Here is a 67,723-nt window from a genome sequence, read left to right as displayed (position 1 = left end):
ACAAAAAAACAAACAAACAAACAAACAAAAAACACAACTTGAAATCTGCCTCTTAACAAAATCTTAAAGGTACAATACAGTATTGTCAACTATAAGCACAGTGTTGTACAGCAAATGTCTAGAACTTACCTTGCATAATTGAAACTTCATGCCCATTAATTAGCCATTTCCCATTTCTGCCCTCCCGACTCCAGGCCCTGGTAACCACCATTCTACTCTATGAGTTTGACTACTTTAGATAACTCATGGAATGTTACATGGAATCATGCAATATTTGTCCTGTGATTGGCTTATTTTGCTTAGCACAGTGTCTTCAGAGTTCATCCATGTTGTTACATATTGCAGGATTTCTTTCTTTTTGAAGGCTGAATAATGGTTCATTGCATGTATTTTCTGTATCTGTTCATCCATTGATGGACATTTAGGTTATTTCCTCATAATGGCTGTTGTTAACAATGGTACAATGAATGTGAGGGTCCACATATCTCTATGTGATTTCAATTCTTTTGGATAAATACCCAGATACTGGATTGCTGAATCATATGATAGTCTCTTTTTAATTTTTTAGTTTTTTTAAAATAATAACTATCATAACAGATGTGAAGTGGCAGCTCATTGTGGTTCAAATCATATACTTTTAAATTGTACAGATATAGTACAAGAGTTACAAAAAGCCACAAAAAATAAAAAGTATAACCTCTTGAGGTACTAGTTACTGAGATGATTCTAAAAAACACCAGCAGGCCGGCAAGGTGGCTCATGTCTGCAATCCTAGCACTTTGGGAGGCCAAGGTGGGCAGATGGCTTGAGCCCGGGAGTTCGAGACCAGCCTGGAAAACATGGCAAGACCCCGTCTCTACTAAAAATACAAAAATTACCTGGGTGTGGTGGGGTACACCTGTAGTCCCAGCTACTCAGGAGGCTCAGGTGGGAGGTCACCTGAGCCTGTGGAGGATGAGGCTGCAATGAACTGTGATCGTGCCACTGCACTCCAGTCTGGAAGACACGGGGAGCCCCTGTGTCAAAAAATAAGATAAAATATAAAATAAAAACAATAGAGAAGTAAATAAACTATATCTTTTAAAAATATTCCTTTGCCTTCAATATATGAAAGCAGATTGATGGGCCAGGCGCAGTGGCTCAAGCCTGTAATCCCAGCACTTTGGGAGACCGAGGCGGGCAGATCATGAGGTCAGGAGATCAAGACCATCCTGGCTAACACGGTGAAACCCCATCTCTACTAAAAATACAAAAAAATTAGTCAGGTGTGGTGGCGAGTGCCTGTAGTCCCAGCTATTCAGGAGGCTGAGGCAGGAGAATGGCGTGAACCCGGGAGGCAGAGCTTCCAGTGAGCCGAGATGGCGCCACTGCACTCCAGCCTGGGCAACAGAGCGAGACTCCGGCTCAAAAAAGAAAAAAAGCAGATTGATGAATAATACTTGAAAAATCTGTAATCAATTATGAGGAGCAGAATATTTTTAGAAAGGACAAAAATAGCACTAATCAGAAACATTAGGTTGTATTTCTTTTGTTTTCTTTGGTTTGTTTCAAGCATATATACTTTATTGAGAGCAATATTACACCTAAGTCTTTTGTCCTTAAGGGATATATGGAGAGTTTCAACACAATGCTGTTGTATGTATTTTTTTCTACCTCCCTTTCCTGGAAATATGTGTAGTATTTTTTATGAAACATAAATTGCTAATGCCAACATCTGTAATAGTAAATTGGATTCTCTCTTGATTCATTTTTTATGACACAATATCATCAAGATTAGTTACCAATTTTTAAAAACATGGCCGGGCATAGTGACTCCCCTGTAATCCCAGCACTTTGGGAGACCGAGGTGGGTGGATTATTTGAGGTCAGGAGTTTGAGACCAACCTTGCCAAAATGGTGAAACCCCATCTCTACTAAAGATACAAAAATTAGGCATTGTGGTGCATCCCTGTAATCCCAGCTACTTAGGAGGCTGAGGCAGGAGAATTGCTTGAACCTGGGAGGCAGAGGTTGGCAGTGAGCCAAGATTGCGCCACTACACTCCAGCGTGGGCAATAGAGTGAGACCCGTCATAAATAAATAAATAAATAAAATAAATAGCCAAGTTCTACTACCTCTTCTTGGAAGTCACATTTTATTAAATTTGCTTTAGGTAGGATTGAATTTAGGAGGAGTAAGATTACAGTGAAACAATACCCTTTAGTTACCGCTGATTTGTGTTGCAAGTCTGAATACTTAATACGCATAATTTTTAAAATGCCCAACATTTGAAATTCTGTTAAAGTATTTCGTCTTGGGTAACAAAATTCATGCCAGTTTGGATTTAATAGGTACAGTGTTCAAGAAGATGGAAATATCTCTATGCAATGTCTCTTGTTAACACGAGATTTTTTTTCTTTTTCTTTTTTTTTTTTTTTGAGACAGAGTCTCACTCTGTCCCCCAGGCTGGAGTGCAGTGGCACGATCTCGGCTTACTGTAACCTCTGTCTCCCAGTTTCACACCATTGTTCTGCCTCAGCCTCCCAAGTAGCTGGGACTACAGGCGCCCGCCACCACGCCCGGCTAATTTTTGTATTTTTAATGGAGATGGGTTTTCACCGTGTTAGCCAGGCTGGTCTCGATCTCCTGACCTTGTGATCCGCCCGCGTTGGCCTCCCAAAGTGCTGGGATTACAGGCGTGAGCCACCGCGCTTAGCCTTTTTTTTTTTTTTTTTTTTTTTGAGATGGAATTTCACTTTGTCACCCAGGCTGAAGTGCAATGGCGTGATCTGGGCTTACTGCAACCTCTGCCCCCCAGGTTGAAGTGATTCTCCTGCCTCAACCTCCCGAGTAGCTGGGATTACAGGCATATGCCACCACACCCAGCTAATTTTGTATTTTTAGTAGAGATCGGGTTTTTCCATGTTGACTAGTCTGGTCTCGAACTCCCGATCTCAGGTGATCTGCCTGCCTCAGCCTCCCAAAGTGCTAGGATTTGAGCCACCATGCCTGGCCAACACAAGATTTCAATGAAGATTAGACAAAAGGTGAGTAGCCTAAGATGACATAGGAAGTGTACTAGAAGTGCATCTATTTGGTCTTTTCTGTCTCCATGAAGTCTTTCCTGATTAGCTCAGTAACTTCTCTCTCTGCTACTGAATTATTGGTATTTTTTTGTGCCAGTCAATCAAAAAAACTTCATGCATTAATTCATTGCTCTGTAGTAACCCTTGACCTAAAGAGTAAGATTCGTGCACTTTGGAAGGCCAAGGCAGGCAGATCATGAGGTCAGGAGATCAAGACCATCCTGGGTAACATGGTGAAACCCACTCTCTACTAAAAATACAAAAAAATTAGCCAGGCATGGTGGTGGGCGCCTATAGTCCCAGCTACTCGGGAGGCTGAGGCAGGAGAATGCCTTGAACCCAGGAGGCGGAGGTTGCAGTGAGCCGAGATGGTACCACTGCACTCTAGCCTGGGTGACAGAGCAAGACTCTGTCTCAAAAAAAAAAAAAAAAAGTAAGATTCCTCTGCCCCTCAAAAGCTGCTAGTTCAGTAGTATATAAAGTAATACTTCCAGTATGATGTAATGGTGCTTTAACGTAGGCATGCTCAAGGTGTAGCGGTGGCACAAAAGACTTTTCCTTAGTGAACTTTCCAGAAGTAAAAGGAAGAAGCTAGTATGACTAGAGTCTGGAGTGACTGGGGCAGAGAGAATCTGGGGAGAACAGAACAGGACAGGTGGTTGATCCAGATCACAGAGCTTTTCAGGCCAGCAATAGGATGGCAATAGGAAGTCACTGAAGGAATTTTTTTTTTTTTTTTTGAGGCAGAGTCTCACTTTATTGCCCAGTCTGGAGTGCACTGGTGCAATCTCGTCTCACTGCAACCTCTGCTGCCCAGGTTCAAGCATTCTCCTGCCTCAGCCTCCCGAGTAGCTGGGATTACAGGTGCCCACCACAACGCTCAGCTAATTTTTGTATTTTTAGTAGAGATGGGGTTTCACCATGTTGGCCAAGCTGGTCTTGAACTCTTGACCTCAGGTGATCCACCCGCCTCAGCCTCCCAAAGTGCTGGGATTACAGGCATGAGCCACTGCACCCAGCCGTCACTGAAGGATTTTGAAGTAAGAGTTGTGTAATTATTTAAGAATCCCTGCCAATGTAAGTCCCCTGAAGGTGGGACTGTCTGTCTTTTTCATGGTTATAGTCCCAGGGCCTGATACACAGTTATACTTGTTAAACGAAAGAAAATCTTGTACGATTTGCATTTTTGGAAGATCACTGACAGCACCATGAATTAGACCTATTGAGACTGGAATCAGAAGACCAATTCAAAGATCCTTGGACTGGACTACACAAGATAGCAAGAGGGCTTGAACTAAGTAGTAGCAATGAAGACAAGGGCGAGAGAGAGTTAGGAGTGGATTTGTAGCATTTGAGGACTGACTGGAATAAGGGGTGATGTGGAGAAGTTGTGGGAAGAGAATAAAAAATGATTCCCAGATACTTGGTGCTATGATCTGAATGTTTGTATCTTTCCAAAATTCATTTGTTGAAGTGTAATCCCCAGTGTGTTGGTTTAACAGGTGGGGCCTTTGGGAGATGGATCAGATCATAAGGCCAAGTCTTGTGACTGGGATTAGTGCCCTTATACAGAGAGGAAGCTTGTTTGCCCCTTTTCCCCTTCCACCATGTGAGGACACAAAAAAGGCACCACCTATGAGGAATGGGCCCTCATCGGACACTAAATCTGCTAGAGCTTTGATCTTGGACTTCCCAGCCTCCAGATCTGTAATACATTTCTGTTTATAAATTATTCTAAGATATCTTGTTATAGCGCCCCAAAAGGACTAAGACCTTTGACTTCATTAATTCATTTGAAAGACATCAACTACAATTAAAAGAAAAAAAAAAACAAAAAAACAGAAAAGGTGGTTTGCAATTTTTTTCACTTCATGAGACTATGATTTATTTCCCTGGGTAGGCCACACAATTTCTTAAGAACATGGACTTTTCCCCATACAAGGCTGTGAACTCTGCACACAGAGATGCTCAATAAATGGTACCGAATCCTCTCCTTCAGCACCTGGTCCTCTCTGGCAGTCTCCATTCCCTTACCTCTCACTGCCCCCTCTGCTCCTCTGAACCTGCAGTCCCCAAAGTCACCAATTGTCTCCATACCAACAAAATTTAGTGGCCTCTTATAAGTCCTTGTATTGCTTGACTTACTGGCAGCAACTGAAACTGACTACCCCTTGAAGCGTCCCCTGCCCAGGCATTCCACAATGTCACACTTTCTTGCTTTTTCTCCCTCTTCCTTGGCTATTGCTTCTCTATCCTCAGGGCTCAGCTGTAGCCCTCTTCTCAAGCACTTCCTTTTCCCTAAAATGATTTTATTCACTCCTATGGTTTCAGTTACTTTTTTTTTTTTTTTTAAAGACACAGTCTCACTCTGTTGTCCAGGCTGGAGCGCAATGGCACAATCTTGGCTCACTGCAACCTCTACCTCCTGGGTTCAAGCGATTTTCCTGCCTCAGCCTCCTGAGTAGCTGGGATTATAGGCATAAGCCACCATGCCCAGCTAAGTTTTGTATTTTTAGTAGAGATGAGGTTTCTCCATGTTGGCCAGGCTGGTCTCAAACTCCTGGCCTCAAGAGATCTGCCTGCCTCAGCCTCCCAAAGTGCTGGGATTACAGGCGTGCACCACCACACCAGCCTTAGTTACCTTTTTTTTAAATGACAATTCCTCATTGAGTTCAAAGCAGCCTCCTGAACTTCAGACCTGGTATCCAACCATTACTCAACATAATTACTTGAATGTCCATAGACATTTCAAATTATCTCCAAAATGTAAACTCTATCTTATTTTCTTCCCAAAACTTTGCTGTTCCTCCCTTGTTTCTGCTTTCAATATCACTCCTGTCACAGTGGCTGCCCAGGGCACAAACCCAGAAGTCACCTTCACATTTCTGTCTCCTGCGTTCCCCAATCCCTCACTGTGGTAGGCGTAATTAAGAAATTATTTTAGGCAGATAGAGAGGAAAAGGGGTCCTTAAAAAGTTTTTGTCTCCTTTGAAGCAGTTCCAGAAATGTTTCCTGTCTAGCATGAAAGCCCTGGCTGTTAGACCCAAGCTGGCAACCTTTAATATGCAAATGCTGGCAGTTAGAAACTGGGTCCACCAACAGGGCGATTCCCACCATTGTCCCCTTGTCCTTGCTCTCACATGTGCTGGCAACATGGCCACCCCTGCATATCCCCACATGTGTAGAACATCGTGGCGCCCTGCATTCGCGTATTAAAAAGCTAGGGTGGGAGGGCCAGTTTTTTTTAGAGGGCTACATTAATGACATGCGTGGTCAAACCAGTCCCCTGAGCCCTATGCAAATCAGACACCGCCTCCTGCAGCCTCCTCACATAATTGGCTGGTATCTCCCCTACTCTCGGGGTCTCCTCTCTTGGCTTTGGAGCCCCCATCCCTCTGTGTCTACAGGGGAGCTTCCTCTTTCTTTCTTCTCCCTTCCTTCTTGCCTATTAAACACTATGCTCCTTAAAACCACTCCACGTTTGTCCATGTCGTTTTATGTAATTCGACTCAAAACGAAAACCCTAGCATTCTTCCACTGGTCGAAGCCGTATCATCACCACGTTCTGTTGAGTCTCTTTACGTCCAAATAATCTCTCAGAATGGCCTATTTCCATCTTTAAGACACCACTGTAGTCCAAACCAGCGTCATCTCTCCGAAGAGTCCTTCAACAGCAACTGCTTTTTTTCTGCAGCCAGTGATCTTTCTAAAATGCAAACATGACCACGTGTCTTCTTTTAAAATATTTATATAGCTCCCCACATCCTTTTAAAAGTACACTTTGGCCAGGTGCGGTGGCTCACGCCTGTAATTCCAGGACTTGTGGGAGGCCAAGGCAGGTGGATCACCTGAGGTTGGGGATTCCAGACCAGCCTGGCCAACATGGTACAAACTCTTCTCTACTAAGAACACAAAAATAGTTGGACGTCGTGATGCGTGCCAGTAATCCCAGCTGCTTGGGAGGCTGAGGCAAGAGAATCACTTGAACTCAGGAAGTGGAGGTTGCAGTGAGTGGGGAGATTGTGCCACTGCACTCCAGCCTGGGGGACAGAGAGAGGTCCATCTCAAAAAAAAAAAAAAAAAAAGTACACCTTAATCTGGTTTCAAGGTGCAAGATCTGCACCTATCCTTCCATTCAAGTTTCATCAAACCGCTGCTACCTCCCCGTCTCCCACACAATTTATGAGACTTCTAAGTTCCCTCTAAAGGGCCCGAACACCTACAGTGGTAACAAGTCACTTGGATTTGAATTCTGGCAAGGCAACTTACCATCTGACCTTGGACATTGTGCTGTTCTTAACCTCTCCGTGCCTCGGTTTCCTCATGTGTATGAATAACATCAACACCTACATCAAAGTTTGCTGTATTAAATTCGATAATATATGCAAAGCATTTAGAAAAGGGCCTAGCTCATAGAAAGCCTTATATAAATATTAACTATCACTTTTTTCCTTTTTTGGGGGGTTGGGGACGGAGTTTCGCTTTTGTGGTCCAGGCTAGAGTGCAATGGCACCATCTCGGCTCACTGCAACCTCCGCCTCCCTGGTTCAAGCGATTCTCCTGCCTCAGCCTCTCAAGTACCTGGGATTAGAGGTATGCGCCACCACGCCCAGTTAATTTTGCATTTTTAGTACAGACGGGGTTTCTCCATGTTGGTCAGGCTGATCTCAAACTCTCGACCTCAGTTGATCCGCTCGCCTCGGCCTCCCAAAGTGCTGAGATTACAGGCATGAGGCACCGCGTCCGGCCTAGCTATCATTTTTATACAAGTGCTAGGTTTTGGGAGAATGTAATGATGGCTTTTTCTTACTAAATTTTCAGTGGAGGAGGAGGAGAAAGAAAATAAATAGTTATATGAACACAGTAGAAAGTACAAAGTGGAAAACAAAAAGAATATCGAACCCAGGTGAGTGGTCCAGACCTCCCCCCAGAAACCTAAGAAACCATAGAAATGGGTGGGAAGCGGAGAAGATCCTCCAGACAGCAGGTGGCGATGTAGCATCCCCCAGAAGGCCCGCTAACAGAAGCTAGGAGGACGCGCTACCAAGGTCACGTGTCCCCGGCGTTCACTCGCTCTTTGCTTCACGTGACTCGCATCCTCGCGGGTGATTGGCCTGCGTGCGGCACGTGGGCGGGGGGACCAGGGTGGGGCGGGGTGGGCGGAGGGAAGGGACAGGGGGCGGAGCTGGAGGGGGTGGTTTGGTGTGGGGGCCGTTGGCTCCAGACAAATAAACATGGAGTCCATCTTCCACGAGAAAGTGAGTGTCCGCGTGCGGTGGGGAGCTGTCTGCCGCGCGGTGGCGGGCGTGGAGCGCGGCATCACAGCCTCCCGGAGGGCTGGGTGGGGTCCGAGTCGCCCCCATGCCGATGTCGCCGGGCTAGGGGCGAAGCCGCAGCCCCCCGCCTCTTCGGCTCGGGGAGGGGAGCATCACCTACGCCCCTACTTCCCCCGCGGCCCCCGCCCTGGGAGCCGGGAGGGAGTATGGGCGGGGCCGGGGGCGTCTCGGGACACGGGAGCGCGGTGGCGCCCAGTGGATTTGCTTCTTCCTTTCTCAGTCACTTTCCATAGCTTTTCGGAGGATTCCTTCACCCCTCCCCAATCCTTCCCTCTCCCTAGGGTCTAGCTACAGTCACCTCTGGGACACCTCCCTCGACCCCTCCTACCCTACTCCTGGCAGAATTAACTTTTCTTTCTCCAGACTGCTCAATTCTATATTGGAGTCTTCCCTACATTTAGATCTTTGAGGTCTTGTTCATGTTTTTTCCCCTGCACCAGGTCCGCGAGCCTCCCGAGGGAGGAGACCTTGGCTCGCCCACTGTAGGGCCTGACACTTAGGAAGTGAAGTAGGAAACCCGTTGTGCCCCTAAACAGGGAAGTCGTCACGAGTTTTTATTACGGGATGTTTGGGTTTGGTTTCTTTTGGTACTCCCATCTTTCCGGAGCAGGCAGCCAGCTTTGTTTTTAGGTATTAGGAGTGGACTGGAATGATTTTGTTGTGGTCTGCCTAGCCTGCTGTCACTTTAACTCTTCAGTGACCATGCACTTGAAGATACTGTTTGTGACATGTGGAGAAACTCCTCGTTTCTCACATGCTATTATCCATCCATTTGTATGTGAGTGAAGCCTTCCCCAGGACAACTTTGGCACATGATATCTTGTTTCATAATAGTATCATGTTTGGAAAGAGTTGCTGGTAAGGCTATTATTTAATAGGAGGAGCAAAGGGTTTTTGTTTTATTAAATGCTTATAAATGATCGTTTATCCCAGACATTTAAAATTCACACACACACAACAAATAAAGCAAAGACAAAAGAATACATTTACCAGATGTAAATCTGTAGTATAAATCTTTTTTTAATTTTTATTTTAAAGATGGCATCTCATTCTGTCACCCAGGCAGGTGTGCAGTGGAGAGATCATGGCTCACTGCAGCCTTGACTCCCTAGGCACAAGCGATCCTCCCTCCTCCGCCTCCAGAGTAGCTGGGACTACAGGTGTATTCGCCAGGGCCAGCTAATGTTTTTGGAGAGACAGGGGTCTCGCTGTGTTGCCCAGGCTGGTCTAGAACTCCTGGACTCAGGTGATTCTCCCACCTCAGCCTCTCGAAGTGCTGTGATTACAGGCGTGAGCCACTGTGCCTGGAACAAATTGTTAAGTACAATGCTTTTCATTGTAGAAAACATCTCGGAAACTTTTGAAATAGGCAGATTTACAGTGGGGGAGGAAGGCCTCAGTCGTATAGTTGTCACTGATTTTTTGACTTGATTGACATGATTTATAAATCATAGACAATAGAGATTTAGTTGCTTGGCTGAGTAAAGTGTGTGAAAAATACACATGTACTTTCTTAAAAACATTTTTTTTTTGAGATCGAGTTTTGCTCTTGTCACCCAGGCTAGAGTGCAATGGCGCGATCCTGGCTCACTGCAACCTCTGCCTCCCTGTTCAAGCTATTCTCCTGCCTCAGTCTCCCTAGTAGCTGAGATTACAGGTGCCCACCACCACGCCCAGCTAATTTTTGTATTTTTAGTAGAGACAGGGTTTCACCCTGTTGGCCAGGCTGGTCTCCAACTCCTGACCTCAGGCGATCCACTCGCCTCGGTCTCCCAAAGTGCCGGGATTACAGGCGTGAGCCACTGCACCCGGCCATATTTTTGTTATTAATTTTCAAAGGCTTTGGTGTGGGACCAGATTTCAACATGGAAGGCCTTAAACATGTTTCACACTACCTCCTGAGAATCAGACAAGATTTTTAACAATATTGATTGTTACCTAGTTGGGACGCATTTCTACTGAACCATGGGATCAATAAAAGCTGGGTGCTAGCCTAGCGAAAATCTACTTACCCGAAAGAAGTCCCTCTTAGTCCGGGTGCGGTGGCTCACACCAGCGCTTTGGGAGGCCCAGGTGGGTGGATCACAAGGTCAGGAGTTTGAGACCAGCCTGGCCAACATGGTGAAACCATGTCTCTACTAAAAATACAAAAAATTAGCCAGGTGTGGTGGCAGTTGCCCAGGTACTCGGGAGGCTGAGGCAGGAGAATAGCTTGAACCCAAGAGGCAGAGGTTGCAGTGAGCTGAGACCGCGCCACTGCACTCCAGCCTGGGCAACAAAGCGAGACTCTGTCTAAAAAAAGAAAAGAAAAGAAAAAAAAAAAAGAGTCCCTCTGAATTATCAGCATGTGTGTAGGCCTACAGATACTTCAGGAATGTATTTACCATTATCATTAACTTGTATGTACATAGCAAGTGAAGATTCAACAATTTAGTTTTTTGGGCATACTCAAGAGTATGCACCTATAACCATATGGCCCATTGTTAATCTCCTATACAGTCCATTCTAGGAATGTTTGGGCTTACTGTGCCATTTTTCAGTTCACCGCCTTCCCCTCTGCAATATACCTTTAACCCTTGCTAGGTCCTGGGTTTGGAGAGCCAGAGAACCAACTTTGGCCCTAGAGAAGCTGGGTAGGTGGGAATATCTGCCTACAAAGGGCCTTGCAACCACTTCCTCTTGGAACCTTGGTTTCCTCTTTCTGAGTTGTCACTTTGAGTACCCTTTATTAAGTTAGAATGTAAAAACAGTTTCTCACTGATACATCTACAGTGCCTGAGATAGGGCCTGGCACAGAGTAAGTACTCAATAAATATTTGAATGGGGCTGAGCGTAGTGAGACCTGTCTCTACAAAGAATGAACAAAATTAGCCCGGGTGTGTTAGCACACGCCTATAGTCATAGCTACTTGGGAGGCTGAGGTGGGAGGATTGCATGAGTCTGGGAGGTCGAGGCTGTAGTGAGCCAGGGTCACACCACTGCACTCCAGCCTGGGGGACAGAGCAAGATCCTGTCCCAAAAGAAAAAAATGTATATATTTGAATGGATAAAGAGAGGTCTTTGAGTTTCTGAGATATATATGGTGCTGTTTATCTAAAGTAAACAACTTTTCTGTAAACATTTTAAGGCTTTGCAGGCCAGCTGTAGTCTCTGTCACACATTCTTATGTGTGCATGTTTTTCCCAACCATCTAAAATTGTAAAGTGCATTCTTAGCTACCGGGGCAAGTTAAATTTGGCCCATGGGCTAGAGTTTGCCAACCCCTAACTTAAACCTTTGTACTAACTTTATGACCACTAACTACTGGATTTTTGTTGTTTGTTTTAGTTCTGGTGCCTGCTTTCTCTCTCTTTTTTTTTTAAATCACTTCTCTTGCTGATGTTTCTTGGTGCAGTCACTGTGCCATTTGTATTGGGGATTTTAATGTAATGCAAACTGGGAATAATAACTAAACTTGCTGGGGTTGTACATAAAGTTATTGAAAAGATGCTGAGTACTGACTCTGTGGCATTCATTATGCCCTTTTGTGGTTGCTGGATTTTAGCCGTCTTTAGGATATTTGAGCTTTAGGAGAAGCCAAATTCTGTATAAATGACTTGAAGTGCTAATGGCACAGATTTTGAAACCTCTGCCTGGATTTGAGTCTCAGCTCTGCCTTTTACTACTTGTGTGATCCTGAGCAAGTTACTTAGGATCCCTGTCCTCTGGTTTCCTCCTCTGTAGTGGTGCGGATAATAACATAGACATACTTAGAGTGTAGAGAAGGCTCCCTGGCAGATAGTGCTGTAGAAGTACTGGCCATTGCCATTACTCAGATGCTTGTGTTTGCTGATCCTCATAGTAAGGGCTCGGAGAGCACTAAGAGGAGGTGAGAATGCTGCTAGATTGACAGCTTGTCCCCAGATAGCCCATTCCTGAGAGCATCTTAGCTTTATACCTGATTTGTGTTGTAGTTAGTAGTGTCTGTGGTAATTTTAACTAGTTTCAGATTGGTCTTGAAAACCTGGAAAGGTTGGGGGTAAATGATTTGGTAGCAGCTCCCTTGTGATTTTATAAATTATCTTTGTAGAACTGCAGTGTGCTAATTCTCTGAGCCCAACACAATGAAGTCTGGGCCTAAAATCATAGGATTTCTTTTATTTTAAAAAATTTTTAATTCATTTCTTTTCTTTTCTTCTTCTTTTTTTTTTTTTTGAGGCGGAGTCTTGCTCTGTCACCAGGCTGGAGTGCAGTGGCGTGAAGTCAGCTCACTGCAACCTCCGTCTCCTGGGTTTAAGCGATTCTCCTCTCAGCCTCCCGAGTAGCTGGGTCTATAGGCGTGTGCCACCATACCCAGCTGATTTTTGTATTTTTAGTAGAGACAAGGTTTCTCCATGTTGGCCAGGATGGTCTCGATCTCTTGACCTCGTGATCCACCTGCCTTAGCCTCCCAAAGTGCTGGGATTATAAGCGTGAGCTACCATGCCCGGCCTATTTTTTATTTTTTTGAGGCGGAGTGTCGCTCCGTCACCCAGGCTGGAGTGCAGTGGTGCAATCTCAGCTCACTGCAGCCTCTGCCTCCTGGGTTCAGGTGATTCTCCTGCCTTAGCCTCCCGAGTACCTGGGACTACAGGCGCCTGCCATCACACCTGGCTAATTTTTGTATTTTTAGAAGAGACAGGGTTTCACCATGTTGGCCAGGCGGGTCTAGAACTCCTGATCTCAAGTGACCTACCTGCCTCAGCCTCCCGAAGTGCTGGGATTACGGGCATGAGCCACCATCCCCAGCCAAATCATGCGATTTCAATACTGCTGAACTTTGATTATGGCAAAGTGAACTACTGCTTTGATTAAAGCTTGATGAGAGAGGTGGCTGGGGATAGTTTGAGATAAGGGCAAGGCAGGAAAATGCATAATCTTAGGTGGGCTCATTGTCATTGTACAATTCTTTTGGTCTGTGTGGCATTTGATCTGTCCTATGGCTTAAGTTACGTTTATTTTTGTTTTTATTTTTATTTTTATTTATTTTATTTCTTTTGAGAGACATGGTGTTGCTCTGTCACCCAGGCCAGAATACAGTGGCACAATCATAGCTCCATGTAGCCTTGAACTCCTGGGCTCAAGTGATCCTCCCACTCAGCCTCTCAAACAGTTGAGGTTACGGTATGAACCACTGTGCCTAGCCTTAAGTCATTTTTAAATTTGTACTGAACAGTTTGTCCTTTCCTTCCATTAAATCATATTAGAAGTACAGAACTTGATATTTCCTGTAGCAATACAGTGTATCTTTGATGAAGTTTGATTTCAAGTACTTATTTTTCATAATTTAAAGCTATTTTTTATAGAGATAATTTTAATCAAATATTTGGATGTCACTGTTGCTATATGTGATATTAAGTATGGTGACCATAGTTTGTAAACTCCAAACTGACAGCAAGACAGGAAATTTGTGTTAGCAAAGGCTTTTTTCTTACTGTTTGAATTTTTTAAAAATTAGGTACCATACAGAGAGAAGCACACAAATTGTTAAGAGTACGGCTCAGTGAATTCTCACGAAATGAACATGTGTAAACAGCAAGTAACAGAAGATTTACCTGCATCCTATAACCTCCCATTATTCCCTTTTCTAGGTACTCTCTCTCCACTGCACTCACACCAAAAATAACCACTATGCTGAATTCTGATATCATAAATGAGTTTTGCCTAGTTTTGAGCTTTTGTGACTGGAATCGTACAGTGTGTATACCCTTTTGACTCTGTCCTCTTTAGTTTACCATTGTTTGAGAGATTTATCCATACTGTTCCAGGTCGTTATAGTTAATTCATTCACATTGTTATGTAGTATTCCTTTTTAGAGTAAACACAATTTCCATTCTGCTGTGATCCCAGCTATCCATTTGGGTCGTTTCCAGTTTAGGGACCATTACAAATAGTGATGCTATCTGTAATGCTATTTTGTGTTACTACAAATAGTAATGCTATTTGTAGCACAAAAATAGTGCTTTTGTGAACATTCTTATACATATCTTTTGATGAATATATGTTTGCATTTCTGTTGTTTACATTATGTACCTACTAATGGAATTGCTAGATCATAGGAGATGTACATGTTAAGCTTTAGTAGATGCATTACATAATTATTAGTTATTATTGGTTATACCAGTTTACTCTCTCACCAGTAGTATACAACAGTTTCTATATCTCTGATCTCCAACATTTTAGCCATTTTAGAGTTTGTGTAATAACACATTGTGGTTTTAATTTACATTTCCCTGATGACTAATGAAGTTGAGTACCTTTTTTGTGTTCTTTATAGCTATTTGACTGTCTTGTGAAGTGCTTGTTTGTCTTGCCTTTTCTTTTCCCCCTCCCCTCCCCTCCCCTTCCCTCCCCCCTTTTTGAGACAGGTTCTTGCCCTGTCATCCAGGCTGGAGTGCAGTGGTGCAATATCAGCTTACTATAGCCTCAACCTTTTTGGGGCTCAGGTTATCCTCCTATCTCAGCCTCCCAAGAAGCTGGACTACAAGCACACACCACCATGCTCAGTTAATTTTTTAATTTTTGTAGAAATGGGGTTTCACCATGTTGCCCAGGCTGGTCTCAAACTTCTGGACTTAAGTAACCCTCCTGCCTTGGCCTCCCAAAATGCTGGGATTACAGGCATGAGCCACCGCAGCCAGCCTTGGCTGTTTTTCAATAGGTTATAAGTAGAACATCTGTATATCCCTTCAATTTGCATATCATTCAGTAAGAGTTGCACTCTGGTAGTAGAAATATAGAAGAAGGAGAAAGAAGTGAATACAAAAAGTCTATTTTCATGAGAAGACTTGGGGGCTAGTGTTCTCTCTGGCTCCAAGCTACTTATTCCTTACCAAAAGATGAGGATAAACTTATCTCAGACTCAGGCCGTCTCAGTGCTGTCTTCCTATTCCATTATACACATATAACCCATATGTTTTTTTCACCAGCTGAATTTTGTTCCTAGAAAATTGATTTATCAGGAAAAAATTCCATCTTGCAAGGTGGTTCTCTTTAGAGTCTACTGTGTAACATAGCTCAGGACAAATTGCGTGATGTCGGATAAGTTGGGTTAAGGAATAGACCTTATTGGGGAAAGCGAGAACTTGGAGGGCCAAGGTTAGCAGGAGAAGGAAATGTTCTTTCATCTGCTATCATTTCAGGAAGGGGCAAACCTGGTGTCTGTGTTCACAGGGAGGGATCCATCTATACGTGATTCTCCCTTCTTACCAGGTAGCATGGGAAAGCTACTGCTGTGAGGAGGAGGATTACACACAGGTTACTCGGTACCAGGCACCCTGGACTTGGATTCAGGCTGCCAGTTGTGTGAGAAACTGCCCAGCACTTGAAGGTTCTGAACCCGTGGGAGGTTGTACCTACCTCCCATAAGGAGGAAGCCTGTCGTCCCATGGGAGCTGAGCTTGGGTGCAGTCCTTCTTGCTGGCTTGTCCAGGAGTGAGCTCCAGGGTTGTTTGGGACAGTTCTGCTCATTGCATTACACTGTGTGTACATTATCTGTAGAGTTCCATGAAGAGAACTTCAGCTCTGTAACTGCAAGTTTTAACATGGAACAGAATTTTTCTCACCTGTATTGATTCTTAAGATTTGAAATTCTGTCAACAAGCATTTAAATTGTGTGGAGTTTTTTTTTTTTTTTGAGACAGAAGGCTGGAGTGGCAGTAGCATAGTCTTGGCGCACTGCAGTCTGTACTTCCCAGGTTCAAGCGATTCTCATGCCTCAGAGTCCCGATTAGCTAGGTGTACAGGTGCACACCATCACACTGGCTAATTTTTGTATTTTTAGTAGAGACGGGGTTTTGCCATATTGGTCAGGCTCGTCTCGAACTCCTGGCCTCAAGCAATCCACCCGCCTTGACCTCCCAAACTGCTGGGATTACAGGTGTGAGCCACCATGCTTGACCGGCATTATGTTAAAAGAATAAATGTTCTAGGCAGCTGGGCACAGTGGCATGTTTCTGTAGTCCTAGCTGCTCGGGAGGCTGAGGTAAGAAGATCCCTTGGGCCCTGGAGTTCAAGTCCAGCCTGGGCAACATAGTCATATCTCATTTTTTAAATAAATAAATAACTGTTCTAGAGACTAAAATTTCCTTTCACCATTAGTAATTTACTGTGGAATCTCCAAGAATGAACTTATTTTAGGTACTGAAAATGAGGGAGACTAAATGTTTTATACAGTGGTTTTTAGTAAAGTGTGAGATTTGATGCATTTGATAAATGATAATGTTTTTTGTTTTTTGTTTTTTGTTTTTTTTTGAGACAGAGTCTTGCTCTGTTGCCCAGGCTGGAGTGCAGTGGTGTGATCTTGGCTCACTGCAGGCTCCGCCTCCTGGGTTCATGCCATTCTCCTGCCTCAGCCTCCCGAGTAGCAGGGACTACAGGTGCCCGCCACCACGCCCGGCTAATTTTTTGTATTTTTTAGTAGAGATGGGGTTTCACTGTGTTAGCCACGATGGTCTCGATCTCCTGACCTCGTGATCCGCCTGCCTCGGCCTCCCAGAGTGCTGGGATTACAGGTGTGAGCCACTGCACCTGACCGATAATGTTTGTTTAAAATAATTCTTAAATTTTTGATCATGTAATTGTAGTTTCATTAATAGTAGATTTGTAAAATAAATGTTAACAAATGAAAATGCATGTACCTATGTTAATTAGACTTATCTAAAGCTGAAAGTTCAGTTCAACTATGTTAAAAAATAGTTGGAGCCGGGCACGGTGACTCACACCTGTAATCCGAGCACTTGGAGAAGCCTAGGCGGGTGGATCACGAGGTCAGGAGATCGAGACCATCCTGGCTAACACGGTGCAACCCCATCGCTACTAAAAATAGAAAATATTAGCCATACGTGGTGGCGGGCGCCTGTAGTCCCAGCTACTCGGGACGCTGAGGCAGTAGAATGGCGTGAACCCGGGAGGCAGAGCTTGCAGTAAGCTGAGATTGTGCCGCTGCACTCCAGCCTGGGTGACAGAGCAAGACTCCGTCTCAAAAAAAAAAAAAAAAGTTGCCCAGGCGCGGTGGCTCACACCTGTAAGCCCAGCACTTTGGGAGACTGAGGCAGGCGGATCACGAGATCAGGAGTTCGAGACCATCCTGGCTAACATAGTGAAACCCTTATCTACTAAAAATACAAAAATTAGCCGGGCATGGTGGTGCATGCCTGTAGTCCCAGCTACTCAGGAGGCTGAGGCAGGAGAATTGCTTGAACCCGGGAGGCAGAGGTTGTGGTGAGCCGAGAGTGCTCCACTGTACTCCAGCCTGGACAACAGAGCAAGACTGTGTCTCAAAAAAGAAAGAAAAGTTAATGATTAAATTATTTAGGGGAAAATACTGTGCAATTCTGTTTAATAAGTCACGTTTTAATTTTTTCTTTTGGAAATATTAGCAAGAAGGCTCACTTTGTGCTCAACATTGCCTGAATAATTTATTGCAAGGAGAATATTTTAGCCCTGTGGAATTATCCTCAATTGCACATCAGCTGGATGAGGAGGAGAGGATGAGAATGGCAGAAGGAGGAGTTACTAGTGAAGATTATCGCACGTTTTTACAGGTACTGATGTTAAACTCACTAAGTCACATTTCTTTCTTTCTTTTTGTTTTTTTTGAGACGGAGTCTTGCCCTATTGTCCAGGCTGGAGTGCAATGGCGCGATCTCAGCTCACTGCAACCTCCGCCTCCTGGGTTCAAGCAATTCTCCTGCCTCAGCCTCCCAAGTAGCTGGGATTACAGGCACACGCCACTATGCCTGGCTAATTTTTTGTATCTTTGTTAGAGACGGGGTTTCACCATGTTGGTCAGGTTGGTCTGGAACTCCTGATCTCATGATCCACCTGCCTCGGCCTCCGAAAGTGCTGGGATTATAGGTGTGAGCCACCACACCCGGCTTACATTTCTTTTAAAAACTGGATACTATTTAGAAAAGGATGTACCATTCTTCGTATAGGGATCTGACTGGTGAATTATAACTGCACTGTTAACTTTGGAAATGGAAATGCAAAGATGTTATTTTAAATATGCACGCTAATGACAGTTTGTATCCTTCTTTCCCCACCCCCACGCGTGCTTCAACTACCTGTCAAAATTAACAGCAGCCTTCTGGAAATATGGATGACAGTGGTTTTTTCTCTATTCAGGTAAGTAGTCACAAGCATCTACTATGTGTTGCTTACATCCCAGGCCCTGTTTCACAGCCTTTCAATAGTCACTGTAACAAGGCGACCTTCAGAAGTTCTTCTAATAGATCATGTCTACAGAGTATAAGATTATACTCTAGATCACTAGATTGTGATCCACCTGCCTCAGCCTCCCAAAGTGCTGGGATTACAGGCATGAGCCATCATGCCCGGCCAACTAGAGTACTAGATTTTTATATAGATAAACATGAAAGGATTGTAGAATCTTCATATTAGGGTGGGGCATTTAAAAATTCCTTTTTGAGAAAGATTATTTAATTTGCATCTGGATGCTAATAATAACCTTAATTCTGGCCAGGCGTGGTGGCTCACACCTGTAATCCCAGCACTTTGGGAGGGCGAGGTGGGCGGATCTCAGGGTCAGGAGATCAAGACCATCCTGGCCAACATGGTGAAACCCTGTCTCTACTAAAAATACAAAAATTAGCTGGGCATGGTGATGCAAGCCTGTAATCCCAGCTACTCTGGAGACTGAGGCAGGAGAATCGCTTGAACCGGGGAGTCAGAGGTTGCAGTGAGCCAAGATCGCACCACTGCACTCCAGCCTGGTGACAGAGCAAGACTCTGTCTCAAAGAAAACCAAATACCCTTAATTATAATAAGTCCCAATGTCTCAAACTTACCATCTGTTGGGTAAATTTAAGAAAATGCAGTACCTTGCTACCATCCTTTTAAATCAGCCTACCAGACTGGATTTCCTTATTATGGTCTGTGGCTTTTGATTTTTCTCTTTGAGTTCTTTGGTGGTTATATATATGTACTTGAAAGATTCTTTTATCTGCGTGTCTTTCATTCTTTTCTGACACTGTGAGTTGTATCCAGAGGTCTTTCAGAACCTCTCCTGAGCGACCTATCTCTGCAGATACCTTTGTTTGTATTTCCCTTGTACTGCCCTCCTGGACTCCTCCTCATCCACCAGCATTTCCATCTAGTGCTTTACCGTGCCACTGTTAACAGGTAATGGCTACTGCAGGGCTGGAATCAGAGGTCAGAGTAGGCCCAGCACTTGGCGTTTCCTATTTGTGCCTTGCTGCTCTTGGTACCCACTGCCTTGCACTCACTTTCTGTCTTTGCCGGTACCTGGTTGACTTGCTTCTTTGTTGGCTACCTTGGAGGGTAGATAGTGAATTTTCAGAAATTTCCCTTTTTTTGTCAGACAGATTGAAATAATCAGGTTTGCATTTTGTTTTTTTCTACAAGTGGCAAGCCCATGACCCTGGAAGTCTGATATCTATGGAAACTTCAGTTTAAGTGCCCAGGGAGAACTTATTTTGATAGACACGATTTCTGACATTGCAAGTAGTAAGTTGAATATACATTTTCTAAAGTAGCACCCACGGCATCCAAATTATCAGATGTATATAGTAGACTAGTTTTAAGAATAGCACTTATGGGTAGAATATACATACATCTGGATTTTTGAGGCAGTTTTATGTAGGAATTGTGTGGTTTTCTGGAACATCTCAGAGACCTGGTATGAAAAGCACTCTTCTAATATATATGTGTCTGTTTTTTATGGATTTAGTGATATATCTATACACACACACACTTTTGAAAACCTATAGCCGGCTGGGCGTGGTGACTCATGCCTGTAATCCCAGTACTTTGGGAGGCCGAGGTGGGCAGATCACAAGGTCAGGAGTTTGAGACCAGCCTGGCCAACAAGGTGAAACCCTGTCTCTACTAAGAATACAAAAATTAGCTGGGTGTGGTGGCACATGCTTGTAATCCCAGCTACTCGGGAGCCTGAGGTAGGAGAATCACTTGAACTCAGGAGGCAGAGGTTGCAGTGAGCCAAGATCATGCCACTGTACTTCAGCCTAGGCAACAGAGCAAGACTCTTTGTCTTAAAAAAAAAAAAAAACAAAAAAAAAACCCAAAAAAAACCTGTAGCCTTCTAGAGAAATTTATATATGAGGTACACAACTAACATAGCTATACTTCTTAAAGTGTTTACACAACTGACATAGCTACACTTCTTCAATTTGGAATGGAGTGGTTTGGCTTATGAAAAGTTACTATTTTTCTTAACAGGTTATAAGCAATGCCTTGAAAGTTTGGGGTTTAGAACTAATCCTGTTCAACAGTCCAGAGTATCAGAGGCTCAGGATCGATCCTATGTAAGATTTTGTTTTGCATTTCATACATTTCTTTTCCCAAATTTGATTTTTAAAGATATTTCTTAAAGAAGAGAAATATATTTTGAATACTTGTGTTTTGATGTTCCCTGTTTCATTCCCTCAGACTTTCCTATTTCACCTTTGTGATGTCCATGAGCATCTGCCCTGTAGCCTTCCTGGCACCCCAGTGTCTGTGGCAGCACAGAGCTGCCCTGTAAGTGGTGCGTGAGGCCATCTTTTGGCCCGGCATCACTAAGCTGCTGCAGAGACGTTCATGTGGTTGTGTGATCTTTTAAAAACATCAGTGACACTTAACTGTAAATATAATCTTAAATTATCACAAATTTTATATAATGTTTGCCAGTAGACAACATAAGTATGAATTCAGTATTTCAAGTTAATATTGTGTGTTTTCTTTTTTAGAAATGAAAGATCATTTATATGCAATTATAAGGAACACTGGTTTACAGTTAGAAAATTAGGAAAACAGGTAACATTTCTTACCCTTCCTTGTCTTTTTTTCTTATATTGTGCCCCATTTAAAACTAAAATGTGGGCCAGATGTGGTGGCTCATGCCTGTAATCCCAACAGTTTGAGAGGCTTAGGCTGGGGGATCACTTGAAGCCAGAACTTTGAAACTAGCCTGGGCAACAAAGGGAGGTCCTGTCTCTTAAAAAAAAAAAAAAAAAAAAAAGCCAGGTATGGTGGCTCACATCTGTAATTCCAGCTTTCTTGGAAGGCTGAGGCAGGAGGATCACTTGAGCTCAGGAGTGTGAGGCTGCAGTGAACTATGATTGTGCCACTGTACCCCAGCCTGGGTGACAGAATAAGACTCTGTTTTATAAAACAAAAAGAAAAAAAAATTTAAAAATTAAAAAGAAAAAACAAAAAGATTGCTGACTTTAAAATTAGGAAACTGACCAGTAATGTGTGTGTTTGTGGCATGGTTATCTATCTTGATAGATAGAAATTTGTCATTTTAAAACATATCAGTTTTCCTTGTAAATTTATTTGTGACAAGTATATGCAATTTAACTATATCATAAGAAAAATTCTATATTAAATATAATACAAATGTGGTTACTTTGAAGTGGGTTTTTATGTGATGACTATGTTCTGTCAGTTAATTACTACATTTGTAGATTTGTATTTAGCATAGTGCTGTCACGAAGCCTGAAATAGTGTCAAGCATGAATAAAGCATTCAATCATGCTTGCTTTACTGTAAGATTATTCATATGATTCCAAAAGCCATGTAATACATACGTCTACATAAAATCACTTCTATTTGTTAAATAAAACATGAAATATGTCTTGAGCAAGCTATTTTAAGAAACAGAATCATTTAACATCCTTTTTATTAGAATTTTGAATCTTTGAAAGAGGGTTCTTGAAAACCAGCTAGCACAGTAAAAAAGAATAAACTAGTGATACATGCAGCAACATGGATGAATCTCAAAATAATTATGCTGAAAGAATAACCCAGAAACAGAATACTACATGCTGTATGGTATCATTTATTAAAAGTCTAGAAAAGTGCAGATTCATCTGTGGTGATGAAAAGCAGATCCACCAGTGGTTGCCTGGGGATGGAAAGGCTAGGGAAGAGTGAGAGGGGAGGTTCATAGAGAGGCATGGGAAACGTGGCAGTGATTAATGTGTCCCAGTGTTGGTTGTAGTAATGGTTTCATGGGAGTACAGTATACAAATGTCAAAACATTTCAAAGGCCAGGTGCAGTGGCTCATGTCTGTAATCCCAGCACTTTTGGATGCCATGGCAGGAGGATCGCTTGAGCTCAAGGAGTTCAGGACCAGCCTGGGCAATGTCACAAGACCCCAACTCTACAAAAAAATGAAAAAAAAAAAAAAGAAAAATTGGCTAGGCGTGGTGATACATGCATGTAGTCCTAGGTGCTAGGGAGGCTGAGGAGGGAGCCCAGAGGTCAAGCCTGCAATGAGTCATGATCGCACTACTACACTCCAGCTTGGGTGACAGAAGGAGATCCTGTCTCAAAAAAAAAAAAAGTTTCAAATTGTACACTTTAAATATGTGAAGTTTATTGTATATCACTTATACCCCAATAAAGCTGTTTGTTTTTTAAAAAAAGTAAATAAAAGCCAAAAAAGATATGTCAAGAAAGTATATTGAATTAAATCTATAAGAGATAATTCAAAAACAAAAACCCTATTGTTCTTTTAAGTCACCCAAATCAAATTTGGGAAAAGTCACCTACTTAGCTTCATCCTAAGTTGGTTCGTTCGTTCTTTCTCTCTTTCTCTCTTTCTGATGGATTCTTGCTCTGTCACCCAGGCTGGAGTGCAGTGGCGGGATCTTGGCTCACTGCAATCTCCGCCACCCAGGTTCAAGCAATTTTCCTGTCTCAGCCTCCCGAGTAGCTGGGACTACAGGTGTGCACCACCACACCCAGCTAATTTTTGTATTTTTAGCAGAGACGGGGTTTCACCATGTTGGTCAGGCTGGTCTTGAACTCCTGACCTCAGGTGATCCGTCCATCTCTGCCTCTCAAATACAGAGAATACAGGTGTGAGCCACCATGCCCAGCCCTAAGTTGGTTCTTTCTTAAAGTTCTTCCTGAGGAGCCAAGAGCAAGTTAAGGAGGTGTAATCTAGAAGCTTACAGTGGAGGCTAGCTGGATGCAGTGGTTCACGCCTGTAATCCCAGCACTTTGGGAGGCTGAGGCAGGGAGATCACTGAGGCCAGGAGCTTGAGACCGGCTTGGACCAACACAGTGAAACCTTGTCTCTACCGAAAAAAAATTTAAAAAGTGCAACTTACAGCAGTAGAGGCTGACGCGAGTGGGAATCACCTCTAGGTAAAAACCAGGGTAGGGTACTGCTGAGATTATTTAACCTCTGGGTTTTATTTATGTGTTTTTAAAAATTATGATCCAGTATTTTTTACTTTTTTTGTATAAAGTAAGCACTGAATTTTTAAGGTCTGTAGACTTAGATTTCAGAAGTACCCTTGTATTAATTTGCAAATAAATGTCTATCTTACTATTTTGAGAGATTTAAAAAATTTTAGTTCTTCAAAATTGAATTTTCACATTTTGAATTACATTATCTTTGACAAATACAGAAGATGTTGGCCGGGCGCTGTGGCTCATGCCTGTAATCCCAGCACTTTGGGAGGCTGAGGTGGGTGGATCACCTGAGGTCAGGAGTTCAAGATCAGCTTTGCCAACGTGGTGAAACCCCGTCTCTACTAAAAATACAAAATTAGCTGGGTGTGGTCGCGCATGCCTGTAATCCCAGCTACTTGGAAGGCTGAGGCAGGAGAATTGCTTGAATCTGGGAGGTGGAGGTTTTAGTGAGCCAAGATCACGCCATTACACTCCAGCCTGAGCAATAAGAGTGAAACTCTTATCTTTTAAAAAAAAAAAAAAAAACAAATACAGAAGATGTCAAATTTTGGTTTATTTTATTTTCTTTGGTTCTAATTTATATTTTTGTTTAAAACTATGTTTTTCACTATAGACTCTGTCTGAGGTCCCTGTATAATAAAAAAGAAGGCTGGAAAAAGTATTAACATTGTCAAAATCCAGGAAAATAGTTGGTCATGATATTGACAGTAACTTTAAACACTTTTTGTATCTTGTGGGTTAAATTAGGATTACTATGTGGTAGTGATAAATGATGTTAATTAGGGCCGAGTGCAGTGGTTAACACCTGTAATTCCAGCACGTAGGGAGACTGAGGTGGGAGGATGTCTTGAGGCCAGGAGTTTGAGACCAGCCTGTACAACATAGTGTGAGACCCCCATTTCTACAAAAAAAATTAGAAAATTCGTCAAGCATCTTGGTGCACACCTGTAGTCCCAGCTATTTGGGAGGATGAAGCGAGAGAATCACTTAAGCCCAGGTGTTCAAGGCTGCAGTGAGTTATGATTGCACCACTGCACTCCAGCCTAGATGACCATCTTTTTTAAAAAAAAAAGTGTTTATATGTTATATGTGATAGTGTTTTTTAAAAACATTTTTAAATTATAGAGGGTCTCACTATGTTGCCCAGGCTGGTCTCAAATTCCTGGGCTCAAGCAGTCCTCCCACGTTAGCTTCCCAAAGTGCTCGGATTATAGGCATGAGCTGCCATGCCCACCTAATTTAGTGATTTTTAAAAACTGAGTTGGTAATTATAAATTATCTTCCTGGAACTTCTGACTTTCTCACAATTGGAATCTTTTGACAAAAATTATCGGTAATGGGAAAACTTTGTATAGTTGTCATTTTTCCTCCCATCAGTATGATAGATGCGATTAGAGTTATGTTGGACTGATACTTTGAAAAAAGATTTAACTATAGCTATTAATAAAGACATTTCAACTACGGACTATCCATTTTTATTCTTTTGGGAGGGTTTAATGTTTATAGTTTAAAGCAAAGTGTTGTTTTTAAAAAACTATTTAACAGGGCCGGGCGCCGTGGCTCATGCCTGTAATCCCAGCACTCTGGGAGGCCAAGGCGGGTGGATCACAAGGTCAGGAGATCAAGACCATCCTGGCTAACACGGTGAAACCCCATCTCTACTAAAAATACAAAAAATTAGCCGCGTGTGGCGGTGTGCGCGTATCGTCCTAGCTACTCGGGAGGCTGAGGCAGGAGGATGGCGTGAGCCTGGGAGGTGGAGCTTGCAGTGAGCTGAGATTGCACCACTGTACTCCAGCCTGGGCAACAGAGCGAGACTCTGTCTCAAAAAAAAAAAAAAGAGTATTTAACAGAGGCCGGGTGCAGTGGCTCATGTTTGTAAACCCAGAACTTTGGGAGGCTGAGGTGGGAGGATCATTTGAGGTCAGGAGTTTGAGACCAGCCTGGTCAATGTGGCAAATGTGCTGTCTCTAACTAAAAATACAAAAATTAGCTGGGTGTGGTGGCGCGGGCCTATAGTTCCAGCTTCTTGGGAGGCTGAGGCAAGAGAATTGCTTGAACCTGAGAGACGGAGGTTGCAATGATCTGAGATCATGCCACTGCACTCCAGCCTGGGTGACAGAGTGAGACTCTTCTCAAAAAAAAAAAAAAAAAAAAAAAGTAATAGTGATAAATCTGCAGTATTCTCTTTTAAGATATTATTCATGAATAGTCAGAGGAAAGAGCTCAACTTGAAATATTTCCAGAGTTTAAACAATCTTACTAAGCTTTGATGGGTTATATCTGTTCTTAACATGTGAAACTACTTTATTACCTATAATATGCACTAACTTAAATATTGACAATTTTTTTCCAGTGGTTTAACTTGAATTCTCTCTTGACGGGTCCAGAGTTAATATCAGATACATATCTTGCACTTTTCTTGGCTCAATTACAACAGGAAGGTAAGTAAAGGCTGAAAATTTTGTAACGTTATCTTTCGAAGTAGTTAAATAAACCGGAGCATTAGATGACAGTGTGACAATACTGTTTTTCTGGCAGTGGCAGTGAAACAATCTTTAGGTTTGACGTGGTGATAGGCTGTGATTTGAGTGACGCTGTTCCATTAGAGTTCTCACTGGCACCTGGCCCTCCCTCTTCTGAGGATGCTGCTTTCTTTGCAGCCCTTCTAAGTAATGGTTTTTTCTTTTATACATCACATACCACACGGCTGAGAGGAGGGATAGATATTTTTCTTTTTTGCCTCTTCTAGGCCACTGTTCTTCCCTATAAACTCCAGTTTCTTTGAAATACGTGCCCCTAAGGGCTGGTTGTGGTGGCTTTCGCCTGTAATCCCAGCACTTTGGGAGGCCGAGGCGGGTAGATCACGAGGTCAGGAGATCAAGACCATCCTGGCTAACGGGGAAACCCCGTGTTTACTAAAATAACAAAAAATTAGCCGGTTGTGGTGGTGGACACCTGTAGTCTCAGCTATTTGGGAGACTGAGGCAGGAGAATAGTGTGAACCCGGGAGGTGGATCTTGCAGTGAGCTGAGATTGCGCCACTGCCCTCCAGCCTGGGCGACAGAGTGAGACTCCGTCTCAAAGACAAAAGAAATACGCGCCCCTAGATTAAACTATCCCTTGCCCTTTTGCACTCATCCAAAAGTCTCTTTTCATCAGTGATTTTAGGATCTGACTCATTGTGTTTTTCTCTACTTCAACTCCTTTTATCATTCTTAATGATTTCTGTATTGCTAATCAATCCAGTAATCCAGTACCTGCTTCTTAGTTTCAAAATCACTCACTCTTGCTTAGCTATTACCAATAATCATAACCACTGTCAAATCTCAATTGCAAGCGTATTACTCTTTGACTACCACCTCCTATCCGTAAACCATGTTTTATCTGTTTTTTTTATTCCAGCCATTCTTTAAACCCTACCGTGGGGCCCAAGCATTTCCTTTATATGCATTCTTCCTTTCTTCTACTGCTTATTTTCTGTAATTCATTGTTATAATCACTCCATTGCATTCTTCAGCTTGTTTCCCCCTTCTCTCCCTCCATCATACTTGAATGACAAAAATCTCAACCCTGGTTAAAACCAAATCTTGGCCTTGTCCATTCCTGTACCAGAGTAGCAGGATATGGCTAAAAAATAACATAAAACATGATGATTGGTTTTACTTTTTTCTTAAACGATCTATCCATCCATTCACCCATCCATCCATCTATCAAAGTGACTAGGCCTCTCTGAAGCCCAGGCTGGAGTGCAGCGACATGATCACAGCTCATTGTAGCCCCACACTCCTGGGCTCAAGTGATCCTCTTGCCTCAGGCTGTTGAGTAGCTGGGACTACAGGCTTGTGCTACCACACCTAGCTAAGGTTTTACTTTAAATTTATTATAATCACAAAATTAAGATGAGCCTTTAGTGCTGCCTGATATTTCTACTATGTTTTCTTAGTAAATCCCTGTATCACTCTCCAAGATGTTTATAAAACATCATGTACCACTCTCCGGATGTTTATAAAAAATCATGTGCCACTCTCCAGATGTTTATAAAAAATTATGTACCACTCTCCAGATGTTTATAAAAAATCATGTGCCACTTTCCAAGGTGACTAATTTCACAGCTTCTGTCTTCAAACCTTTAACCACTTTCCTCTCCCTTCCTTACACACCTTGTGTATGGCCTTCCATTACATTCTGCTGAGAACATAGAAGCAATTAAAATTATGTTCTTACCTTTCTACCAGCAAGTGTACCAATTTGCTTATATCTTCACCTGTGCTTTGAGACTACTAAAATAGATGAATGGTCCCCTACCTCTAGCAAAGACCAGTCCCTCACTTGTGGGCTGGATCCCAGCTCCTCTCACCTACTCAAGATGTTCCTGCTTTCATCTCTCCACTCTCTTGTATAATCAGTTTCCCCCCTATTTTTTTTTTTTTTTTTTTTTTGGTAATATACCTATAAGCAGAAAAATAAGCTTTTTAACTCCAGTGATTAAAAAGAAAAATCCTCTCTTAATTCCATGAAACTCCAGCTGCCTCCCCATTTTTATTTTTTCCTTAGGATTGTCTCTAGTGTGCCTTCTCCTTTTCTTGAACTCCGCCTCTTGGGTTCAAGCGATTCTTCTGCCTCAGCCTCCCAAGTAGCTGGGATTACAGGTGCGTGCCACCACGACTGGATAATTTTTTCTTTTTTTTGAGATGGAGTTTCCCTTTTGTTGCCCAGGCTGGAGTGCAATGGCGTGATCTCGGCTCACTGCAACTTCTGCCTCCCAGGTTCAAGCGATTCTCTTGCCTCAGCCTCCTGAGTAGCTGGGTTTACAGGCATGAGCCACCACGCCTGGCTAATTTTGTATTTTTAGTAGAGACGGAAGGGGTTTCTCCGTGTTGGTTAGGCTGGTCTCGAACTCCTGACCTCAGGTGATCTGCCACCTCAGCCTCCCAAAGTGCTGGGATTACAGGCATGAGCCACTGCGCCTGGCCCCTGGCTAAATGTTTTTTTATTTTTATATTTTTAGTAGAGACAGGGTTTCACCATATTGGCCAGGTTGGTCTCGAATTCCTGGCCTCAAGTGATCTACCTGCCTCGGCCTCCTGAAGTGCTGGGATTACAGGCATGAGCCACTGTGCCTGACCATCTTTTAGTAATGGTATTTAGAGATCACAATTTGAGTGCTGGCATGCTTATTGCTACTGGGTTTGTTATGTAGTTATTGTGAATTCACATTTAGGAATATAGAGTTTTTAATTCTTTGATTTTAGATACTTGTATCTTTTTTCTTTTATAGTTAAAACCTTGGTTCCTAATGATATCCCTTCTTAAAAACCCTGTCTGCCCTTGACCTCCAGCCCACCATGCTGTGGTTTTCCTAACTTGTTGCCTGCATCTTTCAGATCCCTTTCATGGATCTTAAGTATATCTCTAAATAAGATCTGTGTGTCAGTAATTACCAAACTTTTATCTTCAGTCTTGACATCTACCCTGAACACCTAGCTTTGACTAACTCCTAGCTTTGGCATCTCCACTTTGAAGTCCAAAAAGCATTTCAAACTGAACATGTCTATGAAAGACTTATTTTTTTTTCTATCCATGCTATCTATCAGGTTTTCCATTTCCATAAGGGTGACTCTTCTTGTACTCTGGTTCCTACATATTATACTGATAGAGCGGCTCAGAGTGCTTCTTAACCAGTGTAATGCCTGTTATGTCCCACCCTCACTCCTTGTCTTTCAGTGGCTTCCCAGCACACTTAGAATAAAATCTGAAGTCTTAGGCTGAGCGTGGTGGCTCATGCCTGTAATCCCAGCACTTTGGGAGGATGAGGGGCAGATCACTTGAGGTCAGGAGTTTGAGACCAGCCTAGCCAACATGGTGAAACCCTGTCTCTACCAAAAAAATACAAAAATTAACGGCGTGATGTTGTGCACCTGTAGTCCCAGCTACTTGGGAGGTTGAGATAGGAGAATCACTTGATCCCAGGAGGCAGAGGTTACAGTGAGCCAAGATCATACCACTGCACTCCAGCCTGGGTGACAGAACAAGACTCTCAAAAAAAAAAAAAAAAAAAAAATTGAAAAGTAAAATAAAATCTGAAGTCTTGAATAAAACCCAAGATCTTTACCATGACCCCTGAACAGGGCAGAGTATCCATTCTTCAGACACTCTTCATAGAATACCATGGTGAGCTGGCATATTTATTGTACGATATAGAAACAGTTTTACTTGCAGAAAACACATTAAACCATTTGAACTCTCAATACAGTTGTCCTCATAAAAAATGTTCATTGTACTATTTTGAGGTTTTCCATTAATAGTTCTTATAATCTTTGTCCCATTATGTGTTAATTCTAACAAAGGATATCCAATAACAAACACCAGAGTTTAAGAAAAATGTGCCAGGTGCGGTGGCTCACACCTGTAATCCCAGCACTTTGGGAGGCTGAGGTGGGCAGATCGCCTGAGGTCAGGAGTTTGAGACCAGCCTGGCCAACATGGTGAAACCCCGTCTCTCCTAAAAATACAAACATTAACCAGGCGTGGTGGAGGGTGCCTGTAATCCCAGCTACTCAGGAGGCTGAGGCAGGAGAATCGCTTGAACCTCCTGGGAGGCAGAGGTTGCAATGAGCTGAGATTGCACCACTGCACTTCAGCCTGGGTGACAGAGTGAGACTCCATCTCAAATAAAAAAATAATAATAATTAATAATAGAAAAACTTAAATTAATTAGATTGTTTTAGGTATAGCCCACTCTTAGTTTTTGTGTGTAGCATCTAGCTTGGGGAAACCCTGGATTTCTGGAATCATATTTATACACAGTCACACTAGACTAATGTAATTCTTTTGGGATGCAAACCACACGTTTGACACCTTAAATAGCTTTTAGGTATTTGGCTTCTTAGCTCCTATTTTTAGTTACAAGGAATGTACATGTGTGGGTCAGGGTAGCTCTTTCCACAGATGATTAGTTTTAGCCATGTTACTAGTTATTGCACACATTATCTGACTGTGTCCTCAAAACAGCCCTGTGAGTGTATTAGTCAGGGTTCTCTAGAGGGACAGAACTAATAAGATAGATGTATATATGAAGGGTAATGTACTAAGGAATATTGACTCATATGATCACAAGGTGAAGTCCCACAATAGGCTGTCTGCAAGCTGAGGAACCAGGAAGCCTGTCCAAGTCCCAAAACCTCAAAAGTAGGGAAGCTGACAGTGCAGCCTTCAGTCTGTGGCCAAAGGCCCAAGAGCCCCTGGCAAACCACTGGTGTAAGTTCAAGACTCCAAAAGATGAAGAACTTGGAGTCTGATATTTGAGGGCAGGAAGCATCCAGCATGGGAGAAAGGTGAAGGCTCAGCAAGTCTGGTCCTTCCACACTCTTATTTCTGCCTGATTTATTCTAGCCGAGCTGGCAGCTGATTAGATGGTGACCACCCAGATTGAGGGTGGGTCTGCCTCTCCCAGTTCACTGGCTTAAATGTTAATCTCCTTTGGAAACACCCTCACAGACACACCCAGAAACAATAATTTGTAGCCTTCAATCCAATCAAGTTGATAATATTAACCATCACAGGAAGGTACCAGTATCATTATGTTTAACAGTAGAAACCAAGACAAATGCAGCTAGGAAGTGGGAGAACTGGGATCAGATGCAGGCAGTCTGATTCTCAATCAGTTGCTCTTACCGACTCCTTTACTCTCTCTCATACCAGTAAGTGAGTAGCCTGCTCATTCAAGTGCTATATTAGTAGGGCCCTTTACAGACATTTACTTCGCACAGTCACTCAGTGAGACGGCTATTCCAGTCTTACAATGGAGAAAGTGAGGCTCAGAGATTTTAAGTAACTTATCCTAGATGACTTTACTAGTAAGTATAAGAATCATTATTTGAACTAAAATCTTTCTGAATCCTCAGCTTGTATTTTTTTCCAGTGTACTGTGCTGCCTCTTTACTAGCATTTTACATCAATTTTGAATCTCTTTACTAGCTGTTTAGGTTGATTTTTGCCTTTTTGTTTTAGGTTATTCTATATTTGTTGTTAAGGGTGACCTGCCAGATTGCGAAGCTGACCAACTCCTGCAGATGATCAGGGTCCAACAGATGCACCGACCAAAACTTATTGGAGAAGAATTAGCACAACTGAAAGAGCAAAGGTAAAAATGAGGCCTGCAGTATGGAACATATGACGATATTTCATTATGAGAATTAAATTTTCATGCTTACATTGAATGTGTGGTCCTTGTGTTTTCGGCACCTCTATTTTGGATCTTACATTTTAGTGAAGTTTATTAGTTCGAACTTGAATCAACTCTTTGAAATACTTAAATATATTAACTAAGTTAGCAGGTATGGTGTATTCCTAGCACTTCAGGAGGCTGAGGCAGGCTGATTGCTTCAACCCAGGAGTTTGAGACCAGCCTGGGCAACATGGCAAAACCTCACCTCTACAAATAGTACAAAAATTAGCCAGACGTGGTGGTGCGTGTCTGTAGTCCCAGCTACTTGGGAGGCAGAGGAGGAAGGATCACCCAAAACTGGGGAGGTGGAGACTACAGTGAGCCACAATCACACCACCGCACTCCAGCCTGGGCAAGAGAGTCAGACCCTGTCTCAAAAAAAGAAACGGAGAAAAAAAACTTAGTTGGATTCAAATTACAACACAATCATTATATTACTAGAGCTTATTTGCCAGAAAACGTTTTAAGTTTTGGCTTACGTAAAGCCTTTACATTACAAATGCCTTTATGTTATGTCTAAAATAGAAGATTGGTTGCAGTTACTACCAGTGCTTTTGTTCTTTAGAGTCCATAAAACAGACCTGGAACGAGTGTTAGAAGCAAATGATGGCTCAGGAATGTTAGATGAAGATGAGGAGGATTTGCAGAGGGCTCTGGCACTAAGTCGCCAAGAAATTGACATGGAAGATGAGGAAGCAGATCTCCGCAGGGCTATTCAGCTAAGTATGCAAGGTAAAGACATTCTGATGTGTGTTGTATTCCTTGCTGAAGAATTGATTCCAATTATTCTTAGGTTTCCTGGAAGTTAATGTACTCTTAGAAGTGTTTTGACAATTACTGCAGAAGCAATAGCTATATAGTGGGCTTTCCCTTTAGATTTCTTATAATGGAAGTAACTTTTTACAACCTATATTTTATTAGGAGTAGTTATATTTTTACTCCTGGTTATTTATTTGGTTTCAATAACCTGTACTAACACAGTAGTCAATTGTGGTGTTAATCTTTGTGGGTATCAGTTGACCCTTACCCAAATCAGCTCTTTCATAAATGTATGTCATTAGACACTATGGAAGGGCCTGGACAGGGGATATAAACTGATTATACAAAAAGCCAACATTTATTGGCTATGCAACTTAAACCTTAAGCCCACTTTGGTGGGCCCAGTTTTTTAGTGATATAAACTATCAATTTCAAAAGCGAAAACATATCCCCTATACAGTCTAGGCAAAGAAAAATGTTAAGACATAGCTCGAAGTTGCTTTATTAAAAGTTTGAAGTGGGTTTTTTGTTTTATTTTTCTCTAACTTATGTGTATTTGCTTCTACTTTCTAATGAAATTATTTATCAATTGATTTCCTTAGATATCCAGATAAAATTGAGATTCCATTAATGGCAAGATTATTTTCATCCTGAACTTTTCTTGCCTCTAGGCACACCTCTGAGTACTCCATATGGTGTGCAATCCCGTTTTTGATTAATAGAGTCCTGCTGGATTAGCAGGGACAGAAATCAGCTTTAGATTTCTTTTGTTTTTTGAATTAAGAGTCTCACTGTCGCCCAGCCTGGAGTGCAACGATCTTGGCTCACTGCAACCTCTGCCTTCTGGGTTCAAGCGATTCTCCTGCCTCAGCCTCTTGAGTAACTGGGACTACAGGCACCTACCACGATGCCTGGCTAATTTTTTGTACTTTTAGTAGAGATATGGTTTTGCCCTGTTGGCCAGGCTGGTCTTGAACTCCTCACCTCAGGTGATCCACCTGCCTTGGCCTCCCAAAGTGCTGGGATTACATGTGTGAGCCACCACGCCCAGCCAGAAGAGTAGAATATTCTTCAAGAAAAAACGTTTTAAAAGCTTACTCAAATGAGTATAAACAAATGTATTGTTGCTTGAATTGGTAAATACAGTGATTGGTTTTTGTTCTGTTGTGTTTTGTTTTCAGGTAGTTCCAGAAATATATCTCAAGATATTCCACAGACATCAGGTACAAATCTTACTTCAGAAGAGCTTCGGAAGAGACGAGAAGCCTACTTTGAAAAGTAAAGTAGTTGGTACAAATTAAAGTAGCACATTTAATATTTGCTTTGGCTATTTTGTCTGTTTGTAAATGGTTACTGCCTGAATCCTATGAATATATGAATGCATATTTAAAAAATTTACAGCAAATAGGACAGGCACGGTGGCTTACGCCTGTGATCCTAGCACTTTGGGAGGCCAAGGTGGGCAGATTGCCTGAGGTCAGGAGTTCGAGACCAGCCCAGGCAACACAGTAAAACTCCATCTCTACTAAAAAATACAAAAAAATTAGCCGGGCGTGGCAGTGTGTGCCTGTAGTCCCAGCTGCTTGGGAGGCTGAGCCAGGAGAATTGCTTGAACCCAGCAGGTGGAGGTTGCAGTGAGCCGAGATCGCACCACTGCACTCCAGACTGGTTGATACAGTGAGACTGTCTCCAAAAATATATGTGTGTATATATAAATAAAAATAAAAATTTACAGCAAATAACATGAAGCAAAATGTAGTTTTAATGAAAAAGTTTGCCTCAATACTGGATAAATTTTTGAAACTGAGTGAAGGAAACCTTGTACAATTTCATTTATTAAAAGAAAAATGAAATTAGGACAAGGCAAGAAGAATACCTATTGATCCTTTGGATGTGCTTCTTGCTTACCTGATTAACCCTGCAAAATTTCTCTACCAATCAGTAAGAAAAACAGCTTTTGAGGTATGGGAGCACATTCCCAAATAGACGTGGGTAGTTCATTTAGCTGCTCATGGCTGCTGCAGGGGGTCCTGTAGGCCTGTTAGCATCAGGAGAATGGATGCAAACCATAAATCTGGATCAACTCCTAAAACTTTACCTTGTGCCCAGCCTTGTAAGTGCTTGCTAAATAGGAATTCCACTGTATGAAAATACATTCTTTTCAAGTAACTATCATTCAGACTTTTGTCCCCCACTTTTTTAAAAAAAGAAAAATAAAAGGCTGGGTGCAGTGGCTTACGCCTGTAATCCCACCATTGTATGAAATAGGAATTCCACTGTATGAAAATACATTCTTTTCAAGTAACTATCATTCAGACTTTTGTCCCCCACTTTTTTAGAAAAAGAAAAATAAAAGGCTGGGCACAGTGGCTTATGCCTGTAATCCCACCATTTTGGGAGGCCAAGGCGGGTTTTTGGGAGTGAGTTTTTGGGAGGCAGGAGAATCGCTTGAACCTGGGAGGCGGAGGTTGTGGTGAGCTGAGATCGCGCCATTGCTCTCCAGCCTGGCCAACAAGAGTGAAACTCCGTCTTAAAAAAAAAAACAAAACAAAAATTAGCTGGGCGTGGTGGTGGGTGTCTATAAGCCCAGCTACTCAGGAGGCTGAGGCAGGAGAATCGCTTGAATCCGGGACGCAGAAGTTGCAGTGAGCTGAGATTGTGCCACTGCACTCCAGCCTGGGTACAAGAGCGAGACCTCGTCTCAAAAAAAAAAAGAAAAAGAAAACTCCATGTTAAAAATTACAAGATAAATAATCAGACCCGCTGATCCTAGGTCAGAAAACAAAAGACTCATAGCTGAATCTGACCTGCCATTGCTGTATTTCATCCATTCTAAGATGCACATAGTTTCACATTTCAATGTCTCTGAAATTGAGAAGTATCTTACAATCATAATTGACAGTATATTAGCAGCACCTAAAAATATTGGCTCATTTTACATTTGATGGTATAATGAAGAAAATATTTACCTTTTTTTCTGTTTTGTTTTTAAGTCACAACTCAGAAGTAGATGAAGGAAAATTCTGATCAGCTGACATCCTCTTAATGTGAGATATTTCTAGTCTTTATTCAGCATAGATTAATGGCTAATTATATGTTAAATTTCAAAGTAGTGCTTATTAGTGCTTTTTACTTTTAAGTTTCAAAATTAACTTTTTTATTAAACTCCAAATTTATACAAAAGTAGAAAAACTAGCATAATGAACTCTTGTTTATCACCAATATTCAACAAATACTAGCACACGGCCAATCCTGCTTTTTTTTTTTTTTTTTTTTTTTGAGGTGGAGTCTTGCTCTGTTGCCCAGGCTGGAGTGCATTGGCACAATTTCTGCTCACTGCAACCTCTGCCTCCTGGGTTCAGGCAATTCTCCCACTTCAGCCTCCCACGTAGCTGGGATTACAGGTGCACACCACCATGCCCAGCTAATTCTTATATTTTTAGTAGACACAGGGTTTCACCATGTTGCCCAGGCTGGTCTTAAACTCCTGACCTCAAGTGATCCACCTGCCTCGGCCTCCCAAAGTGCTGGGATTACAGGCATGAGCCACTTCACCTGGCCCAGTCTCGTTTTATAATACTCCCATCTCCCATTCTTTCCACTGTCCCACCTACAAGTTTGGATTATTTTGTAACAAATCTCAATCATCATATCATTTGTTCTATAACCATTTTAATATATGTCTCTAAAATATATGAACTTTTTTTAACATAGTTAAATGCTATTGTCATAAAATAATCATGATAATTAATTGTAATTCTATATCACCAATTATCTAGTTAATGTAAAAAATAACTTAAATCTAAGGCCAGGTGCGGTGGCTCACACCTGTAATCCCAGCACTTTGGGAGGCGGAGGCGGGCGAATCACCTGAGGTCAGGAGTTCAAGACCAGCCTGACCAACATGGAGAAACCCCATCTCTACTAAAAACACAAAAAAATAGCCGGGCGTGGTGGCGCATGCCTGTAATACCAGCTAGTTGGGAGGCTGAGGCAGGAGAATCAGGGAGACAGAGGTTGTGGTGAGCTGAGATCTTGCCACTGCACTCTAGCCTTGGCAAAAAGAGTGAAACTCTGTCTCAAATAAATAAATAAATAATAAAAAAATAACTTAAATCTACTTAATTAGAAAAACTAATATTCTGGAAATTTTATTTTAAGAAATATCTAAATTGGCCGGGCACGATGGCTCACACCTCTAATCCCAGCACTTTGGGAGGCTGAGGCGAGCAGATCACCTGAGGTCAGAAGGGTCAGGAGTTCAAGACCAGCCTGGCCAATGTGGCGAAACACCGTCACCACTAAAAATACAAAAATTAGCTGGGCATGATGGCGAGCCCCTGTAATCCCAGCTACTCAGGAGGCTGAAACAGGAGAATCGCTTAAACCCAGGAGGTGGAGGTTGCAGTGAGCTGAGATCACCCCACTGCACTCCAGCCTGGATGACAGAGTGAAACTCTATCTCAAAAAAACAAACAAAAAAAAGAAATAGCAAAATTAAAAGAAAGCATACATGGCCAGGTATAGTGGCTCATGTCTGTAATCCCAGCACTTTTGGAGGCTGAGGCAAGCAGATCATTTGAGGCCATGAGTTCAATACCAGCCTGGCCAACATGGCGAAAGCCTGTCTCTCCTAAAAATACAAAAAAATTAGTCGGGCATGGCGGCGCACACCTGTAATTGCAGCTACTTTGGAGGCTGAGGCAGGAGAATTGTTTGAACCCAGAGGTGGAGGTTACAGTGAGCCGAGATTGTGCCACTGTACTCTATCCTCGGTGACAGAGCGAGACTCTGTCTCAAAAAGTAAAAAAGGGGCCAGGTGCGGTGGCTCACTCCTGCAATCCCAGCACTTTGGGAGGCCAAGGCAGGCAGATCACAAGGTCAGGAGATGGAGACCATCCTGGCTAACACAGTGAAACCCCGTCTCTACTAAAAAATACAAAAAAAATTAGCTGGGTGTGATGGCAGGCGCCTGTAGTCCCAGCTACTTGGGAGGCTGAGGCAGGAGAATGGCGTGAACCCAGGAGGCGGAGCTTGCATTGAGCAGAGATGGCGCTACTGCGCTCCAGCCTGGGCGACAGAGCGAGGCTCTGTCTCAAAAAAAAAAAAAAAAACCGTCACCTCCTTCAGTAACTGATGTTAGTATTTTGGCACATTCTCTTTCTGTGACTTATACACACTTACCTTGTAAGTGTTGTACTCATTTCCTATGACAGTAAATAGTCTTTGTAACAGGCTGCATGATATTTCATAAAATGAATGGATGTGGCATAATTTATATATGTGCCTTTTGAATTCTGCTATTATAATTAATATTGCAATGAACAATTCTTATATTGCCTCTATGCCTCAAATGTCTCATCATTTCTTCTTTTTTCTGAGGATGTCAGATTACTGGGTTAAAGGGTATGAATATTTTTAAGACCTTGGTACAGATTTCTAAATTGCTTTCCAGAATAATTCCCATGTGATACTTTCATCATGTTTATTTCAGACTTTCTTTTTCCTTTTTTGAGACGAAATCTCACTCTGTCACCCAGGCTGGCGTGTAGTGGCACAATCTCGGCTCACTGCAGCCTCCGCCCTCTGAGTTTAAGCGATTCTTCTCCTTCAGCCTCCCAAGTAGCTGGGATCACAGACAAGTGCCACCATGCCCGGCTAATTTTCGTGTTTTTTGTAGAGATGGGGTTTCACCATGTTACCCAGGCTGGTTTCGAACTCCTGAGCTCAGGCAATCTGCCCACCTCGGCCTCCCAAAGTTCTGGGATTACAGGCGTGTGCCACCACACCCGGCCATCAGACTTTTTTTAATGCCATTTTTTGCCATATAATGGTCTAAAGACATACATCATATAGAAACTATAATACAAAATTTATAGGTATATCTAAGAAAATGAAAGTATATTTAAAGCATAAAAATAAACCCCTCTTTTACTTAAAATTTTTTAAAAATTGGATTAAAAATATGAAACTTCCAACAAATTGAACTTTTTTTTTTTTCTTTTTTGAGACAGGGTCTTGCTTTTGTCACCCAGACTGCAGTGCAGTGGCGTGATCTTGGCTCACTGCAACCTCCATCTCCCTGGTTCAAGTAATTCCCCTGCCTCAGCCTCCCAAGTAGCTGGGATTACAGGCGCATGTCACCACGCCCGGCTAATTTTTTTTGTATTTTTAGTAGAGACAGGGTTTCACCATGTTGGCCAGACTGGGCTCGAACTCCTGACCTCAGGCAATTTGCCTGCCTGGGCCTCCCAGCGCGCTGGGATTACAGGCATGAGCCACTGCACCCAGCCTGAACGTTTTATAGTAGTAAAGATAATTCAGTAATGCCCAATAATGACTAAGTAAGTTATAACAAGAACAATGTCAGCAATAACTAGTGCTTTTTAGTAAACAGGGTCAGGCAACCTTGTACCCTTTAAAAATGTTCAAATCTCGATATACCTCCTTCCTAATTGGAGCAGGATTGATTGAGGAGGAAAGTGTGCAGTGATGGTTACCAGCTTCAGCCTCTTGGCTTGACTTTGCAAATACTGTTGAGAATTTGGAAAGAGCTTGAGAATATCTTACATAGTCACATGTTGCTGAGAAGAGTTAAGAACTAACTTCTTGATGTTCATTTTTAACAGTGGTTTGCATTCAAAACCTTATAGAGCTCATTAGTAGGAGAGCTGAGAAGCTAATATTTGCTTTTCACTAAAATTCCTGATTACTTAGCCTAGGTAGTTCCTTGTCTCTCTAGGTTCTGTCTTTGGGAGCTTGGCTCTAAGGTTATCAAGCTAACTCTTTCTTACCTCTTACCCTTCCCAAATTGACCCTGGTTCTGATTTGTTATTCGTATGATTTTCTAGTTTTTCTTTTCCCTTTTTGAGTATTTGAAGCTTCATACTGAATATAGTAATCATAGTATTCATGCATAAAGAAAATCATAAAGTAATTGCATAAATCCATAAAGTAATCATAGTTTTCATGCATTAAAAAAACTAGTTTAGGCCGGGCGCTGTGGCTCACACTTGTAATCCCAGCACTTTTGGAGGCCAAGACAGGCGAATAATCTGAGGTCAGGAGTTCGAGACCAGCCTGGCCAATATGGCAAAACCTCTTCTCTACTAAAAATACAAAAAATTAGCCGAGTGTGGTGGTGGGCACTGTAATCCCAGCTATTCAGCAGGCTGAGGCAGGAGAATCACTTGAACGTGGGAGGCAGAGGTTGCAGTGAGCCGAGGTAATGCCGTTGCACTACAGCCTAGGCGACAAGAGTGAGACTCTTATCTCAAAACAACAACAACAACAACAACAACAAAAAAAACTAGTTTCTCTCTAGTGTAAAAAATACTGTTAAGCCAGGAGTGGTGGCTCACGCCTGTAATCCCAGCACTTTGGGAAGGCGAGGCGGGCAGATCACAAGGTCAGGAGATCGAGACCATCCTGGCTAACACAGTGAAACCCCGTCTCTATTAAAAATACAAAAAATTAGCCAGGCGTGGTGACAGGCGCCTGTAGTCCCAGCTACTCAGGAGACTGAAGTAGGAGAATGGCGTGAACCCAGGAGGCAGAGCTTGCAGTGAGCCGAGATTGTGCCACTGCACTCCAGCCTGGGCTACAGAGCGAGACTCCATCTCAAAATATATATATATATAGACTGTTAAAAAGTCTCCCTATTACAGATTCATAATTTATGAGTCATTAAATAATATTTTTAAGCCATGACATTTTTTCCAGCAGGAGTCTCTAAATCTGTTTTACCACTGTAAAACCCCAAGCAAAACTCTACTACATCAGCTGTGTCACTGTAAAACCTGCCTTAACTCACATCAGTATGAAATTAAGCAATGTGTGTGAAACTATTTTATAAACTGTAAAGGATTCCATACATGCATGTTGGCAATTATTAATGTCTTCTCTAGGTGTGGCTTTGAAACAGATGCAGATTCTTTCTGCTACAAAAAACATAGTTACAAATGTTTTGTAACAAGGAGAGACACAAATATCTTCATGGACATGGATTGCTATGAGTTTTTGATTGACTAATACTTGAGCCACCACTTCAGTGATGGTATAATTTATCAAACAGTATTGAGAAACAGAAACTACTGGGGATGTTTTAAGGAGAAAAAGTACTTAATAGAGAAATTAGGGTTTTACATAATCTTAAGAAAAGATGAAGGTGCAGATCTTAGCCAGGCCTCCAGAGTACCACAAACCAACTTGCAGGAAGAGCTGTAACCACTGCCCCAATTGGCACAATGGGTAATGAGGATATTAAATTTAAGAACACACTGCTATAGCAATGATCCTGGGCTTAGAAAGCTGCCACCACAATTGCCTAGACATGGGAAGTCTGGCCCCCACTGCAAAAGCAGTGAAGCAGAATTTTGGGACTGGCATCTTCATGACTTTGCTTGCCACCAGAGAACAACCAAAGTAGGTAGATGGCTGGCCTTATTTCTGCCTATTTATTTTATTTTATTTTTTGAGACAGACTCTTGTCTGTCGCCCAGGCTGGAGTGCAGTTGTGTGATCTTGGCTCACTGCAACCTCCACCTCCCAGCTTCAAACAATTCTCCTGCCTCAGCCTTCTGAGTAGCTGAGATTATAGGCACCCGCCACTGCGCCCAGCCAATTTTCTTATTTTTAGTAGAGGTGGATTTTTGCCATGTTGACCAGGCTGGTCTCGAACTCCTGACTTCAGGTGATGCGCCCGCCTCAGCTTCCCAAAGTGTTGGGATTACAGGCGTGAGCCACCATGCCTGGCCCATTTGTGCCTTTTTTTTTTTGAGATGGAGTCTTACTCTGTTGCCCAGACCAGAGCGCAATGGTGGCGTCTTGGCTCATTGCAACCTCTGACTTCCAGTTTCAAGCAATTCTCCTGCTTCAGCCTCCCGAGTAGCTGGGACTACAGCTGTGCAGCACCATGCCTGCCTAACTTTTGTTTCTGTTTTGTTTTTTTGAGATAGAGTCTTGCTCTGTCACCCAGGCTGGAGTGTAGTGGTATGATCTGGGCTTACTACAACCTCCTCCTTCCGGGTTCAAGCAATTCTCCTGCCTCAGCCTCCTAAGTAGCTGGGACTACAGGCACGCACCAACACACCCAGCTAATTTTTTTGTATTTTTAACAGAGATGGGGTTTCACCATGTTGGCCAGGCTGGTCTCGAACTCCTGACCTCGTGATCTGCCCGCCTCAGCCTTCCAAAGTGCTGGGATTACAGGCATGAGCCACCATGCCCAGACAATTTTTGTATTTTTAGTAGAGACAGTTTCGCCATGTTGGCCAGGCCGGTCTTGAACTCCTGACCTCGGGTGATCCACCTGCCTTGGCCTCCCGAAGTGCTAGGATTACAGGCGCAAGCCACCGTGCTCAACCCATTTCGGCCTTTTAAAGCTCATGTGAGCACTTAATTTGCAACCAGAATCCTACTTGTAAAATAATCTAAGACATGTAGCTTTTAGCTTTGTAGCCTCTATAATATTAATGGCACAGTGGGAGTGGATGCTGAGTGCCACTTAAACATGTTCCATCTCAGTGTCTTCACAGCTGGAAGGTGTCAACATTGTTTCAAGGTGGGCAATTGATTTACTTCTGACTTTTCATAAACTAAAAGTAGAATAAAGGCTATTCCTCTAAAATTGCTATCTTACCTGTCACTCCCTTGCATTCTCACATACCTTCTTGAGTGGAGGGGAAGAGGGCATGGAGTGATAGCTGATGTGCCAGGAATTCTCCATACTCAGTCCGTCTTTCTTGTGCCATGTCGCAGCATCAGGATTTGCTAATGGGAGGATACTGCCCTTATGTGCATCGTTAGCCATGCACACTAAAGTCTTACACCTACACACAGGTCAGTATTCGGGCTTAGAGACCAACAGGGAAAAATTGCAGTTCTCATTGGTTGAACTTTATTGTTCACAGTTTTAAAACACAAAATTGAGAGGAACTCTAGAAAAAATGTGTCATTCTATTAATAATTGTTGCTGGTAGTTTAAAAATTCTGGTTCCTTTTTAAATTCCTATATACCCCCGTTTTTTTTTGTTTTTCTTGTTTTTTTTGTTTTTTTTAATACCTTGATCTTAGCCAAAACACCGAGAAGCAATCTTTTTTTTTTTTTTTTTTTTTTAAACCTATGGCTTCTCACTGAGATTGTCAGCTGTTGGTAAGTTTTGGTTTTTGTTTTTCTGTGTTTGTATTTACATGTATGAAATCTAGATTGAGTATCCCTTATCCACAATGCTTGAGACTAGAAGTGTTTTAGATTTGGGGTTTTATAGGATTTGTGAATATTTGCACTATACTTGCCAGTTAAGCATTCCAAATCCAAAATCTCAAATCTGAAGTGCTGCACTGAGCACCTCCTTTGAGTATCATGTTGATGCTCAAAAAGTTTCTGATTTTGGAGCATTTCTATTTCAGATTTTCGGATTTGGGATGTTTGACCTGTAATTTCAGATTTACATAAAAGCAGAAATAGTACACAGAGCGCCTTATATCCTTCACCCAGATTCCCCAATTGTTGGCCTTTCTGAACCATTTGGGAATAATACGCAGATATGATTTTCCATTATGTCTCAGTTGTTCAGTGTGTATTTTCTGAGTACAAGAATGTATTCCTACATATTTACATCATAACTATCATGTTTAAACATTTTAAAAGTGGGGATTTGAATTACATTGTTTTTCCTTTTGAAAAAATTACAGAGGAGCTGAATGCAATCAATATTACTTAAAATCTGATAATGTGTGTTAAATAGTAGTTTTCATTTATCAAGTGTTCAGTAAATGCTTACTATGTTGTAACAGCACGGTTATCAGCACTGTTGAAATAGATGAACAAGTTAACATTTGCACTCTCATTAGCTTACACGCCATAAAGAGGGAAATAAAGAGAACACCAGATGGTAAGTTTATGCTGAGAATTAAAACAAAGTGATGAAATAATGAGAATGTCAGATGGCTACTTTTGGTGGGATGGTCAGGAAAGGCATCTCTGGGGAGATTGTTAAGCTCAGACCTGAATCAAAAGAATGAGCCAGCCATGGAAACATTATGTTAACTCACATGGTAGTTTGAGATGCTTTATCTGATCAAAGGTACTTATTTTCAGTGACTTTCAACAATATTAAGGGTCTATAAACCAACACTCATTTGCATAAGAATAGCTACCAGTGAATCTTTTTGTATGATAGGTTTGTTTGTTTGTGTGTGTGTTTGTTTTTTGAGACAGAGTCTTGCTCTGTCACCCAGGCTGGAGTGCAGTGGCGCGATCTTGGCTCACTGCAATCTCTACCTTCCCATTTCAAGTGATTTTCCTGCCTCAGCCTCCCAAAGTAGCTGGGATTACAGGTGCCTGCCACCACACCTGGCTAATTTTTGTATTTTTAGTAGAGATGGGGTTTCACTGTGTTGGCCAGGCTGGTGTCAAACTCCTGACCTCAGGCCATCCACCTGCCTCGGCCTTCCAAAGTGCTGGGATTACAGGTGTGAGCCACCATGCCTGGCCATGATAGGTTATTTTGTGATGAAAATACCTACCTCTTAATTTGTCTGATAAATTTAAATTTTATGTCTAGGTTTTCTAGGATCAGCACTTCTATATTTTAAAGTAATCTATATCAGACTAACTGCTCTTGCATTCTTTTAATGTCAGTGACTACTTTGATTTGTGGAACAGTGTATTTTCCACATGAATAGTTTTTCTCATGGTGTATTTATTCTTTTAAGTTTTGTTTTTTAAATATACATTCACTTTTGAATGTTTCAGACAGCAGCAAAAGCAGCAACAGCAGAAGCAGCAGCAGCAGCAGCAGCAGGGGGACCTATCAGAACAGAGTTCACATCCATGTGAAAGGCCAACCACCAGTTCAGGAGCACTTGGGAGTGATCTAGGTAAGGCCTGCTCACCATTCATCATGTTCGCTACCTTCACACTTTTATCTGACATATGGGCTGCATCTGATTTTTGCTTTACATTATTCTTCATCCCCTCTTTAATCATATTAAGACTCTTAAGTAAATTTTTAATCTACTAAATTTCCCTGGATTAAGGAGCAGTTACCCAAAAAAAAAAAAAAAAAAAGCTAGATGTGGTGGCTCACACCTGTAATCCCAGCACTTTGGGAAACCAAGGCAGGAGAGGATTTCTAGAACATTTAATGACTACTTTAACATAATAATTTAAACTTCACAGTAATTTGTACAGTCTCCAAAAATTCCTTAGAAATCATGATTTTTTATTTATTTTTTATTTTTTATTTTTTGAGACGGAGTCTCGCTCTGTCACCCAGGCTGGAGTGCAGTGGTGCGATCTCAGCTCACTGCAAGCTCCGCTTCCCGGGTTCACGCCATTCTCCTGCCTCAGCTTCCCAAGTAGCTGGGACTACAGGTGCCTGCCACCTCAACTGGCTAATTTTTTGTATTTTTAGTAGAGACAGGGTTTCACTGTGTTAGCCAGGATTGTCTCAATCTCCTGACCTCATGATCTTGGCCTCACAAAGTGCTGGGATTACAGGTGTGAGCCACTGTGCCCGGCCAGAAATCATGAATATTAGTAGGTGAAAAATAAATACATTTTACCACCCGGAAAATGAAAAATACTTGAGTATAATCTAAATAACAATGGGAAGTGCAGAGTTACTTTCCAGGTCTCGGTTTAAATATGTCTTAAAGTTTGGCCAATTAGTAGTAGAAGTTGAGAGAAAAAGTAACTGTATCTGACAAAGAAATTGTAAGCAGAATATATAAAGAACTCTTAAAACTGAACAATAAGAGAGCAACTCAATGAAAAGGTGAAGAATTTGCAAAGGTACTTCACCAAATAAGACATAGGGATGACAAGCCCATGAAGAGACTCTCAGCATCACTAGTCACAGGGAGATGCACAATAAAACCACAATGAGATACCACGGCACCCTTGTAGGTGTGGCTTAATGAGGAAATAAAATTGACAATACCAAGTGTTGGCAAGGATCCAGGCAGCTGAGACTCATACACTGTTAATGGGAATGTAAAAGTGTACAGCTTTGGGAAACAGTTTGGCATTTTTTTGATAAATGTATACTTAGCCATATGATCCAGCCATCCTAATCATGTATATATAACCAAGAGAAAAGAAAACTTAGGTTCACATAAAAACTTGTATCAAATGCTTATAGCTGGCCAGGCATGGTGGCCCATGCCTATTATCCCAGCACTTTGGGAGGCCGAAGTTGGTGGATCACCTGAGGTGAAGAGTTCAAGACCAGCCTGGCCAACATGGCAAAACCCCGTCTCTACTTCAAATACAAAAATTAGCCAGGCATGATGGCGGGCACCTGTAGTCCCAGCTCTTCAGGAGGCTGAGGCAGGAGAGTCACATGAACCCGGGAGGCGGAGGTTGCAGTGAGCCGAGATCGTGCCACTATACTCCAGCCTGGGTGACAGAGCAAGACTGTCTCAAAAAAAAAGGGCTGGACACAGTGACTTACGCCTGTTATCCCGGCACTTTGGGAGGCCGAGGCTGGTGGATCACCTGAGGTCAGGAGTTCAAGACCAGCCTGGCCAACATGGTGAAACCCCATCTCTGCTAAAAAATACAAAAATTTTCTGGGTGTGATAGTGGGCACATGTAATCCCAGGAGGCTGAGGCAGGAGAATCACTTGAACCCAGGAGGCAGAGGTTGCAGTGAGCCAAGATCGTACCACTGCACTTCAGCCTGGGCGACAAGACCGAAACTCCATCTCAAAAAAAACAAAAAAAGATTATAGCATCTTTATTCATAATTGCCCAAAATTATAAACTGCCTAAATGTAGACCTTCATTTAGTTAACGAATACACAAACTGTGGTATATCCAAACAATTGAATAATAAAAGGGATGAACTGGTACTTTTTTCTATTCCTCCTCTTAAGTACAGCCAAGACACCTCAACATTTGTATAAAACATAAGCTGGGCCAGGCGCGGTGGCTCACACATGTAATCCCAGCACTTTGGGAGGCTGAGGTGGGCAGATCACCTGAGGTCGGGAGTTCAAGACCAGCCTGACCAACGTGCAGAAACCCTGTCTCTACTAAAAACACAAAATTAGTTGGGCATGGTGGCGCATGCCTGTAATCCCAGCTACTTGGGAGGCTAAGGCAGGAGAATTGCTCGATCCCGGGAAGCAGAGGTCGCGCTGAGCTGAGATCGCACCATTGCACTCTAGCCTGGGCAACAAGAGCAAAACTGCGTCTCAAAAAGAAAAAAAAACGAGCTGAATCTCAAAGGCAGAGAGAAGACAGACCTTGGAACCAGAGGAGCAGCGTGGTGGGGAGTGGCCTGGATTTTCTTTTTGCCGCATTTATCCTGGGCTTGGTGCTGGAGAAGCTGTGGGCTCAGACCAAGAGAAAACCCCATAAAAAGCCTGCTCTCTTTAGCCAAAAGAGGCAGCCTAGCAAGACAAAAACTTTTAGATAATAAGCACTTGACTACAGTCAAACACCACAGAATAAACTGGCCCCAAACCCTGTCAGCAAAGGCCGAGTGGAAGTCAAGATATGTACCCCAACCTGGAAGTCATAAGGTACACTTCTCCCCTTTCCCAGCCAACATGGTGTCAGAGAAGGCTGCCTGGGGAGCTGGGGTTTTCCTTCCCTCCAGGAGGTGATAACACTCCTTTCCCACGGTGTCAGTGGTCACAGGGAGCCTGAACGTCCACCTAATAATACATAGGCATCTCTCTGGCTCCTATGGGGGTAATGTCAGAGAAGAGGCCTAGTAGAGAATCCAGACTGTTGCTGGCGTCCAGCAGTAACAAGGACACCTCCACAATGTCCGTGGAGGCCACGTGGGGATCAGTAACAAGGCATTCCTCTCCCTCCCAGTCAGAGAGATGTCAGTGGAAGACTAGGGGACTAGAACTCCCGTGTGCATTCAGCAGTAATGCCCATGACCACCACTCCGTGTTATCACAGGCCTTGAAGAAGCCTGAACTTTCACTCCCCTCTGGTTGTAGTGAGGTGGCACTCCCTTTTTCCTGCTGCCAGTGCTGTGTCAGAGGAGGCTTGCCAAATTGGAAGATGTAAATAAGATTCACATTCTCATAATGTAATACCCCAAATTTTCAAGATTCAATTGAAAATCACCAAGCCGGGCACGGTGGCTCACACCTATAATCCCAGCACTTTGGGAGGCCGAGGTGGGCCGAACACTTAAGGTCAGGAGTTCAAGACCAGATTGGCCAACATGGTGAAACCCCATCTCTACTAAAAATACAAAAATTAGCCAGGCATGGTGGCGCACGCCTGTAATCTCAGCTACTGGGGAGGCGGAGGCAGGAGAATCACTGAAACCTGGGAGACAGAGGCTGCAGTGAGCCAAGATTGCGCCACTGCACTCCAGCCTGGGCAACAGAGCAAGACTCCATCTAAATTTATGTCATGGAGTCCCAGAAGGAGAGGAGAAAGAGGGTGGGGCTGAAAAAATATTGGAGGAAGAAGTCATGGCTGAAAAATTCCCAAATTTGGCAAAAGTCAGAAACCTATGGATTGAAAAAGCTGAATGAAGTTCAAATATGATAAACTCAAAGAAATTCACAGAGACATATCATAGTCAGATTTCTGAACACTGCAGACAAAAAATGAAAATCTTGAAATTAGCAAGAAACGACCTTACCTACAGCAATTTGAATGACAGCAGATTTCCCATCAGAGATCATAAAGGCCAGAAGGAAGGGATACATACAACAATTTTTCTAGTGCTGAAAGAAAAAATCTCTAGGCTGGGCACGGTGGTTCACACCTGTAATCTCAGCACTTTTGGAGGCTGAAGTGAGAGGATCACCTGAAGTCAGGAGTTCGAGACCAGCCTGGCCAACATGGGGAAACCCTGTCTCTACTAAAAATACAAAATTTAGCTGGGTGTGGTGGCACACGCCTGTAATCCTAGCTACTTGGGAGGCCGAGGCAGGGGAATTGCTTGAACCTGGGAGGCAAAGGTTGCAGTGAGCCAAGGTTGGGCCACTGCACTCCAGCCTGGGCAGTTGAGTGAGACTCCGTCTCAAAAAAAAAAAAAAAATTTAGCCGGGCTTGTTGGTGGGCACCTGTAGTCCCAGCTACTCAGGAGGCTGAGGCAAGAGAATTGCTTGAACTCGGGAAGTGGAGGTTGCAGCGAGCCAAGCTTGTGCCACTGTACTCCAGCCTGAGTGACAGAGCGAGACCTCGTCTAAAAAAACAAAAACAAGAAAACAACTCTAAACCCAGAGTTACACATCCAGAGAAATATCCTTCAGGAGTGAAGGGAAAATTAACAATTTTTCTTCAGCAGACCTACCCTAAAAGAATGGCTAAAGGAATTTCTCTAAACCGAAAAGAAATGATAAAAGAAGTAATTTTGGAACATCAGGAAGGAAGAACAATAAAAAGAGTAAAATATGGGTAAACACAATAGACTTTACCCTCCTTTTGAATTTTCTAAATGGATGGTTGAAGCAAGAATTATAGCACTGATTTGTTTTTCAGTATATATACTGGAAATATTTAAGGCAATTATGTTACAAATGAAGGAGGGTCAAAGTATATAAAGGGAGGTAACCTTTTTATATTTCTTTTGAATTGATGCAGGCACTTTGGAAAGTAATTTCACTATTTGTTTAGAAACGTAACATACCCTGACCATATGACATAGCATCTATACTCCCGGGCATTTGTCCCAGAAAAACAGAAATTTATTTATTTAATTTTTTTATTTTTTTTTTCAGTATTACACTCCGTAAGTGCTGTAATTAGCACTTAGAGAGGCCAAGGCAGGCAGATTGCTTGAGCCCAGGAGTTCAAGACCAGCCTGGGCAATGCTGCACAATCAAAAAAGAAAAACAGACATTTAGAAAACTATTTTAAATGTCTTTAATTGCTGAATGCCTCTTTGGCTAATATTTGTAAGATCCTTCTTCTTCTCCTCCTCCTCCTCCTCCTCCTCCTCCTCCTCCTCCTCCCTCCCTCCTCCTCCCTCCCTCCTTCTTCTTCCTTCTTCTGGCAGAAGTTTCACTCTGTCACCCAGGCTGGAGTGCAGTGGCGTGATCTCGGCTCACTGCAACCTCTGCCTCCTGAGTTCAAGCGAATCTCCTGCCTCAGCCTCCCAAGTAGCTGGGACTACAGGCGTGTGCCACCATGACTGGCTAATTTTTTGTATTTTCAGTAGAGATGGGGTTTCACCATGTTGGTCAGGCTGGTCTCGAACTCCTGACCTCGTGATCCACCCGCCTCAGTTTCCCAAAGTCCTGGGATTACAGGTGTGAGCCACTGCGCCCAGCCTGGAAGATCATTATTTAGACCTACAACTGATGCATTGTTCCACTGACACAATTGCCCAGGCTGGTCTTGAACTCCTGGGCTCAAGCAGTCTGCCTGCCTTGGCCTCCCTAAGTGCTAGTTTTACAGGCTTGAGCCACTGTGCCCAGCCAAAAATAGAAATTTATATTCTCACAAAAACATGTACATGAATGTTTATAGCAGCTTTACTTGTAATAATCAAAAACTGGAAATGACCAAAATGTCCTACAGTGAAACAAACTGTAGTACATCCATAGCATGTAATACTCTACTGTCAGGATTAAAAAGAAACCAACTGTTGGCACAGGCAGCACCGTGGCTGGATCTCAGGGGCATTATGCTGAGTGCAAAAAAGCCTCAAAGGGTCTTATACTGTATGATTCCATTTGTTCAACGTTCTAAAAATGACAGCTGTATAGAGATAGAGAACATATTAGTGGTTGCCGCTAGTTAGAGAAAGTGGGTGAAAGAGAGGTGGGTGTGAATATAAATCGATAGGAGGGAGATCTTTGTGGTATTATAACACTTCTATGTCTTGATTGTAGTGCTCATGGTTACATGAATACACATGTGTGATAAAATGCCGTGTAGAACTACATATAACATTGTGCCAATGTCACTATCTAGGTTTTAGTTTGATCTTTAGTTACATAAGATGTAACTGTTGGGTGAAATTGGGCAAAAGAATACCCGAAACCTCTCTGAAATATCTTTGCAACTTCCTTTGAATTGACAATTATTTCAAAATAGAAAGTTGGGTTTTTGTTGTGTATATCAACATGAGTATATCAACATGAATTGTTGATATACACAACATGAGTATATCACAACATGAGTATATCAACATGAACTGCTGATATTGTTGATATACACAACAAATTGGTGATATACACAACAAATCCCAAATGCATTACACTAAGTGAAAGAAGCCATATTCAAAAGGCTACATATCTACTGATGCCTTTTATATGACATGCAGGAAAAGATGAAACTGTTGGACAGAGAATATACTGTTGGCTAGCTGGGATTAGGAATTGGGGATTGACCACAAAGGGGCAGCATGAGGGAGTTTTCTGGGGCAATGGAATGGTTGTATATCTTGACAGTGTATTTGTCAAAATATATAGAACTATAAAAGTAAGTTTTGCTTTATATGCATTAAATCAAAAAAAGAAACTCGCGCTCAAATAGAAATACATTTTCTGAGAGCTTACCTTTTGATGACTTTGAGAATTTTCTGGAAATTTTAAAGAAATGTGGTTTTGTTTCCCAACAGGTGATGCTATGGGTGAAGAAGACATGCTTCAGGCAGCTGTGACCATGTCTTTAGAAACTGTCAGAAATGATTTGAAAACAGAAGGAAAAAAATAATACCTTTAAAAAATAATTGAGATATTCATACTTTCCAACATTATTCTGTGTGATTACAGCATAGGGTCCACTTTGGTAATGTGTCAAAGAGATGAGGAAATAAGACTTTTAGTGGTTTGCAAACAAAATGATGGGAAAGTGGAACAATGCGTCAGTTGTAGGACTAAAAAATGATCTCCCAAATATTAGCCAAAGAGGCATTCAGCAATTAAAGACATATAAAATAGTTTTCTAAATGTTTCTTTTTCTTTTTTGAGTGTGCAATATCTAACATGTCTAAAATTAGGGCATTTTTCTTGGATCTTTTTGCAGACCAGCTAATTAGCTCTTGCCTCAGGCTTTTTCCAGTTTTCTTTTTCTCTCTTGTAGATAATTTGGCTCACATCATCTAATAGTGACTTTCTTATTAACCAAATTAACCTTTCAGGAAAGTATCTCTAGTCTGTGTTGATAATAGTAATGGTTCTAGAAGGTTAAACAGTCCTCCCTTCAACTGTATACTGTGTGCTCCAGTGTTTTCTTGTGTCATTTTCTCTGATCACAACTTTTCTGTGACCTGGTTTTCATTATTTTCCCACAATTCTTTTGAAAGATGGTAATCTTTTCTGAGGTCTAGCATTTTAAGTCCTGTGATGGGATCATTATTTCATGACTGGTGCATTCCTAAACTCTGAAATCAGCCCTGCGCAAGTACTTGAGAATAAATGAGCGTTTTTTAAAATGTGTGAGCATGTGCTTTCCCAGATGCTTTATGAATATCTTTTCACTTACATCAAAACCTTACAGCTTTGTTGCAACCCCTTCTTCCTGCGCCTTATTTTTTCCTTCTCCAATTGAGAAAACTAGGAGAAGCATAGTATGCAGGCAAGTCTCCTTCTGTTAGAAGACTAAACATACGTACCCACCATGAATGTATAATACATGAAATTTGGCCTTCAATTTTAATAGCAGTTTTATTTTATTTTTTTCTCCTATGACTGGAGCTTTCTGTTCTCTTTACAGTTGAGTCATGGAATATAGGTGTCTACTTCACATCTTTTAGTAGGTATAGCTTGTCAAAGATGGTGATCTAGAACATGAAAATAATTAATGAAAATGTTTAAATTTATACTGTGATTTGGCACTTGCATCATCTTTAGATAGCTTAAGAACTGTAGAAGTCACAGTACTTAGTGGGTCTGTAAATAAGAAAGTCCATAGTTTTGATAAATATTCTCTTTAACTGAGATGTACAGAGAGTTTCTTGCTGGGTCAATAGGATAGTACCATTTTGGTGAAAACCGTGTCTCTCTGAATTTGATGTTTTAGTTTCTGTGTTCCCCATCCCTCATTCTCCAGCCCCTTTTGAAGCTCTTTTGAATGTTGAATTGTTCATAAGCTAAAATCCAAGAAATTTCAGCTGACAACTTAGAAAATTAAAGTATGGTATATTGCCCTACTGGTGTGTGGCTGCACACATTTCATCAGGGAAAGTTTTTTGATCTAGGATTTATTGCTAACTGAAAAGAGAAGAAAAAATATCTTTTATTTATGATTATGAAATAGCTTTTTCTTGGATATAACAGATTTTTTAAGTCATTATTTTGTGCCAAAGTTTTCTGAAGTTTCCCTTACACAAAAGGATAGTTTTATTTTAAAATCTAAAGTTTTCTTTTAATAATTAAAAATGTTTCAGAAGAATTATAAAACTTTAAAACTACAAGAGATGTTAGACTTTAGTACTACTCCCTCAAGATTTAAAAAGCTAAATATTTTAAGACTGAACATTTATGTTAATTATTACAGGTGTGTTAGTCATATTTTCCATGGATATTTGTTCATTACCTTTTTCCATTGAAAAGTTACGTTAAACTTTTCATACACTTGAATTGATGAGCTACCTAATATAAAAATGAGAAAACCAATATGCATTTTAAAATTTTAATTTTAGCATTTATAAAGTTCATATATACCCTAGTTAAAGCACTTAAGAAAATACGGCATGTTTGACTTTTATTTGCTAGAGAGGTTTTTTTGGTTGTTTTTGTTTTTGCTTTTTTTGAGACAGAGTCTCGCTCTGTTGCCCAGGCTGGAGTGCAGTGGCGTGATCTCGGCTCATTACAACTTCCACCTCCTGGGTTCAAGCGATTCTTCTGCCCCAGCCTCCAGAGTAGCTGGGATTACAGGCGCCCACCACCATACCCAGCTGATTTTTGTATTTTTGGTAGAGACATGGTTTCATCATGTTTGGCCAGGCTGGTCTCGAACTCCGGACCTCAGGTGGTCTGCCTGCCTTGGCCTCCCAAAATGTTGGGATTACAGGCATGAGCCACCGCGCCTGGCCAGCTGGAGAGTTTTTAAAGCAGAGGTGAGCGCACACTGGATGCGTTTGAATGTGTTTGTGTAGTTTGTTGTGAAATTGTTACATTTAGCAGGCAGATCCAGAATCACTAGTGAACTGCCATCTTGGTGGGGTTGGCTTAAATGTAATTGAATGTTTAGATTCTATTTCTTAATTGATTGGCCAGTATGAAAATATGCCAGTGCAAGTAACCATAGTATCACAAAAGTTAAAAGTTATGCAAAGCTATAGCTTATGTATCAGGTACTGCCATTTACTGTAAACCACCTGCAAGAAAGTCAGGAACAACTAAATTCACAAGAACTGTCCTGCTAAGAACTGTATTAAAGATTTCCATTCTGTTTTACTAATTGGGAACATCTTAATGTTTAATATTTAAACTATTGGTATCATTTTTCTAATGTATAATTTGTATTACTGGGATCAAGTATGTACAGTGGTGATGCTAGTAGAAGTTTAAATAAGCCTTGGAAATACCACTTTCATATTTTCAGATGTCATGGATTTAATGAGTAATTTATGTTTTAAAAATTCAGAATAGTTAATCTCTGATCTAAAACCATCAATATATGTTTTTTACAGTAATCAACATATAAATATTTCAGTAATATAAACTGTTTGAAAAGGCTGCTGCAGGTAAACTCTATACTAAGATCTTGGCCAAATAATTTACAATTCACAGAATATTTTGTTTAAGGAGGTGCTTTGTTTTTGTCCTTAAAACTTGATTTTTCTTAAGGCTTTATTCATGATGCCAAAGCCAATGAGGAAAAAAACTCAAAACCAGTTGAGTATCATTATAGACAAAACTACCAGTAGTCCATATTGTTTCATTTAATATTAAGTTGAATAAATTTTATTCCAGTCAGAGCCTAAATCACATTTTGAATGTCTGAATTTTTGATACTATTTTTGAAATCATGCTAGTGCCGGCCGGGCGTGGTAGCTCACACCTGTAATCCCAGCATTTTGAGAGGCCAAGGTGGGTGGATCACGAGGTCAGGAGTTCAAGACCAGCCTGGCCAAGATGGTGAAACTCCGTCTGTAGTAAAAACTACAAAAATTAGCTGGGCGCGGTGGCAGGTGCCTGTAATCCCAGCTACTTGGGAGGCTGAGGCAGGAGAATCACTGGAACCTGGGTGGCAGAGGTTACAGTGAGCCGAGATGGTGCCATTGCGCTCCAGCCTGGGCGACAGAGTGAGACTCCATCTCAAAAAAAAAAAAAAAAATCATGCTAGTGCCAAGAGCTACGAAATTCTTAAAACTCTTAAAACTGGCCCATTGGACTTGTACAAATACAAAATAGATTCAATGCATAATCAAAATATAATTTTAAAATCTTAAGTAGAAAAATAAATCTTGATGTTTTAAATTTTTAGGAGGATTCGATCATTAATATTGATGACCTCCAGGCTGGGCACAGTGGCTCACGCCTATAATCCCAGCAATTCAGGAGGCTGAGGCGGGCAGATCACTTCAGGGCAGGAGTTCAAGACCAGTCTGGGCAACATGGTGAAACTTCGTCTCTACTAAAAATACAAAAATTAGCTGGGCGTGGTGGCACACACCTGTAATCCCAGCTACTCAGGAGACTAAGAATCGCTTGAACCTGGGAGGCAGAGGTTGCAGAGAGCCGAGGGCTCACCACTGCATTCCAGCCTGGCGCAATAGAGTGAGACTCTGTCTCCGAAAAAAAATATATATGTATATGTATATATATATGTGTGTGTGTGTGTGTGTATATATATATATATGACTTGCTATTTAAAACTTGATCCCGGCCGGGTGTGGTGGCTCACGCCTGTAATCCCAGCACTTTGGGAGGCTGAAGCAGGTGGATCACCTGAGGTCAGGAGTTCAAGACCAGCCTGACTAACATGGTGAAATCCTGTCTCTACTAAAAATATAAAAATTAGCTGGGTGTGGTGGCGGGCACCTGTAATCCCAGCTACTTGGGAGGCTGAGGCAGGAGAATTGTTTGAACCCAGGAAGCGGAGGTTGCCGTGAGCTGAGATTGTGCCATTGCACTCCAGCCTGGGCAATGAGTGAAACTCTTGTCTTAAAGGTTTTTTTTTTCCTTGGGCTACTATTTTCTCTTTCTTTCTTTCTTTTCTTTCTTCCTTTCTTTCCTTTCTTTTCCTTTGTTTGTTTGTTTGTTTTTAGTAGAGACGGGGTTTCACCATGTTAGTCAGGCTGGTCTCAAACTCCTGACCTCAGGTGATCCGCCTGCCTCAGCCTCCCAAAGTGCTGGGATTACAGGTGCAGGCCACCATGCCTGGCCTTGGGCTACTGTTTTCAAAGTGAATTGTTTGTTGTATCGAGTCCTTAACAAGTATAGACATATGATATATGTGATCCTAATTAAGAAATACCAGATTGGATCAACTAATCATGTCAGCAATGTAAATAACTTTTTATTTTTCATATTCAAAATAAAAACTTTCTTTTATTCCTGGTCCCTTTATAACCAGCATTTTTTGCTTTGAAAAATGAGCTGGCTTTGTAGTTTTTTAAAGTCTTAAACATAAGAAAAATGTCTTTTGTTCTAATTTGCTTTCATGAATGAAGATCATTGACATGGTTGGTAAATTCTAGAATTTTGATTTTGTTTTTTAATTTGAAGAAAACCTTTGCTATTTTTATTTTTTCCAAATGGTCTGACATTTTAAGAATGAATGCTAATAACTTCTAAATTTATCGTCACTGGCATGTTTAATAGCATATCAAAAAACATTTTAAGCTGGTGGATGCATAGACAAAGCAATGGGAAACTAGTGAAATACACACGGATGTTCCTGAGGCACTTAGGAAGCTCTCAGTTGTCTGTTACATAGTTCAAGGAATGTTTTCTGAATTTTTTTAATGTTTTTTTTGAAAGACAAAAACATACATTTTAAATGTGATTATCTAATTTTTACAACACTGGGCTATTAGGAATAACTTTTTAAAAATTACTGTTCTGTATAAGTAAAATATTTGAAATTCAAGTGCAGAAAATATCTGAAACAAAAAGCATTGTTGTTTGGCCATGATACAAGTGCACTGTGGCAGTGCCCCTTGCTCAGGACCCAGCCCTGCAGCCCCTCTGTGTGTGCTCCCTCGTAAGTTCATTTGCTGTTATTACACACATAGGCCTTCCTGTCTGGTCCTTAGAAAAGCCGGGCTTCCAAAGCACTGTTGAACACTGAGGATTCTGTTGTTAGTGTGGATGTTCAATGAGTTGTATTTTAAATATCAAAGATTATTAAATAAAGATAATGTTTGCTTTTCTATTTCCTTTTGAATTTGTGTTTATTGTTCATTCATAGCTATTCAAAGTATGATTAGAGCTGAGCTTTGTGGCTTGCATCTGTAATTCCAGCTACCCAGGAGGCAGAAGCAGGAGGACTGCTTGAGCCCAGGAGTTTGAGGCTGCAGTGAGCTATGATCTTGCCACTGTAATTCTAGCCTGGGCGACAAAGCAGGAAAAAAGTGTGGATGGAGGACCAGCAACATCTGTATCACCTGTGAGTTTTTCAGAAATGCAGAGTTTCAGGCCACACTCAGACCTACTGAATCAGAACTTGCACTTTTTGCAAGATCCCCAGGACACTGAAGTGTAGAGTGAAGCTTGAGAAGCACGGTTTTATGGATTGTTCTTAACCAGCTGTGGTGGTGAATATGAGTAACGCAGGCCAGCACAGTCCATTGATATTCTATTCCAGCTTACTGCCTGCCAAAAGGTCCATTATTACTGGATCCTGAGTCTTTTCCAAGAGAAGCTAAGAATTCCAAATTTTTATTTGAAATATATTTTTAAAATGGTTGCTCAATTGGCAGGGTGCCAGTGGCTCATGCCTTTAATCCCAGCATTTTGAGAGGCCGAGGTGGAAGGATCACTTGAGCCCAGGAGTTCGAGACCAGCCTGGGCAACATAAAGAGACCCCATCTCTATTAAAAAAAAAAGAGAGACAGAATACTGCCTTAAAAAAATCATAAATGTTTGCTCAATTGATTTTTAACCCTGAGGGCCAAAGCACATTAGTAGCAATTTTTAAGAGTGCTGCTTTTCCTCATTGTATCTAACTCTGGACACCAGAATCCAAATGTAATGATTGGACTCCACCTAGACTGATTGAGGAATATATTGTCTTCACATTTAGGGTTGTCTATTCATTTTAGCTTTAATTAGGATTGGGCACAAATTTTGAAACATAGTATGTTACAGGACAGGGATCCCGATCCAGACCCCAAGAGGGTTCTTGGATCTTGTGCAAGAATGAATTCAGGGCAAGTCCATAAATTGAAAGAATTGAAAGCCAGTTCATTAAGAAAGTAGAGGAATAAAAGAATGGCTACCCCATAGGCAGAGCAGCCCTGAGGGCTGCTGGTTGCCCACCCCCCCCCCCCCCCTTTTTTTTTTTTTTTTTTTTTTGAGACACAATCTCGCTGTGTTGCCAGGCTGGAGTGCATTGGCATGATCTCAGCTCACTGCAACCTCTGCCTCCTGGGTTCAAGCAATTCTCCTGCCTCAGCCTCCTGAGTAGCTGGGACTACAGGTGTGTGCCACCATGCCCAGCTAATTTTTGTATTTTTAGTAGAGACAGGGTTTCACCATGTTGGCCAGGAAGGTCTCGATCTCTTTACCTCGTGATCCACCTGCCTTGGCCTCCCAAAGTGCTGGGATGAGCCACCTCGCCTGGCTGGTTATTTCTTGAGGATATGCTAAACAAGGGGTGGATTATTCATGCCTCCCCTTTTTAGACCGTTTAGGGTAACTTCGCAGCATTGCTATGGCATTTGTCAACTATCATGGTGCTTACGGGAGTGCAGCAGTGAGGACCAGAGGTCATTTCATTGCCATCTTGGCTTTTTCAGCTGGCTTCTTTACTGCAACCTGTTTTACTCGCAAGTTTTTTATGACCTGTATCTTGTGCAGACCTTCTATTTCATCCTGTGACTTAGAATGCCTTAACCATCTGGGAATGCAGCCCAGTAGGTCTCAGGCTCATTTTACCCAGCCCTTATTCAAGATGGAGTTGCTCTGGTTCAAACGCCTCTGATATTTCCCTACTCCCTTTTATAAGACAACCCTTAATCCTAAGGGTTGCGGAGGGATGAAGATCCATCTTCTGTAACTTCTTCAGGCTGAATAAGGGTGATGATATTCCTGCCTATGAGAGTCTCTTGTATTAGGGTAGAAAGGAGCTCAGTCAGTATGGCTCTCTATCCTTCCTCCCTTCACCAGCCCCTGACAACTACCATTCTACTTTGTCTCTATAATTCTAAGTATCTCATATAAGTGGAATCATTCAGTATTTGTAGGGTTTTTTTTGTGACTAGTGTATTTCACTTTGCCTGTCAAGGTTCATCCATGTTGTAGCATATGTCCGAATTTTCTTCTTTTTAAAAGCTGAATAATATTCCGTTGTATGATATATGCACATTTTGCTTATTCATTTATCCATCAAAGAAAACCAATAGCTTTTTTACATACCAATAACCTGGTTAAAAAAAATAAGATGGAAAAATACCAAGCCCAAAAATGTCAAATTGTTGAACACCAGAGAGGTACTATAATTCAAGCTGAGCAGAAAGGAATGGCCCTTGTCTCAGCCCTGAGCCACATGTCACTACATGGGCCCCAAGCAGCTCTTCTTGTGCTCAGAGTCCTGCTAAGTCTTGTTCTTCACTCCTCTAAAGTGGCTCAAACTAGCGCAGGAGGCCAGGAGGGAGCAGATTCTATGCCACCTCCATTGCTTCTGCGCCTTCTCCAGATCCATTTTTTCCAAAAGCTGTGTTTGAATTCTGCACAGGGGCATCTCTGTCTCCAACACTGAAACCCCTTTTACCAGACCCAGAGAAGACTGCCTTTTTTTTTTTTTTTTTTTAGACGGGGCCTCATTCTGTCGCCTAAGCTGGAGTGCAGTGGCACCATCTCGACTCACGGCAAACTCTGCCTCCTGGACTCAAGCAATTCTCCTGCCTCAGCCACCTGAATAGCTGGGATTACAGGTGCGGGCCACCACCTCCAGCTAATTTTGTATTTTTAGAGATGGGGTTTTGCCATGTTACCCAGGCTGGTTTAGAACTTCTGAGCTCAGGTGATCCACCCGCCTTGGCCTCCCAAAGTGCTGGGATTACAGGCATGAGCCACCTAACCCGGCCAGATTTAACTGCTTTGAACCACCATCTCACACATCTTCCAGGGGCTTCTAGTTAAATACAGAGTATTAATAGTGTATAATTCCATTTATATAAGATCCTTGGAATAGCCAAACTCACAGAGACAAAAAGTAGAATGGTGGTTGCCGGGGGATGGTAGAGGGGAAAATTGGGAGTCATTTAACGAGTATGGAGTTTCAGTTTAGGAAGATGAAAAAAGTTCTGGAGATGGATAGTTGTGATGGCTGCACAACAATATGAATGTACTTAATGTCGGTGAACCGTATAACCATTTAACAATTGAAAATGGTTATAAAGGTCAATTTTGTGTTATGCATATCTTATCACATAAAAAATACAGAGGACTGATCACTATATTTGCTCCCTTCCAAAATCCCACCTAGGTTAAAGCAAAATATATAAACCCACAAGAACACAGGGACCAGGAGAGGAGATGCATTCATTGGATTAGGTTTGGTTGTAAAACAAAAACAAAAACAACAAAAACAAAAAAAACTCCTGGGCGCGATGGCTCACACCTTGTAATCCCAGCACTTTGGGAGGCTGAGGCAGGCAGATCACAAGGTCAGGAGTTCGAGACCAGCCTGACCAACATAGTAAAACCTCATCTCTACTAAGAATATAAAAACCAGCCAGGTGTGGTGGCATATGCCTGTAATCCCAGCTACTGAAGTGGCTGAGACAGGAGAATCACTTGAACCAGGGAGGCAGAGGTTGCAGTGAGCTGAGATCGTGTCACTGCACTCCAGACTAGATGACAGAGCAAGACTCCGTCTCAAACGGAAACAAAAACTAATATAACAGTGACTTTACATGCTATGGGTTTTTTTTCTCCTCTCATCTTCAAGAAATGCGGAGACTGCCAGTCCAGGGATGATACAGCATCACAGTGTCAGGAATCTGCTCTTTCTGTATAATTGTTACAGGAAAGGGGTCCCGATCCAGACCCCAAGAGAGGGTTCTTGAATTCAGGCCAAGTCCACAGTGCAAAGTAAAAGCAAGTTTATTAAGAAAGTAAAGGAATAAAAATTCCCTACTCCATAGAGCCGCCCCAGGGCTGCTGGTTGCCCATTTTTATGGTTATTTCTTGATGATATGCTAAACAAGGGGTGGATTATTTATGCCTCCCCTTTTTAGACCATATAGGGTAACTTCCTGATATTGCCATGGCATTCGCAAACTGTCATGGTGCTGGTGGGAGCGTAGCACTGAGGAGGACCAGAAGTCACTCTTGTGTGGCCTTTTTGGTTTGGTGGGTTTTGGCCAGCTCCTTTACTGCAACCTGTTTTATCGGCAAGGACTTTATGACCTGTATTTTATGTTGACCTTGATTATCATCCTGTGACTTAGAATGCCTTAACCATCTGGGAATACAGCCCAGTAGGTTTCAACCTCATTTTACCCAGCTCCTATTCAAGATAGAGTTGCGGCCCGGCGCAGTTGTTCATGCCTGTAATCCCAGAACTTTGGGAGGTTGAGGTGGGTGGATCACGAGGTCAAGAGTTCAAGACCAGCCTGGTCAACATGGCAAAACCCCGTCTCTACTAAAAATACAAAAATTAGCCGGGCGTGGTTGGCGTGCGCCTGTTATGCCAGCTACTTGGGAGGCTGATGCAGGAGAATCACTTGAACCCAGGAGGCAGTGGAGGTTGCAGTGAGCAGAGATCGCGCCATGCACTCCAGCCTGGATGACAGAGCAAGACTGCGTCTTGGGGAGGAAAAAGAAGAAAAGATGGAGTTGCTCTGGTTTACATTCCTCTGACATAATGGCTTTATGTACATGGCTTCCATGGTTAAGGTCAGCTCGTGGATCTGATATGGCTGTGTTGGTGATCATGCCCAGCAATCAGAAAGAGAAGGGAGGCCGGGTTTGGTGGCTCATATCTGTCATCCCAGCACTTCGGGAGGCCAAGGCAGGAGGATCACATGAGCCCATGAGTTTGAGACCAGCTTGAGCAACATAGGGAGACCTCATCTCTACAAGATATAAAAAAAATCAGTCGGACATGGTGGCGTGTACCTGTGGTCCCAGATATTCAGGAGGTTGAGGTGAGAGGATACCTGGAACCTGGAGGTTTGAGGCTGCAGTGAGCTATAATCGCGCCACTGCACTCCAGCCTGAGCAACAGAGTGAGACCCCATCTCAAACAATTAAAAAAAAAAAAAGGAGGGCAAAAAAAGTCTATGTACCTTTTCTTTCAGGTTACCTTCTCAAAGTTGTGCATACCCCTTCCATTTACATTACATTGGCCAGAGATTAACATGACAACTACTAGCTACAAGGTGGTTTTTATTCTGGGTTGCCATGCATCTTAGCTTGAGTACCCTACAGGCAGATCCTGAGACGAGGATTCCTGTGAAAATGATTATTTACTTATTTAATTAATTTATTTTGAGATGGAGTCTCACTCTGTCACCCAGGCTGGAGATCAGTGGCATGATCTCGGCTCACTGCAACCTCTGCCTCCCAGGTTCAAGCAATTCTCCTGCCTCAGTCTCCCAAATAGCTGGGACTACAGGCATGTGCCACCATGCCCGGCTATTTTTTTTTTTTTTTTTTGTATTTTTAGTAGAGACAGGGTTTCACTATGTTGGCCAGGCTGATCTCAAACTCCTGACCTCAGGTGATCTGCCCGCCTCGGCCTCCCAAAGTGCAGGGATTACAGGCGTGAAACACTGCGCCTGGCCGAAAATGATTTTTTAAAAGTGTTCCAGGAAGAAACGGAAAGGGCATAGGGGAGTAAGAAAGTGGAAAATGGAAAGGAAGGAAGCCAAGCAAGGGGATCCTATCAAGCAAAGCCTCAGTCCTGCAGACAGTTCGGAGGCAGGATATTCACATCTTAGAGTTGTCCAAAACAGGACGGGCAAGCTGCAGATTTTTCAACTCCGGCTGAATAAGGTTGCGTTTCAGCTCTCCGGGCACCTGGAGAGTACGGGCTCCAGTAGCCTGGAGGCAGTCTGCTGACAGACACAGGTGCTGGCTGGTGTGCACAAAAGTGGTAAAGGGATGAGCGGGTGCAATAGGGACACTGGCATCTTGGCTGTCATGCATCCAGGTAAAAAGTGGGGGCTCAATTACTATATATGAAAGGGAGAACAGACTTTAGGGAATAATTATCAGTCATTTCCAGGTGAGACAACAACAGAAGAGAAATGCTAAATTTTCCCTTTTTTGGGGGGGTGCGGGGGGGGGACAGAGTTTCGCTCTTGTTGCCCAGGCTGGAGTGCAATGGCGCAATCTCCGGCTCACTGCGACCTCCACCTCCTGGGTTCAAGCGATTCTCCTGCCTCAGCCTCCTGAGCAGCTGGGATTACAGGCATGCACCACCATACCCAGCTAATTTTGTATTTTTAGTAGAGACAGGGTTTCTCCATGTTGGTCAGAGTGGTCTCAAACTCCCAACCTCAGGTGATCCGCCCGCCTTGGCCTCCCAAAGTGCTGGGATTACAGGCGTGAGCCACCGCGCCCAGCGAGAGATGCTAACAATTTTTTTGTTTTTTGGAAGATGACAAGTTGATGCAGGAATGAGCAGAACCAGGAAGCTGGATACTCAGTGTTTAAGAGTTCCTAGCAATATGCAGGAAAGGAAAGCAACAAGTATCCCGGGAGGTGGGGTTAGATGTAGACTGAAATCAGGAGGTGTGGCTAAAACTCTTTGAAAGAGGCTGGGTGTGGTGGCTCACGTAATTCCAGCACTTTGGGAGGCCAAGGCAGGTGATGACGAGGTCAGGAGTTCGAGACCAGCCTGACCAACATGTGAAACCCCATCTCTACTAAAAATACAAAAATCAGCCAGGCGTGGTGGCGCATGCCTGTAATCCCAGCTACTAAGGAGGTTAAGACAGAAGAATTGCTTGAACCTGGGAGGGGAAGGTTGCAGTGAGCCAAGATCATGTCATTGGACTCCAGCCTGGGCGACAGAGAGAGACTCCATCTCAAGAAAGAAAGAAAGAAAGAAACAAGAAACAGCAGATTCCCTAGAGAGGAGACATTTATCACTAAAAAATATATATATATATATATATATAGTTAAAATAATTCGCAGAACTAAAAGCCCTTTTTGAATGGGCTCAGGGTGCCCAGCATAATGTACGAAACAAAAGCAAACCCACATCGAAGTACACCATTATTAATTTCAGAGCATCAGAAATAAAGAGAAGATCTGATAAGCTTCTTGGAAGAAAACAAGGCACAGAGAATAATCAGAGGCGAGTAGAGCAGGAAAACAGGGTCCTGGGTAGAGAGAACTGAGTCTAGCCAATTGATAGAATTCCTGATGTTTTGTTGAAAACAGAAGCACTTTATAATTCTCTGGGTAAGTTTTAGAAAGATTCTGTAGTAATGGAAAATTGTGCAAATTTAAAAAATGGAACCTGTTAATTTCAGGAAGAACAAAAGGTAGAAAAGGCAATATAATCTTGGTACAACATTTGACTCAGCTGCAATGAATAAGACTTACATAGTCATATAAGGTAAGCATTGATTACTTACTTTACCAATAATTATGATATCACCATACTGAAAGCCCAGAAGGAAGGGAAATAAAGGGAAATACCAGAGTGCTAAATCTTTTTTTTTTCCGTAAGTTGGTAATGTATAAAATAATAAAATGACAATCATAAGCCTAATGCTTAGAAATTCAGAAAAATATCAGACTAAATTTTAAAGTCTACTTTAAAACTGAGTTTTTGCTTTATAGTTTCATAAATAAATTCATTTTGATGGTTTTCTCAGAACAGATGAACTGGCTGAGTAAAGTGGTTCATGCCTGTAATCCTATCACTTTGGGAGGCCAAGGCGAATGGATCACTTGAGGTCAGGAGTTCCAGAGCAGCCAAAAAATTAGCTGGGCGCAGTGGTGCACACTTGTAATCGCAGCTACTCAGTAGGCTAAGGCAGGAGAATCACTTGAACCTGGAAGGCGAAGGTTGCAGTGAGCTGAAATCGAACAACTGCACTCCAGCCCAGGCGACAGAGTGAGACTCCATCTCAAAACAAAAAACAAAAAACAGATGAATTGTTTTTCCTTGAGGAATACTGATGATCCCACTGCTTGAGTAATGGAAAGCAGCTTGCAGCTAATAAGTTATTTTTTGTCTTTTTTCCTGTTCTATCCATTGTCCTGGGTTTGAAATTTCAGCTGGGCAGCTTTGATCCCACCACCTGTAGCCACTGAGGTTCATAGGCTGTTTGAGATATTGTGTTCAATTGTGCTGGGTTTGTTTTGCTGCTTAATGAGTGATGAAGAGCAATGTATTCGCTACTGAGATATTTTGCAGAAAAAGGAAGAGATGTCTTCAGCTCAAATGCTATCAAACTTGTATGTCTTTTAACTTTTTATTATAAAAAATTTCAAACATATGCAAAAGCAAAAGACTTGTTTAATGAACCTTATGTACCCACCACCCAGCTTCAACAATTATCAGTTCCTGACAATTCTTGTTTCACCTACCCCACCTCTATTATACACACATACAAACACACACACACACACACACACACACACGGGAGCAAAGTCAACTTCCATTATTTTGAAGCACATCCAAGACATCACATCGCATTATTTATCACATTATTTATTAAGTTTCTTGGGTCATAGTCTATCTCACAGAAAGAAATCCCCCATGAGAAACTTTTAGGACATAGCTTTTATGTTAATTACTTAATTTCTGCACTAGCCATCTTTGCCTTCCTTCTAATTTTCTGCACTAGCTATCCTTACCTTCCTTCTAATTTACTAACCTGCCAAGGATTCTCCTGCCTCAAAGTATTTGCATCAGCTGTTTCTTTCTGCCTGGATTGCTCTTTCCCAGATACTTACATGTCTCATTCTTTTTCACCTAGGTGAAATAAACAGCCTGGTTGCTCACACAAAGCCTGTTTGGTGGTCTCTTCACATGGATGTGCGTGACATTTGGTGCCGAAGACCTGACAGGAGGACTCCTCTGGGAGACCGGTCCCCTGTCCTCGCCCTCACTCCATGAGGAGATCCACTTGCGACCTTGGGTCCTCAGACCAACCAGCTCAAGGAACATCTCATGAATTTCAAATCAGGTAAGCGGTCTTTTCCAGCCTCTCTTGCTACCCTTCAATCTCCCTCTCTTGCTACCCTTCAGTCTCCCTGTCCTTCCAATTCCAGTTCTTTTTCCTCTCTAGTAGAGACAATGGAGACACATTTTATCCATGGACCCAAAACTCTGGCGCTGGTCACAGACTCGGGAAGACAGTCTTCCCTTGGTGTTTAATCACTGTGGGGACACCTGCCTGATTTTTCACTCACACTCCATTGGTGACTGATCATCGGGGGGCACCTGCCTTGGTCATTCACCCACATTCCCTTGGTGGCAAGTCAACTGCGGGGACGCCTGCTTTGGCTGCTCACCCACATTGCAGCCCAGGGCTGCTCACCCACCCCCTTTTCTGTGTCTCTACCTTTCTCTTTAAACTTACCTCCTTCGCTATGGGCAACCTTCTGCCCTCCATTCCCCCTTCTTCTCCCTTAGCCTGTGTTCTCAAGAACTTAAAACCTCTTCAACTCACACCTGACCTAAAACTTAAAAGTCTTATTTTCTTCTACAATACTGCTTGACCCTAATACAAACTCGACAGTAGTTCCAAGTGGCCAGAGAATGGCACGTTCGATTTGTCTGTCCTACAGGATCTAGATAATTTTTGTCGAAAAATGGGCAAATGGTCTAAGGTGCCTGACGTCCACACATTCTTTTACACATTGGTCCCTCCCTAGTCTCTGCTCCCAATGTGACTCGTTCCGAATCTTTCTTCTTTCTCTCCTGTCTCTTCCTTCAGTCTCCACCCCAAGCTCTGAGTCCTTTGTGTCCTCCTTTTCTACGGATTCATCTGACCTCTCCCCTCTTCCCCAGGCTGCTCCTCGCTAGGCTGACCCATGTCCCAATTCTTCCTCAGCCTCCACTCCCCCACCCTATAATCCTTTTATCACCCCCTCCTAACATCCCATCTGGCTTACAGTTTCTTTCCTTGACTAGCCCTCCCCCACCTGCCCAACAATTTCCTCTTAAAGAGGTGGCTGGAGCTGAAGGTATAGCCAAGGTTAATGCTCCTTTTTCTTTATCCGACCTCTCCCAAATCAGTTAGCGTTTAGACTCTTTTTCATCAAATATAAAAACTCAACCCTGTTCATGGCCTGTTTGGCAACAACCCTTAGATGCTTTACCACCCTAGACCCAGAAGGGCCAGAAGGCCGTCTTATTCTCAACATGCATTTTATTACCCAACCCACTCCCGACATTAGAAAAAGCTCCAAAAAATTAGATTCTGGCCCTCAATCCCCACAACATGACTTAATTAACCTTGCCTTCAAGGTGTACAATAACAGAGTAGAGGCAGCCAAGTAGCAACGTATTTCTGAGTTGCAATTCCTTGCCTCCACTGTGAGACAAACCCCAGCCACATCTCCAGCACACAAGACCTTCCAAATGCCTGAACCACAGTGGTCAGGCATTCCTCCAGGACCGCCTACCCCAGGATCTTGCTTCAAGTGCCAGAAATCTGGCCACTGGGCCAAGGAATACCCGCAGCCCAGGATTCCTCCTAAGCCATGTCCCATCTGTGCAGGACTCCAGTGGAAATCGGACTGTCCAACCTGGCAGATACTCCCAGAGCCCCTGGAACTCTGGCCCAAGGCTCTCTGACTGACTCTTTCCCAGATCTTCTCGGCTTAGCAGCTGAAGACCGACACTGCTCGATTGCCTCAGAAGCCCCCTGGACCATCACAGATGCTGAGCTTTGGGTAACTCTTACAGTGGAGGGTAAGTCTATCCCCTGTTTAACTGATATGGGGGCTACCCACTCCACATTACCTTCTCTTTAAGGGCCTGTTTCCCTTGCCTCCATAACTGTTGTGGGTACTGACAGCCAAGCTTCAAAACCCTTTAAAACTCCCCCACTCTGGTGCCAACTTGGACAACATTCTTTTATGCACTCT

General features: G+C 42.4%; 1 protein-coding gene across 14 annotated transcripts; it reads left to right on the top strand.

The window, feature by feature from the left end:
* Nucleotides 1-8,247: 8,247 nt before the first annotated feature.
* Nucleotides 8,248-55,278, top strand: ATXN3 (ataxin 3). 14 transcript variants are annotated; one of them, XM_025391524.1, is made up of 13 exons: nt 8,268-8,323; nt 17,800-17,964; nt 18,503-18,547; nt 20,642-20,727; nt 21,151-21,217; nt 25,969-26,056; nt 31,626-31,758; nt 32,408-32,574; nt 33,783-33,879; nt 35,118; nt 44,388-44,484; nt 47,214-47,216; nt 51,159-55,278. In XM_025391524.1, the coding sequence occupies exons 1-13, from the start codon at nt 8,300-8,302 to the stop codon at nt 51,251-51,253; spliced, it is 1,068 nt and encodes a 355-aa protein (XP_025247309.1). In that variant the 5' UTR covers nt 8,268-8,299; the 3' UTR covers nt 51,254-55,278. The 14 variants fall into 14 exon arrangements, 13 of the variants coding, with proteins under 13 accessions (XP_025247313.1, XP_025247309.1, XP_025247307.1 ...); XM_025391522.1 differs by lacking the exon at nt 47,214-47,216; XM_025391520.1 differs by lacking the exons at nt 35,118; nt 47,214-47,216 and having other exon boundaries at nt 44,360-44,484; nt 51,159-51,489.
* Nucleotides 55,279-67,723: the final 12,445 nt, after the last annotated feature.

This window comes from Theropithecus gelada, chromosome 7b, assembly GCF_003255815.1.
Source record: "Theropithecus gelada isolate Dixy chromosome 7b, Tgel_1.0, whole genome shotgun sequence".
In the NCBI taxonomy this organism is placed as follows: domain Eukaryota; kingdom Metazoa; phylum Chordata; class Mammalia; order Primates; family Cercopithecidae; genus Theropithecus; species Theropithecus gelada.
This window is presented reverse-complemented; position numbering and strand designations above follow the sequence as displayed.

Bases quoted from the DNA above. Each gene is read 5' to 3' on its own strand.
- ATXN3 (XM_025391517.1), top strand. From the start codon at position 8,300: ATGGAGTCCATCTTCCACGAGAAA. The intron at 20,728-21,150 runs GTAAGATTTTGT...TTTCTTTTTTAG, and splicing joins AGGCTCAGGATCGATCCTAT to AAATGAAAGATCATTTATAT. The intron at 21,218-25,968 runs GTAACATTTCTT...ATTTTTTTCCAG, and splicing joins TTAGAAAATTAGGAAAACAG to TGGTTTAACTTGAATTCTCT.